This window comes from Elephas maximus, chromosome 21, assembly GCF_024166365.1.
Source record: "Elephas maximus indicus isolate mEleMax1 chromosome 21, mEleMax1 primary haplotype, whole genome shotgun sequence".
Lineage (NCBI taxonomy): Eukaryota > Metazoa > Chordata > Mammalia > Proboscidea > Elephantidae > Elephas > Elephas maximus.
The window spans coordinates 39,103,729-39,175,486 of NC_064839.1; the positions used below are offsets into that span (position 1 = coordinate 39,103,729).

At 45.0% G+C, this 71,758-nt stretch overlaps 1 protein-coding gene across 1 annotated transcript; it reads right to left on the reverse strand.

Moving 5' to 3' along the window:
- Positions 1–15,631: 15,631 nt before the first annotated feature.
- Positions 15,632–44,047, reverse strand: CALB2 (calbindin 2). The gene is made up of 11 exons (XM_049864454.1): positions 43,954–44,047; positions 30,014–30,090; positions 27,459–27,548; positions 26,346–26,426; positions 20,648–20,704; positions 19,999–20,076; positions 19,477–19,532; positions 19,116–19,155; positions 18,912–18,965; positions 18,007–18,078; positions 15,632–15,748 (listed from the first exon to the last, which is right to left on the reverse strand). Exons 1-11 carry the CDS (start codon positions 44,045–44,047, stop codon positions 15,632–15,634), a joined length of 816 nt encoding a protein of 271 aa, XP_049720411.1.
- Positions 44,048–71,758: the final 27,711 nt, after the last annotated feature.

Below are 71,758 nucleotides of genomic sequence, written 5' to 3' on the forward strand. Positions count from 1 at the left end.
GTTGTGCCTGGGGTTGCTTGTTGATAAGCTCCTTTCCCTGCACTCTAGTCAAGGCAAGTGGAGTCAGCTTTGTAGGTATGCAACCTGTGCAGTCATACAGGGCCCCTCGCTTGGGCTAATGCTTTGCTGTCACCATCTTGAAATTCTCAATTTTTGAAGAAGAAATTCTGAATTTTCTTTTAGCATCAGGTCCTACAAGTCAGGTAGCTCATCCCAAAGAAGGACGGTCATAGACCAGCGTGTGTCCAGGGAAGATTAACGCGGGCAGTGAGAAGGAAGAGCTGTGGAAATAGCCTGAGGGTGAGCAGAGAGTGAGTGGAGGGTCGGTGCCGAAAGAAAGACGAAGAGGCTGCCTTAAAATGAATGAGATAAGAAGGATGAGAGACTAGGCACTTTGTATAGGATTCATGGAGGCAGAACTAGGGACCCATAATGAGGCATCCACTGACGTGATTATTTGCTTAATGTAGTCTCATTGGCCTGCTTTTGCTCTTCACTTTGACCCCCAGGATATGGGTAGCATAATGTGTGGCCTGTAGTAAATGCCCCCAAAATAGTTGTCAAGCTCAAGGAAAAACTTCACAGCTGAGCTGAATGACTGATGGTGGACTGGGTTTCTTTGACCAGCAGCAAGTTTCTAGTCAGCAGCCCTGGTTAAGCAAAAACCAGGGGATTATTTGGTGTTAACCACTAGTGTGTCTCATGAGTTTTAAGTTATGGAACACACACCTAGTGGGTTTGACCTCGTGGATCACCCTGTGCCTTTTGAAGAGCTTTTCTTTTCTCGGCTCCTGGCTTTCCACGCTTGATTCTTTGTATCCCTGCTGTCCTCCTTTTTACTCCTTCCCCCGACCATGGTCCCTGTGGCTCTTCCAACTTGTATGCCTTAAAAGTGTCCACTTGCCAAGGTGATGGCGTTGTTGGCCCTGACAACTGCTTTTGTTACTTTCTGTCTATTTTTGCATTACATACGATGATTCCCACTCGGCCAACACTCCCACCCCTATCCCTGCAGCTGAACGAACAAATATACTTGGGTGACCACTGTGTGTTGGACCCAACCCCGCTTGCCTTCCCTGTTCCGTGGAGCTGCTCCCTCCATGGGCGACTCTTCCCCTGCATCTTACCTGCAAGCATTTGCTGGAGAAAATCCCCCAGGGTGAGGCATCTGCAGGCAGGTGATGATGCTGGGAGCCCAGGAGGGCATCTCTGGTGGCATCTCTGGCCTGGGCAAGCTATAGCTAAGAGCTGGTTGGAGCAGCTGTGGCAGAGAGGTTTGAATTAATCATACTTCTCAGTTCTTGACAGATCATTATCAACCGTCATGGATATTTACTGTATTGGAAATTAAAACAGAGACATTTAAAACATACTTGTTTATTGATTCATTTGAAAACAGAAATGGTGCATACATTGCATGTTAACATAAATAAACATCCTAACATTATTATGAAAATAGTTTTGACTTTGCAGACTCCCTGTCCTAAAGTGAAATGTTAGTTTGTTCCAGAATATGAAAGAGCATTATGAAGGACAAAAGTTGGAAAGTGAAATTTATTTGTTTCAGTGTATAATACCTGAGTCTGAGAAGAAATTATGAAATGTGTTAAAATTTTAGCAAAGTTTGTTCACTTTAATGGGCTTGCTTCTAGATAGCAGAGATTCTCTGTCTTACCAGAATACTTTTTGGTGCTTTATGTTAAATTTGTGATGTCCTAGGATAGATGATTTTAAAACACAAAGATCCTCACTTATGAAAGAGCTAAGCTTCTTTACAATTGTGCATGCTTTTCTGTTTCTCTTATTTACATAATATAAGCTTTTTAATATTAAGATATAATTAACCTTTTCAGAGAGTACAATTCAGTGAGGTTTTTTTCTTTTAATCCTTCTATTTTTTTTGGGGGGGGGTAAAATCTACATAATAAAACTTAACCTTTTTAACCATTTTTAAACGTGTACTTCAGTGGTATTAAGAACAGTCATAATGTTGTACAACCATTGCCTCTATCTAACTCCAGAGCATTTTTCAAAATGAAGCTCTGTGCACGTTTAGCAGTCACTGCTCTCCCACCCAAGTCCTTGGCAACCACTAATCTGTCTCTACGGATTTGCCTGTTCTGGACATTTCATATGACTGGAATCATACAATAAGCGGTCTTTTGAGTCTGGCTTCTTTCACTTCACATAATATCTTCAAGGCTCATCCCTGGTGTATTAACATATATGAGTAGTATATCATTCCTTTTTATACCCAAAAATATTCCATTGAATGGATGTACCACAGTTTATCTTTTTATCAGTTGATGCACATTTGAGTTTCTACTTTTTTGGCTAGTATGAGTAATGCTAGTATGAAAATTTCTCTGTAAGTTTTTATGTGGACATATATCTTTAATTCTCTCAGGTTCGTTTATTCTTTAGTGTTTTCTTATCACTTGATTAAATAGGTAACCAAGGATTGTTTCTCAGGCTCCCATGATCATATCTTAATCAAGTATCCAAATCTCCTCTGAAAACTCTTCAAATTTTACCTTCCCAAAATCAGATTATGCATATAGAAAAGAGGTTAAAAGGGAGCTTTCAGGATATCTTTTACACTTGCAGAGATCTTTGAAATTTCTTATAGGACACTCCTGGGAAATCGCTAAGATTTTTGTTCTCTTGCCTTATAAAAGGGGAGACGCTAGGAGTAGTTAGATTTGTTTGACGTGCTGCTGTTTTAAGATTTGGATGAGAAGAGTTGTCAGACCAGAAGAGCCGCTCTGCCTTCCCGTGGTTAAACTGATGCAAGTAAAATGCCATTTATGTAAGTATTTCAGAAATTTTATGTTTAATGTATCAATTGTATAGAGATTTATCAATGCCTTCACTGTCCCTGGAGCCCTGGTGCCGTAGTGGTTAAGAGATTGGCTGCTAACTGAAGGGTTGGCAGTTCGAATCCACCAGCCACTCCTTGGAAAGCCTATGGAGCGATTCTACTCTGTCCTATAGGGTCGCTATGAATTGGAATCAACTCGATGGCAACGGGCTTGGGTTTTTGGTTTTGGTTTTGGTTTCACCATTCCTAGTGTTTTTACCCTCTGGGGAAACTAATCAGAACTCTTGTGGGATAGTTCTGTACTTTATCCTGATAGAGAAATTTATTCCCCTCCATTCTGATGTATTAGTTACAGTAATAAATTAAGCACAGCTATTAAGTTCCTAAGGATCCCTGGCGGTGCAGTGGTTAAAGCACTCTGCTGCTAACCGTAAGGTTGGCTGTTCAAACCTATAGCCTCTCTGTGGAAGAAAGATGTGACAGTGTGCTTCTGTAAAAATTACAGCCTTGGAAACCCAATGGGGCAGTTCTACTGTGTCCTATAGGGTTGCTATGAGTTGGAATTGACTCGATGGCAACAGGATTAAGTTCCTGCCATCTGTAGATAGATTTTGGCTTACCCTGGTGCTTGCCTTAAGATTCTTCAATTAAGAGCCTTCTTTCATTGTGTCTTCGATGGAAAAGGCCAGCCTCAGAGCCTTGTGGAAAATAACAGTATCATGTACTTCAAATTGTCAACCCTCTAACGAGTAGAATGTTGGGTACGTTTTCAAGCAGGCAACTTTCAGATCATACCAGTGGACTGAGCCAAGATCTCCAGGATTCTTCAGAAGCAGATGGCGTCACGAAAGCAGACTACACATCCAAGCTTGAGTGGAAAAAGAATTAATTACATGGGACTGTATGAAGTGACATGGCATTTCATCGTGGTTATCTGTTTAAGATGTTGTTAATGTTGTTTGAATGTTCTACCTTCTGGCTGTATGAGGAAGCCCTTTCTCTACTTAAGCTTCCTTAACCCACAAGAATTTAACAGACTGTGCTTTTGTAAACTAAAATAAAGTGTTTTAAAATGAGATTTGACTATTTTCATTGGCGTGCAGTGATGTCTCATTGTGGATTCAATTTGCATTTCTCAAATGGCTAATGCTGTCAAGCATCTTTTATGTGTTTATTTGCCATCCATGTGTCATTTTTGATGAAGTGTGAAGAGGTAGTTTTTTTTTTATCGTAGCAAAATATATAAAAACATTTGCCATTTCAACTGTTTTTGCATGTATAATTCAGTGACATTAATTACAGTCTCCATGTTGGGCAACCATCACCACTATCCATTCCCAAATGTTTTCATCACCCTGAACAGAAACTCAGTATCCCTCAAGCAATACCTCCCCATTACCCACTCCCATCCATCCTGATAATCACTAATAATCTTTGGTCTGTATGCATTTGACTATTCTGAACAGTTTATGTAAGTGGGATCTTATGGTTTTTGCCCTTTTGTGTCTGACTTATTTCACTCACATAATGTTTTCGAAGTTCAGTGTGGTAGCATATGTATTAGGATTTCATTTCCAGGAGGTAAGATTTTGAAGGACATTTGCATACCACCCTACAGATGGGAACTTGAGACCTTTAAAGGGATGTCTGCACAAGTTCTCACAGAGACTGTGGTCTCTGAATGGAAATAAAGGACAGGTGTCAGGAGGACAGAACACTCACAGCCAGGCCCTTGGGTGGTTACCAGGATCCCCATCTCTTCAACTCCCTGCCCTACCATAGGATCAGTGTATGCAGGCCAGCTCTTAGGCAACTGTGGAGACAGTTGTCCCTAGGGGTCTCTGCCATGTTCAGAGGATTCACATCCCCTAAGCAGGAGGGAGAGCACCATGCAGGCTCTTGTTGAGGTGAGCACCTTCTTTGAGGGGCAGCAAGGATGAGTAGGACTTCCTGACCTTGGAATCCCCTGACTGATTCCCGGGGCAGCCACAGAGCATCCACCTAGAGGTACAGGAGGCACTTGGGACTTCAATCTAGCAGCAACATTACATGTCATCCCCATAGCTGTCAGTTAGTGACACTTTGTACTAGGTACTGTGCTAAGTGTATAACAAAGATGGTCTTGATCATAGAAAATACATTTTGAGGAAGAGTCATTCTTAAGCCCCGTTTCACAATGTGACGGTAACAAAAATGTTATGCATTTGTTTGTGTATTTGTTTCCCGTTGCTGCTGTGACAGATCACCATAAACTTGGTTTATGGCTTAAAACACACATTATCTTTCAGTTTTGGAAGTCAGAAGTCTGAAATGGGTCTCACTGGACTAAGGGTGTCAGCAGGGCTGGTTCCTTCTGGAGGTTCTTGGGGGGAATCTGTTTCCTTGCCTTTTCCAGCTCTGGATGCTACCCTCTTCTATCTTCAAAGGCAGCAATGGAGGGTTGAGTCTCATACCACTCTGACTCTTCTGCCTCCCTTTTCCACATTTAAGGACCCTGTAATTACTGGGCCCACCTGGGTAATCCAGTATAATCACCCTATTTAAGGTCAGCTGATTAGCAACCTTAATCCCCCTTTGCCATGTGCATTAGTTTCCTAGGGCTGCTGTAACAAATTACCACAAACTGGGTCATTATGAATCAGGCTTATAGAGGCTAAAAGAGGAGCAGTCCATCTCTTGGAGCTTATTAGTTTTGAGAATTTGCATTCCTAAAAGGTACTCCAAAACCAAAACCATCGCCACTGAGTAGATTCCAACTCATAGCAACCCTGTCGAACAGAATAGAGCTGCTCCTTGGGGTTTCCAACGAGCAGCTGGTGGATTCAAACTGCTGACTTTTTGGTTAGCAGCAATAGCTTTTAACCAGTGCACCATTAGGGCTCCAACAAACTCCAACAAGTTATGGAGTAGGGACTAATTCTGAGAACCACTAGTAGAGCAGCAGTTCTCAAAATGTTTTATACGTAAGAATCACCTGGGGATCTTGTTAAAGCATAGATTCTAATTCAGTCTGACCCCCTGATTCTTGTGTGTCATAAATTTTGAGAACTGCTGCTGTGCTAACGGTTCTCAGAATTAGTCCCTAATGCCTAACCAGCAGCATTAGCATCACCTGGTACCTTGTTAGAAATGCAAATTCTCAGCAGGTGTGGGAAGTGGACCTCACCAGTTCGAAGCCCTGGTTAGAACTGGGTTTTTATCACTTCCATTCAAAGACCTGACTAATGCATGGATAATACAGTCTGAGTGGCTAGTATCCCAGTGTTCTTGGAGCAATTATTATTCCATTATGCCCTGAAAGATTTCCCAAATTAAGTTCAGACTCACACCCAGCCTCTTGCATGATGATGAAAGCATTCATTTACTTATTCACACATTCACTCTTGCATTCATGTTCTGTTAAGAAGACATAGCTCCCACCTCAAGGAGCTCCCATTGTCCTTGAGGAGGACTTGGACATGGGAAAAGTGGTCATTTAATTTTCATCCCTTATATATCTCAGCAGCAACTGATACCTTTGATTACTTGCTCCTTCTTGAAACACCTTGTTCAGTTGTATTTCAGGAAACCACACCTTGCTGGTTTCTCTCTACCTCACTGATCACACCCTCTCTCTGGCAGAGCTGTAATTTTTGGAGGACCTAGAGATGCTTTCTCAGGCCTTCCTGTCACTTCCTGGGTAATCGCATTGCATTCCCTTGACCTTCAACCCTATCTTTGAACTGATGTTTTACAAATTTATATCTGAAATCCCAATCTGTTTCAGAACTTCATATTCATATATTCAGGGTCTACTGAATATGTATATTGTCTGAGTGTACCGGACATCTTCCCTTTGCCCCTCCTCATCACTCTCTACCCTCCCCTAACTTGCTTTCTGTCCCTGAAGGCTGACCTGTATGGACTCCATCAGTAGGCTCCTGGCCCTCTGTTTTTGGGCTGGATTCAGCAATGGGGAGCCCTAGAAGGGAATCGGCGGGAAGGAGGGGAGAAGTGGAGGGTGGGGGGCTTAGTATTTACTTCCCATAAGGTGATTTCAAGTTGGCTGTGTGCCTTGGACCAGATATATGACATTTTCTACAAAATTCCTTTTGGGTTCTGGTTACCTCTTCCTTCTCTCATTCCTTCAGGCCTAGGATTTGTAACAGCAACTCCACTACTACTTGTTAGTTGCTGTCTCGTTGGCTATGACTCATAGTGACCTTATGTATAACAGAACAAAACACTGTCCAGTCCTATATCATCTTCAAGATTGTTGGTATGTTTGAGTCCATTGTTGTAGCCACTGTGTCTGTCAGTTGAGGGTTTCCCTCCTTTTCGCTGACCCTCTACTTTACCAAACATGATGTTATTTTCTAGTGACCACTGTTACTAGTCTCCAACTGTTTACTATCCCTTATGATCCCCCTGTATTTCACCCATAATTTGTAAAAATACTTTTGTAAACAAATTCTCCTTGATTGTATAATTTGATGGAAACCCTGGTGGCATAGTGGTTAACAGCTACGGCTGCTAACCAAAAGGTTGGCAGTTCAGATCCACCAGGCGCTCCTTGGAAACTCTATGGGGCAGTTCTACTCTGGCCTATAGGGTTGCTATGAGTTGGAATCGACCCGACAGCAATGGGTTTTTTTTTTTTTTTTAAAATATATGTTTCCTAATGAGACCTCTGCTGAATTAATTGACTAGAAATGGCCCTAGGAAACAGGACCCTAATATTCTGGGACCAGGTTGATCCGTTATCCGAGAAGGGCAGAGATAACCTCCTTGTCAGAGGGAAATGGAACATGGATTATCCATAGTAGCTGGTGACCTCACAATTTCTCAAATTATTACAGGTAGTAGACTGAGATGATATGCAGGTAGAGGGTAAAGCTTTGAGGTTTCAAGTGGCTGAGGCACTTAGTTTCTATGGTAACATAAATGAATTTTAAGATTTTGGAGTAACCTGGTATCGTGCATTGAATTGTGTCCCTCAAAAATATCTGTCAACTTGGCTAGGTCATGATTCCCAGTGTTGTATGATTGTCTACCATTTTGTCATCTGATGTGATTTCTCTGCGTTATAAATTCTATCGTTATGATGTAATAAGATGGATTAGTGGCAGTTATATTGATGAAACCTACAAGATTACATAGTGTCTTAAGCCAATCTCTTTTGAGATATAAAAGAGAGAATGGAGCAGAGAGACATGATGACCTCATACCACCAAGAAAGCAGTGCTGGGAGCAAGAGTGTCCTTTGGACCTGAGGTTCCTGTGCTGAGATGCTCCCAGACCAAGGGAAGACTGATGACAAAGACCTTCCTCCAGAGCCAACAGAGAGAGAAAGCCTTCCCCTGGAGCCAGCACCCCGAATTCAGACTTCTAGCCTAGTGGACTGTGAAAGAATAAACTTCTCTTTGTTAAAGCCATCTGCTTGTGGTATTTCTGTTATGACCACTAGATAACTAAGACACCTGGCTTCTTCTTATGGCCCTAGAAAGCACACATAGGGAGAAAGGAGAATTAAAAAAAACTGTGAAATACAATTAAGAACACATGTAAAAAACCAAAAGACCTCTAGGGAGGCTTTAAAGGAATCTCTCATCTTTAATGGTTACAGGGCAGATATGGCTGACAGCCAAGCCTAGGCATGGATTATAAGGGTTGCATATTTGCAGAGCCAGGTTTCTTACACGAAGGTAAGGGCACCAGTAGGGAAAGAGTAGGACCCTAGGACATATGGTAGGAACATTTGAGCAGACATGGACAAGGGAATAAAATTAAATCCCCAATTTCCTTTGAATCCTTTGAAAGGTAGCCCTTTCTCCCCTCCCATCCTATCTGTGGGAAACAGCCCTCCCCTCATAAAACCTTTAAATGGCTGCACATGGGTCATCATCTCATCTACAAATGCCAGCCCCTGGTTACTGCACCATCTTCTGTGGTTCCCGTATATCCACCTGTACCTTTGTAAATAGTCCCCATGTAAACAAGCCCTCCTCAGATTACCCTAATGTGAATGTTCCATCTGTTTTTTCTTGGAATCCCAAGAGATACACAAAATACCAGGCAGCGTGTCCAAAATCCTGATTCTCCACCACCGTCTCCCAGTCTCCCCATCTCAGTGATGGCCCTCATTATGCACCCAGTTGCTCAAGCTAATAGCCTTGAAATCCTTCTTCACTCCTTTTCCCTTACTCATCTTTTATACAACCCTTAGCAAGTCTTTTTAACTCTTAAAAATAGATCTAGAATCTGGTATTTAATACCACTTCCTCTGCTACTTCCCTGGTCCATGTCAACAACACTTCTTAACTGTAATAGTACATCAGCCTCTTAACTAGTTTCTCTGCTCCTTTCTTGTCTTCTATAGTTTAGTGTCCACACAGAAGCCACAGTGACTTTAATAAGTCAAATTGTGTTGCTCCTCAGTGGCTTCCCTTGACATTTGTAATGAAATCCAAAGTCCTTTTTATTACGGTCTACAAGGTACCACATGACCTTATCTCACCTATTTCTCTAACCTCATCTATAGTTCACCCCTTCCTTTATTCTGCTGTAGCCCCAGTGACCTCCTTCCTGAGTAGGCCATGAGCTCCTCCCCTTGGAGCCTTTGAACTTGCTGTTTCCTCTGTGTGCACTCTTTCCCCCAGATAGCTGAGGCTCACTTCCTCACATCTTTCATGTCTCTGCTTGAACAGCACCTTTTCAGAGAATCCAAAGTAGTAATCCTTCCTTTCTGACTGCTTTCTCCTGTTTAACTTTTTTTTTTTTAGAGCACGTATCACTACTTTACATTATGTGTATTTTGATTTATATGTTTGTTGTGTCTTCTACATTAGAGTAGCAACTCCATGAGGGCACACAGTAAATATTTGATATTGAATGAAAACAATAGAACAATACAAGGTGCCCATGGGTGTGGCACTCAACTAGTCCAGGGAAGGATTCCCAGTTGTTGTTGCTGTTGTTCAGTGCCACCAAGTCAGTTAATGACTCATGACTCATAGCAACCCTATGTACAGCAGAGTAAAACACTGCCCAGTCCTGCACCATCATCACAATCATTATGCTTGAGCACATTGTTGTAGCCGCTGTGTCAGTCCATCTCACTGAGGGTCTTCCTCTTTTTCACTGACCTTCTACTTTACCAAGCATGATGTCTTTCTTCAGGGACTGGGCCCTCCTGATAACATGTCCAAAGTATGTGAGACAAAGTCTCACCATCCTTGCCTCTAAGGAGCATTCTGGCTGTACTTCTTCCAACACAGATTTGTTCATTCTTCTGGCAGTCCATGTTACATTCAACGTTCTTTGCCAACACCATAATTCAAAGGCATCAATTTTTCTTCAGTCTTCATTATTCATTGCCAGCTTTTCCATGCATAGAAGGTGATTAAAAACACCATGGCTTGGATCAGGTGCACTTTAGTCCTCCAAGTGACATCTTTGCTTTTTAACACTTTAAAGAGGTCCTTTGGAGTAGATTTTCCCAATGCAGTACGTCATTGGATTTCTTGACTGCTGCTTCCATGGGCGTTGATTGTGGATGCAAGTAAAATGAAATCCTTGTCAACTTTAGCCTTTTCTCTGTTTATCACAATGTTGCTTATTGGTCTAGTTGTGAGGATTTTTGTTTTCTTCACGTTGAGGTGTAATCCATACTGAAGGCTGTAGTCTTTGATCTTCATCAGTAAGTGCTTCAAGTCTTCTTCATTTTCAGCAAGCAAGGTTGTGTCATCTTCGTATTGCCGCAGATTGTTAATGAGCATTCCTCCAATCCTGATGCCCCATTCTTCTTCATACAGTCCAGCTTCTTGGATTATTTGCTGAGCATACAGATTGCATAAATATAGTGAGAGGATACAACTCTGACTCACATCTTTCCTGATTTTAAACCACTAAGTATCCTTTTACTCAGTTTGAATGACTGCCTCTTTGTCTGTACAGGTTCCTCATGAGTACAATTTAGTGTTCTGGAATTCCCATTCTTCACAATGTTATCCATAATTTTTTATAATCCAAACAGTGGAATGCCTTTGCATAATTGATAAAACACAAGTAAATATCTTTCTGGTATTCTGAGCTTTCAGCCAAGACCCACCTGACATCAGCTTGATATCCCTCATTCCATGTCCTCTTCTGAACCTGGCTTGAATTTCTGGCAGTTTCCTGTCAATGTATGGCTGCAACAGTATGATCTTCAGCAGAATTTTACTGCGTGTGGTATTAACGATATTGTTTGATAATTTGTGCATTCTGCTGGATCACCTTTCTTTGGAGTGGGCACAAATGTAGATCTCTTTCAGTTGATTGGCCAGGTAGCTGTCTTCCAAATTTCTTGGCATAGATAAGTGAGCACCTCCAGCACTGCATCTGTTTGTTGAAACATCTCAATTGGTATTCTGTCAATTCCTGGTTCCTTGTTTTTCACCAATGCCAGCAGTATAGCTTGGACTTTTTCCTTCAGTACCATTGGTTCTTGATCATATGCTACCTCCTGAGATGGCTGAACGTCAACCAGCTCTTTTTGGTACATTGACTCTGTGTATTCCTTCCATCTTCTTTTGATGCTTCCTGTGTCTTTTAATATTTTTCCCATAGAATCCTTCAATATTGCAATTCGAGGCTTGAAATTTTTCTTCAGTTCTTTCAGCTTGAGAAATGTTGAGTGTGTTCTAACCTTTTGGTTTTCTAACTCCAGGTCTTTGCACATTTCATTATAAAACTTTGTCTTCTTGAACTGCCCTTTGAAATCTTCTGTTCAGCTCTCTTACTGAATCATTTCTTCCCTCAGCTTTAGCTATTCTATGTTCAAGAGAGCAAGCTTCAGAGTCTCTTCTGACGTCCATTTTGGTCCTTTTCTTTCTTTCTTTCTTGACTTTTCAGTGACCTCTTGCTGTCTTCGCGTAAGATATCCTTGATGTCATTCCATAGCTTTTCCAAGGAAAAGTGCCAGTAATCCCTTTGGTACTACTGTCATGGGGGTCTGTGAACCACTCATTCAAGGTTACCAGGGCACACCCAGGGGTTTCTTCCTCATGGGATCCTTGTGTTCCCTGTGTGGTCACAGACATGCCTAGGCCACTAGACCTGTCCACTATGTCTTCATCTTCTCACTGTTTTCCTATTCAATATAAGGTAGAAAGTAGATTGTCAGGAAAACTTCTTTATTATTGGCACGTTTCCTTGGAAAAAAGAATTGCAGTGGTCTAAACCTTTTAAAGTTCTTCTGAGTGACCTGAATCTTGTGGTTTTGGTCACTTTACTCTAGCAATAGTCTCATCTTGGCCTTGGGTTCTAGAGGACACCAACTAGCTCCAGCTTGTTAAATTAAGGTCCTGAGCACTGTCTCCCTTGTCAGAACTTACTAAGCAGAGTTGATGGCCCTTGGTACTTTTTCTTTCTCTGAATAGTTTTTGTTGACCTTTTTTGTTTGAAGCTGGGGCAGTTGGTGGGTTTGCTGACAGAACGTTAACACTCTTTAAAGGAAGTTTTGGCCATGGGGCCTCAGCCATTCCTGAGGTGAGCCTGAGAGTCTTGAACAGAACATACTGTTCTCCTCTCCAAAATAGAGAGCTATATGGATTTGTACCTGGCTTTCAAAAGAGAGTTGTGCCTGAGAATGTGCCCTAGAGACAATTGCCTTTAAGTTTGAAATCTTTGTGTTTGCATGTGGTGCTTAATTCCCTATCAGGTCCCAAGCTTCTATTTGGAATGGGAGATGTTAGAATCCTGGCCACTCTCGGGAATAGAACTGGGGTAGGATTTTTCCTCCGAAGGCTTGTGTTTGGAGTTCCAGGAACAGATAAGCCTACATGTGTGCTCCTAATACACCTGTGAATTAGGCAGTAACAAAGTCTGGTGTTCATGGGAGAAAAAGAAACGGCTAAAATAATCACAAATGCCACTCCATGTTCCTGGTTACTCCAGTCCCTATTCACCAGCATGGCCTCCTTAACACAGGAGAGTCTGGAGGAATCAGTATGTTGTGATTGTCTGCGGGATTGCTTTCCTCTCTCCCTTTGTCCCGATGGACAAAACACAACTATCTGCGCTCAGAATGAGCTAAATGGGCTCATTAAAAAGGACCAGCTCTTCTTGGGGCATGAGTCTCCTGGCTCCTCTGACCAGAAATCATGCCTGGGAGGAAGGACTCCAGCAAACCTGGGTCTAAGAAGCTTCACCCAGTTAGAGAAGGGCCCACCTCTGCCCCACCATAAATCCCAAACCATGGCAACTGTTCACCCATTGTACCTTGGGAGTCTTTGCCCTGAAGCACAGAAAGAGCAGTGTGTGTCTTGGAGGGGCAGGGGTGAAACCCACAGACTGGGGATGGGCACTAGTTGAAGACGAGGATGAAATGACCTCCTGTTCTCCTAGCCTGTGGGGACTGTGCGTAGTGGAGAAGAGATACCCTCTTAAGCTAGCTTTGTAATCAGGGATCTGTTGTAGAATACACAGAGATTGCAGGGAAATTGGTATTAGGAGAAAGCAGAGTCGCACAGGGGCTGGGATGCTGTCAGATGGCATCTCTTTCTCTCCCACATGCATATAGTTGATGTCTCTGTGTTTCTCTGTCTCTGTCACTCATTCTGTCTCTCCCTCTCCCTCTTTGTCACTCACATTATCTCTCTCTCTGCCTCTGTCCCTCTATCTTCCCATCTCTCTCTTTTCTCTCTTCTCCCTCCCTCTCTCCTACCCTCCCTCCCTGGCATTTGGTTTCCCATCTGTGTTTTTCTCTGCACATCTTCTTCACTATTATCTGACTAGCTTCCTCTTTGAGGGTCTTAGTTTCTGTTCCTCCCTGCACCAGTTTGGGCCTGGCTTTTGGTTGTCATGGTGCTGTCTTAGTCTCCAAAGCCATGTTAATGCACAGCTTCAATGTCACCCCTCTACCTCACGGCCCCTGGTATCAATCCCAAATACTGAGAGAATCTTATTGTCCATCCTTGGCCCAGTCAGCTGTGTCAGGGGAACAGCGATCAGAAGGTTGGCTGGGCTGCATCATCCAGTCTGTGAGCAGGGCAGGTTCCCTCAGAAAGGGATTTGGCCAGGAAAGAAATGAGGGCTCTATCTGATTCAGGTGGTCAGCACCTTTGGATAGGCTCCAAATAGGCTCCTGAATATCAAATAGAGAGGGACATTTCCAAAGGTGACTTTGGAATCAGGTAAGCCTGCATTTGAGTCTTAGCCCTGCTATTTAGGAGCTGTATCACCTTGAACAAGTTTTTTAACGTGTTTGAGCCTTAGTTTCTTCATCTGTAAAATAGTGTCCATCTCATAGGATTGTTGTGAGTTTAAAGGGGGTAATGTATAAAAATGCATTTTGTAAACAATAAATAATTAAAAAAAATAAGTTATCTATTTTAGGATCTCAAAGAGCTCTGTAGACCTAGAGGTTGAGCTGGCTCTATACCAAAGGCCATCTGGTCAGTTGTGGGAGAAAAGAAGTTAAGTTCGTGGTGGTCTAGCACTCCTGGCTGGAGCTCCCCCTATTCTGTGGTGATTACTTAATCCCATCATCACCATACCCATTGGTATCTCTACTATAGAGGGAAGCTGAATGTGGTCTCAGTCTGCTGAATTCATACCCTGGCTCTTCCACCAAATGGTCACCAAACCTCGGGCTCATATCAGTTGCCACTGACTCCGACTCATGGTGACCCCATGTGTGTCAAGGTAGAACTGTGCTCCATAGAATTTTCAATCATTGATTTTTCAGAAGTAGATTGTCAGGCCTTTCTTCTGAGGTGCCTCTGGGTGGACTTGAACTTCCAACCTTTCGGTTAGTAGCCAAATGGGAACCAGCCAAGTGAGATTAACCATTTGCACTACTCAGGGACTCTGGGGCTCATACTCAATTTCTTTAATCTTCATTCTCCTTATCTGTACAGTGGAGATAATCACAGCACCTTTCTCAAAGGAGTAACGGAGATGCTCCATGTAAACTATTCAGCACAATACATGAAACTAAGTTAGCTTTCAATGAGTTGGTAACTTGCTATAATCTTGGAGATGTAGAAACAAACATGGAATAAGAAGTGACTCAGGTTGGTGAAGAGGCAGGTGGTGAACTGGGAGTGAAAGCCATAGAGTCCTGGGGTCTCTGCCTCTGCTTCTAATGACTATATCCCAGTTGGGTGGTCCTGGCCCCCTCCCCTACCCACATGAGAACAGGCCCTCTCTTTGTCAAGAAGAGCTGTTACCTGCAGAGAAAAAATTGACCATTTGGCAAGAACTGGGTGGGTTTACATGGCAGAATTTTTCATTTTATTGTGTGTAAACTCTTCTTTGGTAAACAAGAAGACAAGAAGCCAAAAGAGAAGAGGAACACACCAAATAAAGAGGGCAAGTTAAGGGTCAGTGCTCTCCACAAACAGGAACTCTGAGAAGACAGCTACACCATTAGCAAGGTGGCTGATGGAACTGGGAAGTTTGGGGTGGGTGGTGGCATAGGGGAAGGGCAGAGGGGGGCAAGAGGGAAGAGTCCACTCTGCTGAACATAGAAGCCTAAATCATACAGTGAATGAGTTCATGCATCACAGCGAAGAAGGTTAGGGAGCCTCCACCCGTGCCCCACACACCTCCCATGCAGTTGGTGATCCAGGCTGCAGGTTGAGCAGTATGTCTGGTCAGGATTGGGTTAGAGGTGCTCAAAAGAGGCCCATCAGTGGTCCATCCTCCATTTCTCCTTTCCTGCTCTGCTGGCTAGTGTGTGCGGGTTACAGGGGAGTGGGGGTGCTCATGATCTCTGGGTGTGGGCAATGTTAGGGCAGCAGGGGAAGGATTTGGGAAGGCGGAGAAGCAACACCTGTCCCCCCTTTACACAGGGGGCTCGCTGCAGAGCACAATCTCCAGGTCCTTGCGGTAGAGCTTCCCCGCCTCAGCCAAAGACATGACACTCTTCCTGTAGTTGGTGAGCTCTTGGATGTTCATTTCCTAGGAGACATAGAGAGAGGTAAGAGCAGGCTCAGTGGAGGGACCCAGCAACACACTCAGACATCTGCCTGAACCTCTCTCCTCCCACCCCAGTGTATGTGGTTTAGAGTGATACAAGGCGTGGGCCTTGGAGTTAGACCTACTTTAAAACTCTGTCACTTACTGGCTGCACTGCTTTGGGCAAAGTAGTCAACCTTTCTGAGACTCAGCTGCCTCACCTGTAAAATGGGTACACTAATAGTACCTGGAAACTCTGGTGGCATAGTGGTTAAGAGCTACAGCTGCTAACCAAACAGTCAGCAGTTCAGCTCTGCCAGGTGCTCCTTGGAAACACTATGGGGCAGTTCTGCTCTGTCCTATAGTCCTATAGTGTTGCTATGAGTCAGAAGCCATTCAATGGCAATGTTTTGTTTGTTTTTTTTTAATAGTACCTACCTCATGGAGGTGTTATGAGGAGTAGATGAAGAAACAAATGAAACAACATTTAGCACAATACCTAACACATAGCAAGCACTCCAAAAATGGTAGCTATTGTGATGATTAGTCATTATCTGTGCATAGCTTGTTGCCTCAGTCATCTAGTGCTGCTATTACAGAAATACCACAAGTAGATGGCTTTAACAAAGAGAAGTTTATTTTCTCACAGTCTTTTAGTAGGCTAGAAGGCCAAATTCAGGGCTCCCAAGTAAACAAACTTAATTAATATCCTGTTCTTTAACCTTCATAGTTTCTTTCAAATCCCAATACCTGGACCATTAATTTTGTTACCACATCTGGAGTCAATCTACACGAGGTGTCCTTTGTGTTAAGCAAGAGAGAGCCTAGTTAGTTGATGACAATGAACTTCAGGTCACTCTGGAGATTAAATGCAATGCCTTCAGGGTTTATCAGCCTCAGGTGAAAGGCAAGACCATATGAAGAATAATTATGCCTCCTTAATAGAGTTACAGTTAAAGATATTCTCCATTATGGTGCCTAACATTCTTGGACACATTAAAAAAAACCAAACCCATTGCTGTCGAGTCGATTCTGACTCATAGTGACCCTGTAGGACAGAGTAGAACTGCCCCATAGAGTTTCTAAAGAGCACCTGGTAGATTCAAACTGCCAACCTTTTGGTTAGCAGACATAGCTCTTTACTACGCCACCAGGGATTCCTTTTGGACACATAAAAAAGGACACATAGGGGTGCTTAATAATTTTCTCCTAGAGTTTGGTGCCAGGAAAAATTTTGCCAAGTTCAAACATTGTAACGAATACTTTCTTCTTCCCAGAAAGTATTTGTTTACTTATAGTTTATTTTTTGCCTCTTTCAGTAAACAATTTTAGGTAACAGAAAAGAAAATAAATAAGTTTAGGATAAAATAAATGAAGAATGATACTTAGGATAAAGATAAAGAGCTCAGAAAGCACTTGGAAAGGAAGACAGATAGACCCAGAGGCTGCAAAGAATTTATTCCTGAAATTGAGCATTAAATTTAGCTCTTGCCTGGCAGCCAAGGCAATTAGGCAATGCAAGGAATTATAGAACTTTCATCGTCTAATTAAAGAAAGTAGACAAAACCATTTGCTGAGACATTTTCCAGGAGTGAAGGAAGCTGGCTGCAAAGACTTGTCTCTTGGTTCTTATCCCTCCCTGACCTCTCCCACCGGTGCACCAAGATGAGCCCACTTGAGGGTCTATGGAGGATGTCAGAGGCAACACGAAGGGCAAAGTGATGAAGTTCAGTACTCTGTCTTTTCCTCAAGGGGAACAAACATTTTGGTGGCTCCTTTTAACCCTTCTCCAGTTCCAGATTCTGCAGTTACCCAATTCAGAATAGCCCTCCCCTCCCACTGGCTCCCCGCCCTCCAAAATCTCTCCTTGTATAGCAAGTCTTTTTTTGTTGGCAATTTAGCTGATGATTCCATGAGATGTACCATGTTAAAACTACCATTGCCTTATGGCTGATCAAGGAGCCCTGGTGGCACAGTGGTTAAAGCACTAGGCTGCTAACCAAAAGGTTAGTGGTTCAAACCTAGTAGTGGCTCTGCTGGAAAAAGATGTGGCAGTCTGCTTCCGTAAAAATTACAGCCTTGGAAACCCTATGGGGCAGTTCTACTCTGTCCTATAGGGTTGCTCTGAGTCAGAATTGACTTGTGGGCAGTGGTTTGGGTATGGCTGATCAGAGAGGAGCAAACTGCAGTTCCAGTGCACTCCTCTCCACTGCCTCCCTTCCCTGGAGACATCGCCCAGTCCCCTGGGTAAAGTCACTCACCTTCTTGTTTTTCTCATACAGATCCTTCAAAAGGGCATCCAGCTCATTCTCATCAATGTAGCCACTCCCGTCCTGGTGATGGGGAGCAGAGAATGAGCACAGAGCTCTGACCAGCGACCTTGACCTTACTCCTTCCTTCCACCCATCCCAGGGAGATCTAAATGTCCAACTTTCCCATTGCTATGTACAAAAGGAGGTATTCAGACTGTGCGATGTCAAAATAACGCATCACTGCTGTCTACACTAGTTGACACAGGAACAAAACAAACTGCTCTTTTGGTAGCTTCTAGTTGTGCTGTCTTGTACTTGCGTTAAAAATGTAAATGAATTTAAGAAGCATTTAGCTAACTCCCTGAGTGCCACATCCAAAATAAGGTGTCAGGGTGAACACAAGGGCTCTTTAAGGTTTACCCCCACCCCTTTGGTTGTAAAGAACATCTCCCACCATAACAGTCACATGAGCAGGAACAGGTAAGAAAGGGATGAAGGTATGTGTAAGGAGGTCAGCTCACTCCCACCTTCCTAGAAAACCAACTGGCTCTAGTGCAAAATTATGATGGCACCAGGGGAGTAGTACTGAGCACTTCCGTCCTTCTGCCCCAAACAACATAATCAAACCTTGATTCTAAGCATAACCATCTTCCTCTTTCACCAACTATTCTTTGTTGCATTTTTTAGAAACCAAAACCTTGGCCTCCAAGGTGGTGGGCCATGGATTGTAAATGACATTTATATTCTTACATAGCATAAGATGCTGCAGGGAAGGGACAAGAGGAAACCATGTGGCCCAAGCTGCCCCTCTGACTGCTGTTCCCTTCCTACCGATGAAGTTGACCCATTCTGGTTGGGGGCTCCCCTGTCTTGAAGACTCCAGCATTTCCAATCCGTAGTGTCCTCCTTCTTACCTTGTCATAAAATGTGAAGATCGCATTGAACTCCTCTGAGGTCAGCTTCATGCCCTATAAGGACCAAGGTAGTTAACAGAGAAGGAAAGGCACTGAATGTATTTGTGATTATGGTGGATTTGGGTGTATGTGTGTGTGGAAGGGCAGAGCTCAGTGGGATGAGGGGAAGGGAAGAAGAAGAGGAAAGCAAAGTGGGTCTTTTACCTGAAATTTAAGCAGGAAGTTTTCCTGAACGGGCAAGAGTCTGGAAAGGAAATGATAGAGCAGAGATTAGGAGGCAGAGCACAGGCAAGAGCAGCTTGGACTTGGTGGGGATGCAGAGGCAGGCTCTGTAGTTAGACAAAGCTCCCTGAGCACTTAATAATCAGGAGTTCATGGAAAGTTCAAAAAAGAGGGAAACAGACAAATGGAGGTATTGAAGTTCACAATTCTATCTAGCTTTGTCTTGAGCTTCTTGACATCTGACCTGTTACTCTCACCACTCATTGATCTCAGAGATGGGGACAGTAGCACAGGAATGATAGCAGGAATCTTATTTTAAGTGACGCTGTCAGCAGGTACTTACCGGGACATCTCTGAGAGGCCCAATTTGCCATCCCCGTTTAAGTCAAACATCCTTAGCTGTTGGGGACAGAAAGAGGTGTCTGGATTATTTGCTTTGACCTTACATGTTGGGCCTTGACCTACTACCCCCTTAGTGGAAAGGAGAGGAAGGAGGACAGGAGGAGAGTTCTCCTGGTCTCCTCTGAGGTCACCTGGAGGCCAGGGACCACCATGGTTGAAGTCAGTCACTGGGAGAGACAGTGGGACTCAGTTACTGCTCCTTTCTCCCCTTTTTAGGGAGAGGGGTAACAGAGGCACTGCAAGCCAGCATCAAAGGCTCACCCTCTCCAAGTTCATCCTCTCCTAGAGCTACAGCGGTTGTCATGGGAACAAATGCTCCCCAGTCTCACACTGGTCTGGGAATCAGCTCAATGGGGATCTCAGAGAGAGGGTGTGTGGGGCCATGAACTAGCATCCATCTTTGCTATCTGTCACCATGAGTCACCTGCACTCCTGGGGAGGAGGGACACTTCTGTCTACTTACAATGGTCTGGGTGTACTCTTGGAGCTTGAATTCATCATAAGGCCGGTTTGCTTTCTTCAGCAGGTCTGACAGGAATCCCTGGAATACAAAAGGCCTCTTTCAGAGCTGATAAATCCTTCGTTCGTTCCCTCATTCACTTATTTATTTCCTGAGGTCTACCACTAGTGTAGCTCATAATTCCCTAACTGCTTGATCCTTGAAGCCCTAGAGGTGGCTCTGGGTACAACTTCACCCCACTGGAGAAGTGGTAGAGACTGGATCTACCTCCTCATAAGCACAGCACACAGAGGTAGCACACAGCACACAGAGCAGTGTCTGAGGATCACTGGTCAGTCAGACGAATTTGAGGGTAGACATATAAGCCTGAAGGCCAACAAACTACAATGAGCTGGAAGTGCCTCAAGCATGTCTGTCCTAGGCATGTGGTTTGGGTGAACTCTACGGCCCTGTAGCTCCATGTTGCTGATTTCACATGGCTGCCCCGAAGAAGTTCAACAATTCAGAGCCAGGCCTGGGTTTTCCTGAGCAGACTGCAAACCCATATTTCTCACCCAACTTCTGTTCCCTACTTAGGTTCCTTAAACCCACTGCCACTCGACCTTAGTCCCACTGTCCATGCCCTCCATACCCTTCCCAAGACCCATCCTACCTTGAGCTCATTGGCTTCAATGTAGCCACTTCTGTCTGTGTCATACCTCCGCCAAGCCTGTAACGGGAATGCCAACTTTTTTGCAAAGACATATCAGCATCTATACTCCTTCCTTCCATTTCCCTTTAGTATTCCTGGGCAGGTTTTGGTATTCAAGAATTAGAGAGGGGTGGCTTATGTGGAAATGGTCTAGTCCAGTCCCTTCATGTCACAGATGAGGAAACCAAGTAAAGTATCTTGGCCAAGGTCAAACAGAAAGGAGGAGAACTGCTGGGACTAGAATCAAGGCATCCTTACTCTAACTTGCTCCAGGAATGGGTCTCTTTTGGATCACCTTGTAACCAGGGGTGAGGTTTTCTAAGGTTCAACAGGCAGCTTCACCCAAGGCTAGAACAAAGATCTCGTGGTTCTACTTTTTGCTGTGGCGAAATAAGGTGTTCTTTCATTGTTCTAGAAACTTCTGTTACTCTGGGTAGGGGCTGGGAGGCAAGGGGAAGAACCCTCTGGAAGAACCCTTGGAATCAACTCAATGGCAATTTTTTTTTTAAATAAATAAATGTCACATATGCCATATATACATATACATATATGTATGTGTATATATTATATATATATAAAACTGACACAGTAGGAATGGGCTTTGGTTACTCTTCACTGTACTCACTTCTTCATCCCATTGCTTATGGTTGTCATGTCTGGCGGTGAGGCAAAATTGGTAGTGTAATCAAATTTTTAGACTCTCCACCACATTTCTAATAAAAAAAAAATCCCATCTCCCAATCTCCAAGTCTCAATCTATCTGGTTCAAAGGAGGTTGACCCATCTCCAGAGACAGACATGTGACCTAGGCCTGGCCAGTTAGATCCCTTCCTGGATCCTACCCATACTGGTTCTGGGACCTGATCAGAGTCCCAATTATTTGGTGCATCGTTTGATCCCTTTAAGGAGACAGGGCACTGTCTGCTGACCACAGCATTCAGAGGATCAAAGAGAATGAGAGTTTCAGCAGGTGGTATGGTTCTGACTGCCTCCTTCCTCTCTCTTCTGGCTGTGTCTGAATAAAGGCAGACATTACACACGAGGAAGAAGGAAAAATAGTTGTAGTAGTCTAAAAATGTCCACAAATGCTCCAACACACTCCCCTTCAAAAGGTGGAGTATAAGTTCCCTCTTCTTAAACGTGGGCTGGACTTAGTGACTCATTTCTAATGAACAGAATGTGACAGTGTGTGACTTTCGAGGCTAAGTCATAAACAGCATTGCAGCTTCCTTCTTGCTCTCTCTTGGATCACTCACTCTGGAGGAAGCCAACTGCCATGTCATGAGAATGCTCAAGCAACCTATGGAAATGCCCACGTGGTAAGCAAATGAGCTCTCCCGCCAACAGCCAGCAAGGAGCTGAGGCCTCTTGCCAACAGCTGTGTGAGTAAGCCATCTTGGCAGTGTACCTTCTGGCCCTAGTCAAGCATTCAGATGACTGCAGCCCAGCTGACATCTTGACTGCAATCCCATGAGAGACCCTGAGCCAAAACCACCACCTAAGATGTTCCTGATTCCTGACCCACAGAAGCTGTGAGAAAATAAATGTGTGTTGTTTTAAGCTGCTAAATTTGATGTGATTTTTTACACAGCAATAGGTAACTAATACAACGGTCCTGAGAAAATATGGTCCTCCTTTTTTTTTTTTTTATACAACTGCCTTGAAACCTCAGCTGTTTCCCCAAACCATTTGGTGCAAAGAAGGGAATGCCACTTGGGGTGCTGCCTATATTTGTGGCTAAGAGGCCCAGGGAATCCCATTCCCTAAATCTTTGGTCTATTTTGGTGCCTAATCATATTTCTTGGATTTTCTTTCAAGATTCGTTCCTTGGACTTTTTGCCCAAACTGCACACCTGGACATCAGCAACATTTAATTTTCTGAGAGTCAGCAAGCACTAATCCTTTTCCTACATTTTATTCCTTCCTCCTCCACTTTTCCATACCACATCCCTGTTTTATTGCCAGGAGCGTGAGAATTTATGGCCACTTTAGGATCTTTCTTTCACACCAGCAAACAAGACTGTGGAATGCTCTTGGTAGGAGAGTAGTGCCAGGGCTCAGGAAATTTGGCCCTGATTTTCTTTCAGTTATGAGGCAAGAGAAAGTTCTAGCAAAAGGGTGGGCAAATATCAAATATAGATGGTACTTGATTAGGGGAGTATCTTTTCTCCAGTGAAAAAATGCTTTGGTGTCCATTATAATACTCCTTCCCTCTCCCAGAAAGCACACCCTTGGAAAAGTACTGGGAGAGGGATGCACAGGTTTCCAAATATGACTTCACCAACCACCTGCATGAATCTAGTGCATTAGAAATTAGTTCATCTAAGTTGAGTCTTGGCTGGGAAAAGAAGATGTCTAAAAGGAGGATAATCCGAGTGGGCCCCAGTCCTCTCGAGGCAGGCCTAACCCTCCTCCCTCCCTGAGGCCACTCTCCCCACTCCCCCACCCCCCAGTGCTGGCTCTGGGGTCTTACACTAGATTTCTCTACCCTTCAGCACTTTGTGTTCAGCCATCACTGGGTCATTATTCTCTTCCCATTCAAGGAAAAGAGTTCAAGAGACTGAGCTTTTTGAAATCCCAAAGAAATCCTGAGGCTTCACTAAAATTAGAAATCAAAATGTCTGGCTAAGGGGTGGGATGGGGGAAATCTGAGAGCATGAGGCTTTCAGGGCTGCCCAGGGACTGTTGCATGTTTTCAGCTGATAGACATGGGACAAATGGACTGTAGGAGGGATGGTACTGCAGGAGTATGGGGTCTCAGGAAGCTGGGGAGGGGGTTGTTTGCTTTGTAGTTATGCTGGGACTTACAAATATAGAGGCAAGAATGAATAAGGACTTATGTCAACCACACACAGAGGAACTACTAATGATTTTGAGAGAGAGAGGAGAGAGGAAAGAGAAGAAGGGAGCAAGAGGGGGAGGGGGAGAGAGGAGAAGAAAGGGGGAGGAGAGGGGAGGAGGCGGGGGAGAGAGGAGAGGGTGCAGTGGGAAGGGGAGAAGGGAGAGACTTGAGGGGAGAGGAATGGGGAGGGGAGAGGGAGAAAGAGGAGGGGAGGAGAGAGAGAGGGAAAGTTTCATTGAGTACTAGATAGAGATGGGGAGGGGAAGAAGTGGAGAGGGGAAGGGGAAGAAGAGAGAAGAAAACGAGGGGAGAGGAGAAAGAGATATGGGGGAGGAAAGGGGGGGTGGAGAAAGAGAGGGAGAGAGCTGTTTTTTCAAGCACCTCGGACCTTGCAGGCTATCACTACCCCGGTTTTCCAGACCAGCTGTGGAACAAATATCAGTTTTTGGCTGCCGCCCATCAGGAAAAGCAGGGTCAGGCATATCACTCCCTTTTCTGTAGACAGAGAAACTGACACAGTAGTACCCTGACAAGTTATAAGTATATGCAGGATCCTACCTCCCCACTACCTCCACCCCAGAGAGACAAGAGAAGAACCAAGAACAGAGTCAGAGTATCAATTACCAGTTTATGGAATCTTGCCATCTTGTAAAAAACTGGAGAAAATCATTTAAAGCACCTTAAAATTAAACCCATTATCTGATGCTTAACTACCATTTACAAAAGGACTCTTCTGCCCTGAGAAATGGTTATTTCTAACCGACTTTCTATCCATGAGGGAGAACTCACTGCCATGTGGGTTTCTGGGCTAGCTCTCCAGATACTTCAGGCAGTGAGTCACGGAGAAGGGATTACCGGTGGCTGGAAATATATTTAACACGACAGAATGGCAATACCAGTCACGTGGAAGGCCAGTCATTATTTAACACAGCAGGCAGTGTATATGATGGGTATGGGTTGAGTTTCACTCTGAGGAACACATACACAGAATAGCTAAGGTGGAGAGTCCCAGAATAATTGCAAGAAATAACTGATAGTGGTCTCAACCCACCTGGAGGAAAGGAAAATGAAGAACACCAAAGACACAAGGTAATTATGAGCCCAAGAGACAGAAAGGGCCACATAAATCAGAGACATCACTCTGAGACCAGAAGAACTAGACAGTGCCCAGCTACAAGTGATGACTGCCCTGATAGGAAACACAGCAGAGAACCCCTGAGGGAGCAGGAGGGCAGTGGGATGAAGGCCTCAAATTCTCGTAAAAAGACCAGACTTAATGGTCTGTCTGAGTCTAGAAGAACCCCAGATGTCATGGTCCCCAGACCTTCTGTTAGCCCAAGACTGGAACCATCCCCAAAGCCAACTCTTCAGACAGGGATTGGACTGGATTATAAAATAGAAAATGATACTGGTGAGGAGTGAGCTTCTTGGCTCAAGTAGATACATGAGACTATGTGGGCAGCTCCTGTCTGGAGGGGAGATAAGAAGGCAGAGGGGGACAGAAGCTGGCTGAATGGACATAGGAATACAGGGTAGAGAGAAGGAGTGTGCTGTCTTATTAGCGGGAGAGCAACTAGGAGTGTATAGTGAAGTGTATATAAATTTTTGTATGAAAGACTGACTTGATTTGTAAACTTTTACTTAAAGCACAATAAAAAAAATTGGTAGTTTGCCTGACATCAAGATCAATGTATTTGGTTGAACCATATGAAATCGCCATATTTATAAGCAAAAAAAGGTTGAATATAGGCAATTTCATATGGTTCAACCTAATACTATCTGGTTGAAGTAGGACATGGTGAATATTACTTAAAAGACACTTGAAATTGATGTCGTATTTCACATGAGGATCTCAAAAAAAATTATATTGCAAGGATGGTAATGTTCATTTTAAAGGGGAACACCGAAGCCCAGACCACAGTCAAAGATCAAGCCTGGAAGGTGTTGGAATTCTCACTGGGCATTCCCAGCATTGGGATGGGTACATTATTCCTTCTTTTCTTCATGGCAAATGTGGTAAAGGACGATGTGGTGTCAGCAGTACTCTGGCTACCTCAAGCAACACTTCCCCAAGCACACTCCTTGGAATTCTGACTCTGAGGGACACTAATGTTATTGAGGAAACCCTGGTGGCGTAGTGGCTAAGTGCTACAGCCGCTAATCAAGAGGCAGTGGTTAATGTTATTGAATCCCTGGGTGGTACAAATGGTTAACACACTTGGCAGCTAACCAAAAGGTTGGAAGTTGGAGTCTACCCAGAGGTGCCTCGGAAGAAAGGCCTGCCGATCTACTTCCCCCCAAAAAACAAAAAAACACACATTGAAAACCCTACAGAGCACAGTCCTTCTCTGACACGCACAGGATCTCCATGAGTTGGAATTGACTGAATAGCAACTGGTAATGCTGTTGAATGAGAAGAAAGTATGGGAGATACCACAACCAAACCAAGTGAAACAGGTTCCTTTACTGCAGGATTTCTCAGAGCCTGTGATATACAAATGTCTATGACAAATCCCCAAAAGGGAGATAGTGTGTGTACAGCATTGCCCATGTTCTCGACTCAAGCTTCCTTCTCACCTTACTCCTCAGACTTTAATGTGCACACAGATCACCTGGGCTCTTGTTTCAATACAGATTCTGATTTGGTAGGTCTGGGGTTCTGTATTTCTAACAAATTCCCAGGAGATGATGATGCTGCTGGTCCACAGACCAGACTTAGAGTAGCAGAGTTCTAAGGGGTTAGGGTCTCCCAGGGACAATTCCTAGGGGAGGAAGGCAGGTCTCAAATGCAGAGAGAAGGCGGTGCCTTGGCCTCACCTCCATAAACTCAGCGCTGGAGCCCACGTGCTGCCTGAAGCATAGAAGGAAGTTCTCCTCGGTCGGCAGGATCTGCGCCAGCTGTGGGATACAGAGACACTAACATTACCTGCCAGGGAGCAGAGCAGTTTCCTGAAGGAAGGATGGTAAAACGGCTATGGAGAGGCAGCGTGGGAGTCACGTTTTGCTTGTCATATATACATCACAGGAGCCCTGGTGTGCAGTGGTTAAAGGGGCCCAGCTGCTAAGTTTGGCGGTATAAATCCACCAGCTGCACCGTAGGATAAAGATGTGGCGGTCTGCTTCCATAAAGATTTACAGCCTTGGAAACCCTACTACAGGGTCATTGTGAGAATCGACTCAATGGCAACAGGTTTTTTGTTTTAAATAAATGTCACATATGCCATATATACATATACATAAGCATCTATGTGTATGTATATGTATATATGGCTCATCACGTGTGTACAACACCCTGAAGGCATTTGAGCTCTCCACCCCTGCCTTAAACCATTGTTGGTTGCTTCCTCTTTTCTTGGGAAAGTAAAGTTCACACAGAAAAAGCCCCACTGGTTCTCTTGGTCATCCTTAGCGCTGGTGGCCAGGAGGAGAGGGTTGTTCGGGTTTTTTGTTTTTTTTAAACTCCCTCTTCCCCCTCCCCAATTCCCTGGTAACCACTAATCTTTTTTTGTCTTGATGTATTTACCTATTTGAGATTTCATATAAATGGGATCATACTATTTGTCCTTTTGTGTCAAACTTATTTCACTGAGCATAATGTTCATTCGCGTGGTGGCATGTATCAGAGCTTAAATTCTCTTTTAGCTGAATAACACTCCATTGTATGGATATAGCACGTTTTGTTTATTCACTCATCTGTTGATGGGCACTTGGGTGATTTCCACCTTTGGCTTTTATGAATAATGCCGCAAGGAATATTAGTGTACCTGTGTCGGTTTGAGTCACTGCTTTTCGGTCTTTTGGGTATATTCCTAGAGAGAGGGTTTTACAGCTCCTCATTTAGACCCCTGGAAGGATGCTTGGGGCATGGGGGAGGCACAGGGGAAGGGTGGCCCTTCACACAGATCCCTCAGCCAGGACAGCAGGACTCACTTCTGCCATCTCGATTTTCCCATCTGAGTTCTTGTCATACTTCTGCATGAACTCCTTCATCTTCTCCCCAAAGTTGTCACTCTTTGACACCTGTAAAAAAACCAAATGTGAACCATGAGTCTCACACCCTCTCAGTGTGGAAGTGGCAGGGGTCATTTTGTGTCCTGAATCCGTGGGCACGGAACCAGGCTGAGCCGATGCTCTGAGTGATAGGGCTGCCATCTTTTTCCTATTGCAGACTGCGCCAAATCCAAGTCATCTCTTCTTCAAGGCTCATCACAGAATTTTCAAAGGGGAACAGGATATGTAGGCATGCTTTCTACCATGTAATCAAACATGCACCTCTGCCTTGGAGATGGAGTAAACCACTACTGTATCAGAAGGGCGGGACTTATTCCCATTACTCAGATGTGAAAACTGAGAAGTTCTAACCACTCTGCTATAGCAAGGTGAATTGCTCATCTTCTTTAAAGACTGATCACCAACTCTGCAATATTTTTTCACTCTGATTTTATACCAAGGAGAATATGAAGAGGAGTAATTTAAGAAGTCCATTCAATTATTGTTACTAGCGACAAGGCAGTGAACTTTAAAAAAGTTCCTTTAGCCCATTGTTGCTTATCTTGAATCTTAGACTCTCTTGAAGTTCTAAAACCTTCCCCTGGTTTGGGGATGCTGCTGATGAATTTTTTGCATTAACGGGTTCCTCCTTACCGTGAGGTAAAGATGCATCTACCTTTGGTAGCCAATGCCTCTGCTTTACTTATCTGATGACTTCCGGGTAGTTGTGTGCTTGCTAGGATTGGGCCACAGAGAATTCTACCAATTCTTACTTTTTTCTGCATCCCTTCTATGCTTTATACCATTGGAGCTGGTCTCAAGTTTGCCAATATTTATGTGGTCATCAATATTTATTGATTTACGGTTACTAAGTGCTCACAATGTCCCTGGTATGGTCCTAGGCATTTCTTAGTAATGAGGTTGTCCTATTTAATTTTTACAATAGCCCTGTGAGGTTATGGTTCCTCCATTTTACACACAAATGGAGGATAAGATGAAGTGGCTTTTCCCAAGGTCACCCAGTGAGTAGAGCCAGGATTTGAACCCATGACTCCCAGTTCCAAGTCCAATATTCCTTCTACCATATAACAGCTGCTCTGAGCATCAGTCCTGGATGGTATCAGCTGGGATTGTTGTTGATGGACTTGAAAATCACCCCTGATGCCACCTGAGGAAGGGGATGACTAAGAGATGGGATTGCAGATTTGAAGCACTTTGTGAAAACACACTCCCCTGCCTACTGATCCCAGGATCAGTTTTGAAGCCTGTGTTTTCTGTGATCCAGGCTTCATGATCCTAGTAATGAGGGAGGCTGAGGGAGCTGTTGATAAACAAAACCATGAGTCACCTCAAACCCTCTTAAGCCCACAGCTCTGACCTCCTCTTGGTGGGACACACTGCCGAGCTTGAACCAGGAGCTCACTGGTGCATTTGTGACTCATCTCCCGAATTGCTCCCTGAAGAGTTGCCAATAAGTATGGAATTGACTCACAGCAGGGGAAAGGAGAGAGACCCCCAAAGGATTCATGGGAGCTTGTAGGAGGGAGTGAGTCTGACTCCACATATTGCAGAACCAGACACAGGAATCACAAAGACCAGCTTCAGTCACTGTGGCACTCCAGTATTTCAAATACCCCCGCAAAAGGCCTCAGCAAATTTTATAATGTCAGCTGGGCACCAGGAGAAACACCTTCTCTGCCATTAAGGGGCTGGGGTGTGATTTGGAGTCACTTAATTAAGGCAGGTCAACAAGAGCAGAGTGCCCCCTTCACAAACGAGACCAGCCAGTACCATCTGGCTCAGATACGGGTTCAGGACAATCCTGTTTTCCTTTAGGCTCTTGCTGAGGATTGGTCTAGAACAGTGGTTCCAACTGGGGTTGATTTTGCCACGACCCCCTGACCCCCACCCCGGGACATTTGGCAGTGTCTGAGAAGTGTTTGATTGTCAGAACTTGCACAGGGGAGGTGCTATTGCCATCCAGTAAGTAGGAGCCAGGGATGCTCCTGAACATTCTACAGTGCACAAGACAGCCCCCCTTCACAAGGAAGTTTCTGTCTCCAAACACCAATAGTGCTGAGGCTGAGAAACCCTGGTCTGGAATAAAGACACTAGAAACTAGCCTAGGCAGCCAATCTTGAGTTATGACCCTTTGAGTATCTTAGGAAGGCTGTGGACTCTTTCCCTAGGAAAAAACAACATTTATACTTGCATACACAGATACAAAGTTTTGCACTTTTGGGGGTTTATAAACCCCTGATGCCCATTCTTGAACATTCCCAATCCCAGGCACCCAAGGATATTGAGATGACGTATTCTTTTTAGAGAATATTCCAATTTTTTTCTACACTTACACATAAAAGAAAGACTCCAAGTGTCAAGACCAGTGATGTCAGGCCCGCTGATGGGATGCATATCCTGGGATAGACAGTGCTCAGAGGCAGAGGTCAGGGTGACAGAAAAACCTAAACAATAGAAAAGGGGGCTGGGCTTACCATGCCAGAGCCTTTCCTTGCTTTCTCCAGCTCTTGGAAAAAGTTTTCTAGTTCTTTGCCTTCAATATATCCATTTCCTGCAAAGATAACAAAGGGGGAGGGGGGAAAGCAGTGAATCTCCAAGCTAACAGGTAAGACTAACGTGGGGCAGGACAGGATGGGGAAGCTGGGGCCTCGGGGAGAACTTCTCCCCATTCTCATGTGTCAGAACCAGCCCTGGACTGCACAGTTCTAGGGATGTGGTTCCTGCATTTGGGGCATTTGCTGCCATAGAGATCCAAGACTGATAACAGCATGTTCTCGGAGTATACATTCAGCAGTCAGAGGATGCTGGGAGGTGCTAGCGTCTGGGATACACTGGCAGAAGCTGGGAGCTGCAAGGTGTATCCAACAGCGTCCAGGCCAAGTAGAAAACCTGACAGGAGACAACAGATCATCAGGATTGATGGAGGTTTGTCAGCAGGTGGCAGGCAGGCCCTAATCCCCAGGGAGAATGTGGTCAGAGGCAGAATTTGGGTCCGCAGGGTAGGAAGCCAAGAGCGAAAAGAGAAAGGCAAGACCTCTGTTCTATGGGGTGGGGGCATGAGAGAGATTTGGTCACTGGAATCAAGCGAAGGGGAGGCAGGCCCAATGTAGGTTCAGACCCTGATTCTGCTGCACTCACCAGCTGTGTGACTCTAAAAAAGCAAACAAACAAAAAAAGCCGTTGCTGACTCAATTTTTGACTGATAGTGACCCTACAGAACAGAGCAGAACTGCCCCAAAGGGTTTCTAAGGCTGTAAATCTTTACAGGAGCAGACTGCCACATCTTTCTCCCATGGAGTGGCTGGTGGGATCAAATCTCTGACCTTCTGGTTAGCAGCTGAGAGCTTAACCATTGTGCCACCAGAGCTGCTGTGTGAGTCTAGGCAAGTTATTTAACCCATCTGAGCCTCTGTTTCCTCATCTGCAAAACTGGGGTGATAACGGTACCTCATAGGATTATTATAGGACAGTGGTGGTTCACTGGTAGAACTGCCTTCCATGCGGGAGACCTGGGTTTGATTCCCAGCCAGTGCACCTAATGTGCAGTCATCACCCGTCTGTCAGTGGGCTTGCATGTTGCTATGATGCTGGACAGGCTTCAGCAGACTTTCCAGACTAAGACAAACTAGGAAGAAAGGCCTGACAACCTACTTCTGACAATCAGCCAGTGAAAACCATATGTATCACAATAGTTCCATCCTGTTGTGCATGGGGCCACCATGAGTCAGGGGCCACCTGGAAGGCACATAGTACCCAACTGGGGCTTATAATAACTGAAACCAAATCCGTTGCCGTCAAGTCGATTTCGACTCATAGCAACCGTATAGGACAGAGTAAAACTGCCCCACAGGGTTTCCAAGGCTGTACATCTTTGCGGAAGCAGACTGCCACATCTTTCTTCAACTGGGGCTTATAATAGTGCACCACAAGTGTTGCTATAGTTTCAGTTCAATTACTAGAACCTGTATAAGATGGGAATGAATCTGGGGAAAAAGTGCCATTATCATAACCAGGACCCAAAGTCAAAGCCTGAGTCGCAAGAAGAGTCCATCAATAGTGAGGGCTTGTTTAGATTCTCAAGCCTCAAGCCTGGATGGCCTAGAGTCTAGGGCTGAGCTGAGTTCTCAGCCAAGGGTTGCTGTGATGGCGAAGCAGCATTTGTGGGAGGGAAAGAAGACAGGGATTAAAGTAATGCTTCCCAGACTTGGCTGTACTATGGAATCTCCTGGGGGATCCTTAAAACATGGATGTCTGGCTCCTACCCCCAGACATTCTGACATTGTTAGTTTGGGGTGTGACCTAAGCATCATGATTTAAAAAAAAAAAAAAAACTCCCCAGGTGATCTCAATGTGCAGGAAAGTTTGGAAATCACTGGCTTAAAGTCAAGTTCCAAATCTGGTCTAAAGCAGTTGAGGAAGGTTCCCATAGAGGATACTGAACAGAAAAGTTGGGGAGCAGGGTGAAGGGTGGTAGCTCTCTTCAGGGGCAAATGAAATTACAAACCAAACAAAAGACAAAAAAAAAAAAAAAAACTGGGAGAATTTACCCTGTCCTTTAGGGTCGCTATAAGTCCAAATTGACTGGATGGCAGTGGGTTTGGTTTGGTTTTTTTTCTAGGGAGAGGAGGAGTCTCCTTACAGCCTTTCTTCCTAGTGTCTCCTTGAGAATTTAAATTCTGAGCAAATAACCTTAGAAGAGCCCTCTAGTGGAGAAGACTCCCCTGTATAGAGAGAATCGCATTAAGATGAATTAGGTATTTTTGTCCGCAGGGAAAAAATGTGACTATAATATTGTAATGGGGTTGGGGGCATACCTGAGTGGTATACAAATGGTGTTTAACACTCTGCTGCTGTTGGCTGTTTAAGTCTACCCAGAGGCACTTTGGAAGAAAGGCCTGGTGACCAACTTCTAAAACATCAGCCATTGAAAACCCTGTGGAGCACAGTTCTACTCTGACACACATGGGGTCGTCATGGGCTGAAATCAACTCAATGGCAAATGGTTTTTTAATGGGGTGGGGCAAGACTTGTGTGCCTTTCTTTCCTAGGTGGGGGGGGGGGGAGTCATCTTTCTTCTGAGATGTCTTTTAAAGATTTGTAGGAGAGTCAGAATTTCATGCATGTGTGACATCAGGTAGGAAAGGGAAGGAGGAGGAATGAGGGAGTAGAAAGGAGGAGGGGCTTTCTAGGTAAAAAGGCAGTTGTCTAGTTGATGATGCCTTTGAATTGAAGGAACGAGTGATTTTTTTCTCCCTGTCACTGTTAGATGGTACAGTGGTTAAGCACTAGGCTGTTACCCAAAATGTTGGCAGTTCAAACCTACCAGCCACTGCACGGAAGAAAGATGTGGCAGTCTGCTTCCGTAAAGATTACAGCCTTGGAAACCCTATGGGGCAGTTCTACTGTGTCCTATCGGATCACTATGAGTTGGAATAGACTTGATGACAGTGAGTTGATTTTTGGTTGGTTATCCCTTGCCATCATCTAGCTATTCTTCCATTTCTTCAGTGAAATTTCCTCTTGACTTAGAAGGCAAAGTCACCTCTGTCTCCTTGGAGGCATTGCAGGGTCAGACAGGGAGCTTAGCTCTGGGCCATCTATAGCTTCCAGAAGCCTGATATTGGGGGCTCAGAGGTGGCACTGTAAGCTTGTGTCATGGTTCAGTGAGGTAGGGGCCACAAAGGCTGAGCGGGGAGCCGGGACTCAGGGGACACATGAGATGAGTGAGTGCGTGGGTATGTGTCTGCCTCATGAATGTGTTAGGAGGCAGCTGGAAGGCGCTCAGAGGGGCCCAGCCCCAATGTCAGCATGCTACAAAGAGCAGCCACTCAGAGATGAATAGTTCCCACCTGCCAATCTACGGGCCCCTGTCTTTGCACCAGGACTTTGATGCTCTGCCATGTCTTCTTCAGCCCCTTCACCTACTATTTAGAGGCTGGCAGAGTTACTGGCCCTTCTTGTTGATGCACTGACACCTGGCTCTTCTCCTGCCTCAGTCACACACACTATGGGACTCTGAGCCGGTCATATCACCTCTCTGAACCTCAGGTTTTTCATCTACAAAATGGGAATAATGATAGTGTCTTCCTCATACCTGTAAAATGTTTGCACATAGTGAGCCTCAACAGGACCAGCAGTCATCACTACCGTGGCTGGGGTTTCTGTCTGCTGCCCATGCCGGGGACACCCTGGCCTTGGCTTCTTCTTTCTGGCTGGGGATATTTGGGGGTGCAGAGGGAGGCCAAAGCAGGCAAGGCTGGCATTGAACCATGCCCCAGTACACAATCTGAACAGCAAGAAGAAAAGTAGTAAAGTGCAGGAGCCACCTTTTCCATGGGCTTTTTCTGAGACTCACAAAGAATAAATACATTTATTTTTACCCTGCCTTGTTCTAGAAAGGTTTAAGGTAGTTTAACAACCTCAAGAAGCTCAGACAATCAGCCAGTGCCCTGCCCAGCAGGAAAGCATGGCCATTTCCTAACATCAAAAACTCCCTTACAGATATAACACCTCTAATTTTTTTTAATTGAGGTGAAATTCATATCAAATTAACCATTTTAAAGTGCAAACAATTCAGTGGCATTTAGCTCATTCACAATAATTGTGAAACTACCACCTCTATCTAGCTCCAAAATATTTTCGTCACCCCAAAAAGAAGCTCCATACCCATTAGTTTGCTCTCCACTCCCTGCTCCCACCTAGTCCCTGAAAACCACCAATCTGTATTGTCTCTGTGGACTTACCTATTCCAGATATTCCTATAAATGGGATCATACAATATGTGACCTTTTGTATCTGGCCTCTTTCACTTAGCATGATATTTTCAAAGTTCATCTACATTGTAGTGTGCATTAGTACTTCATTAAGAAAAAAAATTTTTTTTTTTTTTTATTAGCACCTTCAATTTTTCAAAGCACTTTCACCTTCTTTTAAATCAGCAGATGAGTTGAGGCCTCACTTTATGTAAGGCCCTACGTGGGTTGCCGTGGAGGATATCAAGAGGTACAAGATCCAGACCTTGCCATCTAACTGGTCACAGTCCTTTCAGAATCACGTGATTACAACATGGCAGAGTAGAATCCTCTCCTTGTGACAGAAGAAGAAACTGAGGCACAGAGAATAAGCAACTTGCTCAGGATCACACAGTAAGGTGGAGGCAGAAGTGCGGAGTCCTAATTCCTGATCCAGGCTTCATTCACTCCTCTATTCACTTTGTGCTGAGCTCTGTGCAGGCATTGGGGATGCAAAGGTGAGCTAGACATGGTCTCATTATGGGGCTTATGTTCTAAGTGGGCAGAGGGGGCAGGAGGGAGACAATAAACAAGGACATGAATTTAAGCACTATATTTCCAGATAGCATCAACTGGCAATGAAGGGACGATGGTGTAATAGAAGAGGGGTCGCCTGGCAAGGCTACATCGACAGGACAGGTGGGGAAGTCCTCTCTGAAGCCCCAGTCACAGGGCAGAGGGAAGAAAAAGGGCAGGGAGAGGGTACCCAGAGCTGGGATGGTGACACTCTCGAAATAAGCTCCCCACTTCCAGAAGCTGGATGAGCCCCTTTCACCATGCTTACCTCTTTTCTGTCCACCCCCCAACAGAGGGACAGAAATGTGGTTAAAATCAACAAGTCTTTACTTGAACAAAAGTTCAATTCTGTGCCCTGTGCTACCATGTTTTCGAGATGAGCCTGTTCCCTGAGAGCATTTAATGGTCTACTGGGGTCGACGGCACTGGGTTTTTGGGGGTGAGAGGAAACCCTGGTTGCGTAGTGGTTAAATGCTATGGCTGCTAACCAACAGGCTGGCAGTTCAAATCTGCCAGGTGATCCTTGGAAACTCTATGGGGGCAGTTCCACTCTGTCCTACAGAGTCGTTTTAAGTCGGAATTGACTTGATGGCAGTGGGACTGGGGTGAAGCAGCCAGACAGGAATGGCCAGAGCCAACCAGTTCAAGGCAGAGGGTGAAGAGCAGAGATTAGATAAGTAGGCAGGGGCTGTGGGCTAAGAAGGGGGAAAAAGCCTTCAGTACCTTGGCCTCTCTCTCTAAGCAACTACCTGCAGTCTCCGACTATTATCTGAGGCTAGGGAAGAGGACTGGTTGGCCCACATCCTTCTAGGGAAGACGTCAGCATTGGACAAGCGGCTTGTTTTTTTTTCTATACCTGTCTTTGGTGGGGGGGGGGGTTGGGAGGGAGTGGAGCTTGGGATAACTGGCTACCAAGAAAATCTCATGCGGATGGGCATTGATAAGGATATGGTTACCATAGCAACCATCACTCCTAACCTCCTAATAAAACCACATCCTGAGAACCTTAGGAGGAGAGGGGGCTGGGCTGGCATCCAGGAACCTTTCATCCTTCTTTATTCCATTCTTGCTACCATTCTTTTTTTTTTTTTATTCTCCATCTTTAATGTACAAAGAAGCACCCCAGGGAGTTTGTTTAAAATGCAGATTCCTGGAGCACAGCAACAGAGATTCTAATTAGATTGGTCTGGAGTGGAACTCAGAAATCTACATTTTTTTTTTTTTTATTGTACTTTTATCTTGCTTCCATTCTTCACCACCACCGTGTCTCGGTTTCCCTAAATTTAAAATGAGACACTTCTTTCCAATTACTTTGATTGCAGACACCTGGAAAACCATAACTGAAGGCTGTTCCATCACTTGACTAAGTGCCCCCACAGTGGAAGGAGGTCTGCTTGTTTCTCCCTGAGACTGGCATTTACAGATCTTCTAAGAGTTGAACAGGTAAGAGGTTATCTGAGTAAGACATATAATTCTACCACCAGCTTTACCATTCTCCCTGTTGTGCTCAGGAAGTCAGTCTCTCTGAGTCTCAGTTTCTTTACCTCTAAAATGGGCATAACTATGTCTTCCTTCTCTATAGGGGTATTGTGAAAGCCATACAAGTTAATGCCGTGAAAACACTCTGGAAAATGTAAAATCTCACATAAATGGAAAGCATTTTTATACTCTGTTCTCTTACAGTCTTCTGGATCAGTCCATGGCAAAAACTCTTCAGCCCGAAGAGTTCCAGCAATACTGCTTTCCCTAGAGTAGTGGTTCCCAGTCCAGGCTGTGTATTAGAACACTTGATGAGCTTGTACAACACCATTGCCTGGGCCCCACGCCCAGAGTTTCTGACTTGGTGGACAAGGTGGGGGACTTTGCGAGGTTTTTTTTGCAAAGCTCCCCAAGTGATGCAGTCAGGGTTAAGAACTGTGTTAGAGCAGCGTGTCTAAGGTGCCTAAGAATTACCTAGGGGATCTTGTTAAAATGAAGATTCCGATTCAGAAAATTTGGAGTATAAAGGCTTGCTGCCCAAATTGCGGTCCGTGGACCTGTAGCATCTGAATTACCTGAGAACTTGCTGGAAATGCAGAATTCTAGGCCCCGCTCTAGACCTGCTCAATTAGAACCTGCATTTTAACAATGTATGAACATTGAAGCTTGGGAACTACTACTGCTTTAGAACATTTTCTGGGGAAGGAACTCTTAAGGGTTCAGATCCAAATGAATGAGAAATGGAATGTGGGGGTCCTCGAAGGTTTTAAATTAACACCCAATCCTATGGATTCTAAATCTTCCTCTATTTCTCAGTTTTTGTCTGACAAGTCCTTGGTGAAGGGACCATTTATGGAGGAAAGTGGTTTGGTGACTGAGGAGGAGCAGGCAAGCTTTCGCCACAGGGCTGATGAGCTTTAGGAAAGGAGGATGTGAAAACAAGCCAGAAGTGGTAGTTACCTGAGTGTGTATTGGAGCCCTGGTGGCGCAGTGGTTAAGAGCTTGGCTGCTAACCAAAAAGATCGGCAGTTTGAATCCACCAGCCGCTCCTTGGAAACCCCATGGGGCAGTTCTACTCTGTCCTACAAGACGGCAATGGTTTTTTTTTTTTTGTACTTTGTGATAATTCATGGAACTTATGATTTGTATACATTTCTGTACATATGTTAAAAAACAAAAACAGTTGCCATCAAGGCAACTCTGATACATGGCAACCCCATGCATCTCAGAGTAGAACTGTGCTCCATAGGGTTTTCCATGGCTGATTCTTTGGAAGTAAATCGCCAGACCTTTCTTCCAGGTGCCTCTGGGTGGACTCAAACCTCCAACCTTTCTGTTAGCAGCCGAGCGCTTAACTGTTTGCACCACCCAGGGACTCCATGTACATGTATGTAGTACTTCAATAAAAAGTTTATTTAAAAGAAGTCAGAAATGACTCAAAGACATTGACATGTCTTTAAAGCTAGCAAGGTTAGTGTCTTCATTTTAGAAAGACAGTGCCTGTGGCTTCAAACATGTGAGGTTGAGGTGGCGGACCAGCATGAGCCCTGAGATGGGCAACTTGGGTTCTCAGTGTTGACCAGGGACTATACCTGTCCTGACTTGGGGGGCTTAGATCAGTGCTCCTCCAAGTGTAGTCTGGGGCCAACTGCATCAGCATCACCTGGTAGCTTATTAAAAATGCAGAGTCCCAGGCCCCACCTGGGACCTACCAAATCTGACTCTTCAGGGCAGGGCTCACCAAGATTGTTTATTTGTTTGATCTTGATTTCTAGGTGATGCTTCAGCAAGCTAAAGCCTGAGAAGCACTGATTTGATAGTTCTCACAGTGTGCAAATTCTCAGGCACCATGCCAGATGTACTGAACTCGAATCTCTCGGGGTGGGGCTAAGAAATTTGTGTTTTAACAAGCGCTCTTGGAGATTCTCACGCATGCTGACGTGTGAGAACTACTGGCCTAGATGTGGCTCACCAACCTGTGTAGCACTCTATAATGCACAGTTTAGAGAGAATCTGGTAGGGAAGCTATGCGGGTTTGAATGTCCTCATTCAGTTGCACAAGAAAACATTCATGAAGCCAGGCCACTTGGTGACTGTGTGGAGTTCAGACTGATCAAAAGGCAAATAACCCTCTACCCTCTGCCTGAGTACCCTCTGGGACAGTTAAATTCCACCTTTTTGGGCAAGAAACTGGTTGCCTCAGGCTCTGCCCTAATATTAATGTTACTTGACATGGTGCTCACCATTTACAAACAGCTTTCCATTTCCCTTCTTACCTGCACTTCACAACTCTGTCAGGTAAGCAAGACAGGTACTATTGACCCCATCTTTGGAGGAATTTCAGGGGTACAGGGATTCAGTCACACAGCTAGCAGAGGTCCTGGACTGGCCTGGTTCCCTTTTGCTCATCCACAGGACAACCTGTGTCCGTGTCTGTTTTTGTCCCAGCTTCTTTCTGTCTCTTTCTCTCACCCCTCTCCCAGGGGCTCCTGGCGAGGGGGTTGGAGGGCGAGAACCCAGTGTAGGCAGCTAGTGGGTGAATGTTCAGACATTTGGATTTGAATCTGTGTTTCCAGCCTGTGCTGCTTCTGGACTAGGGGCTCTGGAGCCAGGCTGGGTCATCTGAACCTGCAGACATCTGACAGCCTGATGCTGGACTGGTTCACAGGCCTGGGGGAAGCCAGAGGATGGGCAGATGGGGTGAGAGAGGAGGGGAGACAGCAGAGGGCCGAAGGGGAGGGGAGAGGGCTGAAGTCAGAGGCCCTAGATGGGACCAGCCTGGCAAAGGAGGGCACATGATGCAAACCCCCAGCAGAGCGGCCAGGCTGGGGCGGTGCTGTTCTCCAAGAGCTACATGCCTGCTCTATTAATTCTGGCTCCCTGAGGTTGAAGTAGATTTCCCTGAGGGGTCTCCTTAACCCTGGAAACCTCCCCGCACCCCTCCTCCCCCTGCCCTGGGCTCAGCTAGCAAAACCCCTGATGTCTAGAGAGGGAGAATAAATGCGTGAGCTGGCCAGGGCCGCCCGGATTGACTGGGCTGTCGGCTGCCCTGGCGAAGCAGGCTGAACGTCTTGTTTGTAAAAACTTGTCCCCTCAGCTGCCTCCCCAGGGGAACCCAGGCTCTTCACAGACACAGCCACCACCCCCTGGCTGGTGCAATCACTGTCAGAGAGGCAGGATGCAGGGCATGAGATCCGAACAGAAGGCGCTTAGCATAGGCCAGCACTCCACCACCCAGGGGAGACTGTCTGGGCACAGGGTTCTGGCATGTGGTCCTCAGTGGTGTGTGAGTTTGAAGGGTACTTTTTTCTTTTTTTTTTTACCATTGGGTTTAGGAGGACAGAGGCAGGAAGACGGGGCAGGGGCTTCCTTGGCCCTTTGTGGTCCTTCCTTCACTAATTTTCAAAGTGCTCAAGTGCTGGGGCCCTCAGAGATAAGGAACAAAGACTCAGTCCCTTGAGAGGCTTGGAGAAGGCCCTGCTTCACCAGGTACGTTTAGATGTGGACGAAGGTCCAGAAAAGTCTGGACAGATTCCCACACCTGGAGACCCAACATACAAACACACACAGACATTTGTAGGGGAGGGTATCCATAAAATTATTTTCTTCTTACATCTTCATTGTTTTGCTGATTACAAGAGAAACACAACCTCCTGTAAAATTTTCAAACACTACGGAAGTTAGAAAGTAGAAGAAAATGTTCTTGAGTTTTACCTAATCTGCCCTTCACAGTAGATAACCAGCACTGCTCAGTTATATCATTTGAAATATTTTCCAACATCCAAATTTGCTAACAATAAAAAATAGGCTCACGTAATAGTGTTCTGCTACAGTTTTCTTTTTCTCTTACATCTTAGCCATTTTCCCATGTCAGTGCAGAAGCTCCCCATTCTTGATTTCATAATATTTCATTGTAGAAATTACTACAATGCCTAAGTGATAGGCATTCCCACCCCTTAAATTTTCAATATTTCAGAAAACACTGTAATAGATTCCCTTGTTCATATAACTTTTTGTGAGCATGTCTATGCAGGCTAGATTCTTAAAAATGAGTAGGATTCGCTACATGGTCTTGCTCCAAGGTCTTATGAACGTCTGTTGGCCTCTGGGGAGAACCACTGGCCCATCTGGCCCCTACTCTCTTACTTGATTCCAGAGGAGTAACAAAAGGTTAAGGTATTTCTCTTATGAGTCACAACCTCCCCCTTGCGTGGCTCTTCTATTGATGGCCCTCAGAATAGAAACCCCTCGGCTCATCTAGTGGGGACCACGTAGCTGTCTGGATCTTGCAGAGTAAGAATGTTCCTGACAAAGACATGGCCAGGAAGCAACAGAACAGACTCAGGAATATAAGGACACGTAAGGGTCAAAAAAAAAAAAAAAAAAAATTTTTTTTTTTTAAGGGTCATTCAGGAGTTTTGGTGGTACAGCGGTTAAGCACTCAACTGCTAATGGAAGGTCAGTGGTTCGAACCCAATAGGTACTCACTCCATGGGAGAAAGATGTGGCAGTCTGCTTCCATAAAGATTACAGCCGGGGAAACCCTATGGGCAGTTCTACTATGTTCTATAGGGTCACTATGAATCAGACTCCACTCAACGGCAACAGGTTTAAGGGTCATTCAGAGCATGGAAGTGATACGTGGAAGAGTCCCAACTCTCAACTCAGTCACAGAGTAGGGTTGGCTGCCACCTTCCCTATGCTTGCCTTTGAGAGACAACATCTGGATCTTTCCAAAGGCATAACCTTGGCTGACCCCTGAGCAAGAGTCCATGGAATAGTATAGGGGGCTGGGAGATAGGATTCCTGGGTTCCCTTTCCTGCTTTCCTGGGTGATCTTAAGAAAAGAACTTTGCCTCTTTGAGTCCCAATTTCTCACTCTCAAAACACCTGCTCCTTTCTCCACAGCAAGGCTCATGATCGTTTTGAAAATAATGTAATTCTTTTCTTCCTCCTGCTTAAGAATGGGCTGAGTTAAGGGCTGTACCCTCTTCCCTCCTGGCTCCCCTCCTTCCTTGGAGTCCAGCTTTCTCCTAAGGTCTCCTTTATTTACTATAGGATGTGGCAGTCCAGAGGGGTGGGGAAGTGGCTCTCTCTCACAGGTGGCTGTGATTAATTGGGCTCCAGTGAGCTAACTCCAGGGGCCTGGTAAGCAAGAAAGGCGAGTTCTCCCAGAGGTTTTTAAGGTTTTGAGTGGCAGGGCTACTCTTGGAGACGGAGAGAAAAACAGAAGCCAGAAGTAGTAAAAGAGAGGCCCAGAGTAGGGCAGGGAGCACAAGTGGTGAGGAGAGGGCTTGCTGGGAGCCTGCAGGTGGTCAGAAGGGGAAGGGAGAGAAGGAGGAAGGTCAGAGAGAAGGCACAGAGCAAGGCAGCCCAAAGCCTTGTTTTGGATCCTTCTGTGGAATTCTCAGTTGGCTGTGTCTGTATTTTCTTAAATCACCTTTCTCTTCAACCTTATTGGCATTTTCATTCTCTTTGCCTTTCTTCTCTGTTAGCCCCTGGTCCCTCCTTGGGACTTCCCTGAAGGTGTGACCCAGAGAGGGCAATGGGGAGCCCAGTGGACAAGAATGCCAAGAAGCAAGCTTTTAGCTCTCCTTTCAGATAGCATCAAGGGAAAGCCACAGGCACAGGACCACCTGTGGGGGTCCTTAAAGACTCTTGGGTCTATTCTAGCTTAGCCATGCTCTAAGCCACAGACCCCTCTGGGATAAAAGAACTGCTGGTCACCTTCAAGGCTGGGTTGGGGCTCTTCTTTGGGAAATGGAAGGGAGACTTATACCTATCGTCATAGTAAACCCTTCTCCCAACCCAATCAGGTGTCCAGAATCCAGAGTGTGGGAATAAGCCCTGGTCAGAAATCAGCCCCTAACCTCCTACATGACCTTGGACAAGTCACTCCTTGTGTCTGTTTCCTTGTCTGTACAAGGAGAATCATAATCTTCCCAGCAGCCTTACAGGGTGAGACTCAAGAAGGTGCAATTGTGTTTTGAAAACTATGGCGTCTCATATAAATGTAAGGATTTGCATGATTATGGACAGCCCTACTTGTTGTCCCTATGAGAACAGAGAAAAAGTAGAATTGTAAAGTTCTGTTTATAGCTGACTCATCTGGCAGGAGGCTGGTGGTATAAACTTGCCACTTGGTAACTTTCCTTGAATCATGCAAGGTGCAGATAAACTGGCAGGAGCATCCTTAGGGAATGTGCATGTCATCTGGAATACTAAGAGGCTGTAAGTCTATTATAGCCCTTTTCACCAAGGGAGTTTTAGCTGCATGAGCCAGGGACTGGAAACACAACCCCTTCTTGGCCCCATTTTACAGATTTAACAATCTACCCAACCTCCTTCAGTAATTCATAGGCAGATGGGGGTCTTCAACCAGGTATCCAGCTGCCCAGTCCTCTGCCCCTCCAGGTTTTTCTCATGGGGGACAAAGCTTCACTGATTAGTGTCCCTAGACATTAATCCATACCTTCCCACTGTGCTGTGAGCAGAGGGCCTCTGTTTAGCCACTTCCACACCTCACTGAGGTGAGAAAGGTAGGCGGGAGGGATCAAGTAAACCACCGCCTGATTTTCTCTCTTATTCCCATCCCCCTCACTCTCAATCTTCGGATAAAAACTGTGAGCCACCACCCTGCCATTGGGCCAGAAATGCCAGAACATTTTGGATGCTCACGCCAGCCAAGGCCTCAGAGAAGAAGAGCAGATCACCTGTTTTTTGGAGTGATGGAGAAAGACTGTCTAGTGATAGGAGAAGCCTCCAAACAGGGCCTTCCTTTATGCTCGAGTCGAAGCATCACAGACTCTTGGAATGCCAGTGCTGGAAGCCACCTCTAAAGGCTATTCAATCCAGCTCTTGCTCTGTGGGTGAGTCAGTGTCAAAACCACACAGAGAAGAGGGGCAGTCACTGATGCATTTAAGATTGTGCCTCCCCTTACCCAGGAACGGGGTCACCAAAAACATACAGGATCATCACCACAAGGGAGCAGGTCTGGGGCTGGAACCCCAGCCCTGCCTTCACCACACCCACTGCTGGGAAACCCAAATGTCTATAAAAATTGGAAAATGGGCAAAGGAAGCCTATGGGTTGCAAGGCCCGGAATGCCCTTCTCCACCCCTGCTCTCAGCCAGTCAGGCTGGGGAGGCCGAGGGTTTCCCTTCAGAGTCCCCAGCTTCCCTCAGCCCCCAGGATGGTGATGGGGCTAACCTGGTATTAACAAAAGGAGAACCTGAGGAAAGATTTGAGTGGGCTTCTGAGACCTGTGGCTGCGGCAGCTGAAACCAACAAGTTACCTTGAAGAAAAGGGTGGGGAGATGGCAGGGAGAGTAATGGGGAGCCCTCCCAGCCCAGGCCTCCTCTCTGGGAAAGCTCCAACTTGCCCAGGATGGGGCTGCAAGAGCGGATGGGCTCTCAGTCGTCTATGTCAGGGAAGAAAAGTTACTGACAATTGTCATCTGAGCACCCAGATGTCTCCCAAACGCGAGACCCTGACTCCAGCAGACTCTGTGGCCAAAACCCCACCTGTGGCAAAGATGTACCCGTGCTTGCATTGAGCACTATCCCTTCCCCTCCACAGCAAGTCCCCTGGGGGCTGATGGGCACAGAAGTTGAGCGCTTTACTGACCGTCTGCGTCAAAGTGCTTCCAGATTTCCAGGAACTGGGACGCCGTCAGCTCCGCAAGGTGCAGGTAAGGGGGATGCTGAGTTGCGCCAGCCATGGCGAGCCGCTCGGAGACCTCGGCCAGCACAGCGCTCTCCCTCCGCGCCGGCTCAGCTCTCGCTCGCGTCTTGGTCTTGCGCCCCACGCTGCCTTTATATACAGTCTGGAGGCTGTACCCGTGCCCAGCCTCCAGCAGGGGGCGCGCGGGCTCAGAGAATCGTGGCTTGGTCGCGGCGGGGCAGAAGAGGCTGGGGTCTGGGCCCGGGTTCTCGGGGCCCAGCACATCTGCTTCGAAGCCTCGAGACCGCTCAGCGCCTGGCCAGGGAAACCCAGATGCTGTTCAGTGAAAGTGGCAGAGAGGCCGCCTCTCTCCTCCCTCCCTCTCCCACCGTCTTTAAGTAAGGCACCACTTACATAGCAGTACCAATAGTAATAACAGTAATGATAATGACAGCAACAACAACATTGATTTTACAAGTATTTAGCATCTTAGTTCACTAGGTCCCCTGCCTGCTCTAATCTGACCCTTCCACAGCAGGAAGATAAGGAACCACTCTTCTGAGGAAGGACATAAAGCTTAAAATGCCTAAATGACTCAAAGTCGCACAGCAAATAAGTGGCAGCCTGGATTTCAACCCAGCTGTCTTTCCAGGACCCACATGGCCCCTTAATGAGGTCCAGTCTTGGGGAGAGGCCGTGCATTGTCAAGGTTTCGCTAGGGGGCATCTGGAATCGGTGACCGCCACGGGAGAATCTGGATGGCAGTGGATGAGTGGCTCCCACTTCTCCTTGTGTCCTGGTTGTTGCTGTCCCCTGGGGGTACCTCCTCCCACCCACTGGTACCTGCCTCACTGTAGACATTTGTCCATTTTTTTTTTTTTAGTAGAACTAATCCTTCCCTACCGGGTCTTTAACCACGCCCACCTAGGGGCTTCATGGCAGTTTCCCTAGCCCAGTGGGCAGAGAATGTCCGACTCTGAGCAAAGGATGTTCTAAGCTAGTTTCAAAGCGAAGAGAAGCAGCCCCTGAAAACTCCTCCCGGGCACAGCAGAGCGGGACGCCTCAAGCTGGGAGCTGGGACGCCTGCCAAAGCCTCTGGCGGCCTGAGGCCCTGGGCTTGTCCTGGCCTTGTGGATTCCTTACCCCCAAAGTGGCAGCTTCATCCCTCCTGGTCCCCTCTCTGCAGAGTGGTGGAGAAATGAATGGATGCTCATTAACATGTGCTAATGAGTGTTAGCTGAACTGCCTTCCAAAGGGAGAGCGAAAGGAAAGGAGGTGAGAATCAAAAGGAGGTCGCTGGGGAATGCCAGGAGGAGACCAAGAGGGGGAAGATTATCCTTTAGGGGGAGGTAAGGGACTAGAGTGAGCGTGGACGGGGCGATTAAAGGTGGTAGTTCAAAAACCCCTTGGCTTTTGGCCCAGGGCAAATGTGTAGGGAGAGAAAAGCGGTCATAAAGAAAAGCGGTCATAAAAAGCCAGCGGTAGAGCCTGATGTGTGAGGGGGAGTTGCCTTTGGTATTAGTGATACGGTGGAGGTGGAAGGAAAGAGTCCTGGGCTGAGGAATTCACCAGAGCCACTGGGTCTGTCTTGCCTGGTTTGGGGACACCACCTCCCTACCTCTTGTTATTAGTTGCTGTTGAGTTAGCTCCAATTCTTGGTGACTTTATGTATAACAGAATGAAACCTTGCCCAGTCCTGAGCCATCCTCACGGATCGTTGGTATGCTCGCATCCATTGTTGCAGCTATCGTGTAGTGGCTTCTAACCTAGGGGGTTCATCTTCCAGTACGATATTCGGAGAATATTCTGTTGTGGTCCATAGGGTTTTCATTGGCTAATTTTCAGAATTAGATTGCCAGGTCCTTCTTTCTACACTGGAAGCTCTGCTGAAACCTGTCCACTATGGATGACACTGATGGTATTTGAAATACCTGTGGCATAGCATGCAAGCCACCACAGTACTACAGACTGATGTATGAGCGGTAGTCCCTGTCTCCAGAGGGGCAGAATGGCTCAGGATGATTAGAACTAAACTGCTTGGGTCCAGATCCCAGAATAAGCTGTGTGAACTTAGGCAAATTATGTAACCTATCTGTGCCTCAGTTTTTCTCTTCTGCAAAATGGGAAGGCAAGTATTTACCTCATAGAATTGTTCCTAGAATTAAATGAGTTCGTGTGCTCACTCATTTCATGATTCTTTGAGCTCCTGCTGCCCTTCATGAGCCAGCAATCAGTATTAAGCTTGGCAAGAAATCCTTGACCAGCATTCTTTCCTGGGGCAGACAGATGCTGTCTCCACTGTGTTACACAGCCTCTCAAGGGACCAGGCTAGCCCCTTCCAGCCCTGATGCCAGTCATCTGGACTCCTCTGACCACCTCCTGCTCCAGCCCCTGCCCCAGATCTGTGGGCTAAGAGCTTATCCTGGCTCTCTCAAGACCAAAGCCAGTATCTTCTTGCTTCTTCAGTTTTTCTTTGAGGGAAAGAGAATGGGGTTCCTGCTGTCTACTCTCCAGAGCTGCCAAGACCAGGGGGAGGATGTCGGCTTGACTGGGGAGGCCCTGGGTATGAGTGCAGGATAAACACAATGACCTCCAAATTCTGCATTTTCCAAACCTGCATCGTTTATTTTAAATGCATGGTTGGAGTCTCTTTCTGGAAGGCCCATCCCTGGCTCTCCGAAACACAGGCCTGAAGACTTAAGCAATTTCCCTTTTCACTTTGACCCCATGCTGAGTCCTGTAGAAGCAGTCAAGGTTAAAAGTTACAAGTCCCTGTTCTGAAATCAGGCAGACATGGGTCCAAAACCCACTTACTGGTTGTGAGACTTCGGGCAAGTTATTTAACCTCTTGAATCTTAGTAAAAGTAGAGGAAATGATACTATTAGTCTCACAAAGTCATTGTAAGAACCAAAAATAATATAATTAAGAGGTTTGTTAGCAAAAAGCCTGGCAGTGGTAAGTGCTTAATTAAAAGATAGTTGTTATTAAAGTTAGCTTAACTAGTAAAAAATGTCTGCCTTGAGCATAAGCTCTTTTTTTTTTCTTAGTTTTATTGAGCTTTTGGAGAAAGTTTACAGCAAATTAGATTCCCATGTGACAATTTCCATGCAAATTGTTCAGTGACATTAGTTACATTTATTACAATGTGTCAATTCTCTTTAAATATGTTCTATTTGCTCCATTTCCAGTACCCTAATTTCCCTGCCCCTTCTTTTTTTTTTTTAATTTTTATTATGCCTTAAGTGAAAGTTTACAAAAATGTATATACACCTTGCTATATACTCCAAATTGCTCTCCCCCTAATGAGACTTTAATGAGACAGCACACTCCTTCCCTGCACTCTTTATTTTCATGTTCATTCAGCCAGCTTCTGACCCCCTCCGCGCTCTCAACTCCCCTCTAGACAGGAGATCCCAACATAGTCTCATGTGTCTACTTGATCCAAGAAGCTCACTCTTCACCAGTATCATTTTCTATCCCATAGTCCAGTGCAATCTCTGTCTGAAGAGTTGGCTTTGGGAATGGTTCCTGTCTTGGGCTAACAGAAGGTCTGGGGACCATGACCTCCAGGGTCCTTCTAGTCTCAGTCAGACCGTTAAGTCTGGTCTTATTATCAGAATTTGAGGTCTGCATCCCACTGCTCTCCTTCTCCCTCAGGGGTTCTCTGTTGTGTTCCCTGTCAGGGCAGTCATCAGTTGTAGCCGGGCACCAGCTAGCTCTTCTGGTCTCAGGCGGATGTAGTCTCTGGTTTATATGGCCCTTTCTGTCTCTTGGGCTCATAATTACCTGGTGTCTTTGGTGTTCTTCTTTCTCCTTTGTTCCAGGTGGGTTGAGACCCATTGATGCATCTTAGATGGCTGCTTGCTAGCATTTAAGACCCCAGAAGCCACTCTCCAAAGTGGGATACAGAATGTTTTCTTAATAAATTTTATTAGGCCAATTGACTTAGATGTCCCCTGAAACCATAGATCCCAAACCCCTGCCCCTGCTATGCTGGCCTTCGAAGCGTTGAGTTCATTCAGGAAACTTCTTTGCTTTTAGTTTAGTCCAGTTGTGCTGACCTCGCCTGTATTGTGTTGTCTTTCCCTTCACCTAAAATAATTCTTATCTACTATCTAATTAGTGAAAACCCTTCTCCCTCCCTCCCTCCCTGGTCTTGTAACCATTAAAGAATATTTTCTCCTCTGTTTAAACTATTTCTCCAGTTATTATAATAGTGGTCTTGTTCAATATTTGTCCTTTTGCAACTAATTAACTTCACTCAGCACAATGCCTTCCAAATTCCTCCACATTATGAAATGTTTCACAGATTCATCATTGTTCTTTATCAATATGTAGTATTCCACTGTGTGAATATAGTTTTTGTGCATGGTGTGAGGTATGGGTCTTTTTCATTTTTTTGCAGATGGATATCTAGTTATGCCAGCACCATTTGTTAAAAAGACTGTCTTTTCCCCACTTACCTGACTTTGGGCCTTTGTCAAATAGCAGCTGCTCGTATATGGATGGATTTATGTCTGGATTCTCAATTCTGTTCCACTGGTCTATGTATCTGTTGTTGAACCAGTACCAGGCTGTTTTGACTCCTGTGGCAGTATAATAGGCTCCAAAATCAGGTAGCGTGAGGCCTCTCACTCTGCTCTTTTTCAGTAATGCTTTACTTATCCGGGGCCTCTTCCCTTCCATATGAAGTTGGTGATTTGTTTCTCCATTTTGTTAAAAATGTTGTTGGAATTTTAATTAGAATTGCATTGTATCTATAGAAGGCTTATGGTAGAATGAGTTTTTTTGCAATGTTAAGTCTTCCTATCCATGAGCAAGGTATGTTTTTCCACTTATGTAGGTCTCTTCTGGTTTCTTACAGTAGTGCCTTGTAGTTTTCTTTGTATAGGTCTTTTACATCTCTGATAAGATTTATTCCTAAGTGTTTTATCTTCTTGGGGGCTACTGTAAATGGTATTGATTTAGGGATTGCCTCCTCGATGTTCTTTTTGTTGGTGTAGAGGAATCCAACTGATTTTTGTATGTTTATCTTGTATCCTGATACTCTGTGAACTCTTCTATTAGTTTCAGTAGTTTCTGGAGGATTCCTTAGGGTTTTCTGTGTATCAGATCATGTCATCTGCAAATAGAGATACTTTTACTTCTTTCTTACCAATCTGGATGCCCTTTATTTCTTTATCTAGCCTAATTGCTCTGGCTAGGACCACCAGCACAATATTGAATAAGAGTGCTGATAAAGGGCATCCTTGTCTGGTTCCTGATCTCAGTGGGAACGTTTTCATACTCTTTCCATTTAGGATGATGCTGGCTATTGGCTTTGTGTAAATGCCGTTTATTATGTTGAAGAATTTTCCTTCTGTTCCTATTTTGCTGAGAGTTTTTATCATGAATGGGTGTTGACCTTTGTCAGATGCCTTTTCTGTATCAATTGATAAAATCACGTGGTTCTTGTCTTTTGTTTTATTTATATGATGGATTACACTGATTGTTTTTCTAATGTTGAATCATCCCTGCATATTTGGTATGAATCCCACTTAGTCATGATGAATGATTTTTTTGATATGTTGTTGAATTCTATTGATATGTTGTTGAATTCTATTGGCTAGAATTTTGTTGAGGAGTTTTGCATCTAAGTTCATGGGGGATATAGGTCTGTAATTTTCTTTTTTTGTGGAGTCTTTACCTGGTTTTAGTATCAGGAATACGCTGGCTTCATCAACCGAGTTTGGGAGTATTCTGTCCTTTTCTATGCTCTGAAATACCTTTAGTAGTAGTGGTGTTAACTCTTCTCTGAAAGTTTGGTAGAACTCTGCAGTGAAGCCATCTGGGCCAGAGATTTTTTTGTTGTTGTTGTTGGGAGTTTTTTGATTACCTTTTCAATCCCTTCTTTTGTTATGGGTCTGTTTAGTTGTTCTACCTCTGTTTGTGTTAGTTTAGCTAGGTAGTGTGTTTCTAGGAATTCATCCATTTCTTCTAGGTTTTCAAATTTGTACAATTGAGTACAATTTTTCATGGTAATCTGATATGATTCTTTTCATTTCAGTTGGATCTGTTGTAATATCACCCATCTCATTTCTTATTCAGGTTATTTGCTTCCTCTCCTGTTTTTCTTTTGTCAGTTTGGCCAATGGTTTATCAATTTTGTTAATTTTTTCAAAGAACCAGCTTTTGGTCTTGTTAATTCTTTCAATTGTTTTTCTGTTTTCTATTCCATTTAATTCTGCTCTAATTTTTATTTGCTTTTTTTCTGGTGCCCGAGAGTTTCTTTTGCTGCTCTCTTTCTATTTATTCAAGTTGTAGGTATAGTTCTTTGATTTTGGCCCTTTCTTCTTTTTGTATGTGTGCATTTATTGATATAAATTGACCTCTGAGCATTGCTTTCACTGTGTCTCAAAGGTTCTGACAGGACTTGTTTTCATTCTCATTGGATTCTATGAATTTCTTTATTTCATCCTTAATGGCTTCTATGACCCAGTCGTTTTTGAGCAGGGTGTTGTTCAGTTTCCAAGTGTTTGATTTCTTTTCCCTGCTTTTTCTGTTATTGATTTCTACTTTTATGGCCTTATGGTCGGAGTAGCTGCTTTGTAATATTTCCATGTTTTTTCTGCTAAGGCTTGCTTTATCACCTAATATGTGGTCTATTCTAGAGAATGTTCCATGTGCACTAGGAAAAGAAAGTATACTTGGCTGCTCTTGGGTGGAGCGTTCTGTATATGTCTATGAAGTCAAGTTGGTTGATTGTAGCATTTAGATCTTCCGTGACTTTATTGAGTTTCTTTCTGGATGTCCTGTCCTTCATCGAAAGTGGTGTGTTGAAGTCTCCTACTATAATTGTGGAGCTGTTTATTTCACTCTTTGGTGCTCATAGAGTTTGTTTTATATATCTTGCAGCCCTGTCATTGGGTGCATAAATATTTGATACGGTTATATCCTTCTGGTATATTGTCCCTTTAATCATTATATAGTTCCCTGCCTTGTCCTTTGTGGTGGATTTAACTTTAAAGTCTATTTTGTCGGAAATTAATACTGCCACTCCTGTTCTTTTTTGATTGTTGTTTGCTTGATATATTCTTTTCCATCCTTTGAGTTTTAGTTTGTTTGTGTCTCTAAGTCTAAGGTGTGTCTCTTGTAGGCAACATATAGACGGATCATGTTTTTTTTGTCCATTCTGCCACTCTCTGTCTCTTTATTGGTGCATTTAGTCCATTCACATTCAGCATAATTATGGATAGGTATGATTTTAGTGCTGTCATTTTGATGTCTTTTTTTGTGTGTTGTTGACAGTTTCTTTTTCCCACTTAATTTTTTGTGCTGAGTGGTTTATCTTTATATATTGTCTTTTCCTCTTCTTTGTTGTTGTTGATTTTGTTTCTGCTGAGTCTATTTTTTTCTTGTATTTTATTTTGATGAGTAGGATAGTTAGTCTCCTTTGTGGTTACCTTAATATTTACCCCTATTTTTCTAAGTTTAAACCTAACTTTTATTTCTTTATATCGCCTTGTCTTCCTCTCCATGTGATAGATCTATGACTGCATTTCTTGCATTTCTTAGTCCCTCTTTATTGTTTTAATGTTGTCTTCTTTTTTTTTTTCTTTTATAGAATGACATCCCTGTTTCCCTGTTTTGAGCGTTTTTTATCTTGATTTATTTTTTTGATTTCCCTGTCTGAGTTGACATCTGATTGTTCTGTCCAGTGTTCTAATCTTGGGGTGATACCTGATATTATTGTTCTTCTAACCAAAGAACTCCCTTTAGTATTTCTTGTTGTTTTTGTTTGGTTTTTACAAATTCCCTAAACTTCCGTTTATCTGGAAGTGTCCTAATTTCACCTTCATATTTGAGAGACAGTTTTGCTGGATTTATGATTCTTGCCTGGCAGTTTTTTTTTCCTTTAATGCTTTATATATGTTATCCCATTGCCTTCTTGCCTGCATGGTTTCTGCTGAATAGTCTGAGCTTATTCTTATTGATTCTCCTTCATAGGTGACTTTTTGTTTATCCCTACTTGCTCTTAAAATTCTCTCTTTATCTTTGGTTTTGGTGAGTTTGATTATAATACGTCTTGGTGACTTTCTTTTACGACCTATCTTATGTGGAGTTCAATGAGCATCTTGGATAGGTATCTTCTCATCTTTCATGATATCACCAAAGTTTCCTACCAAAAATCTTCAACAATTCTCTCTGTATTTTTTGTTACCCCTCCCTGTTCTGGTACTCCAATCACTCGTAGATTATTTCTCTTGATGGAGTCCCACATGATTCTTAAGGTTTCTCCATTTTTAAAAATTCTTTTATCAGATTTTTCTTCAAATATATTGGTGCCAAGTGCTTTATCTTCAAGATCACCAATCCTGCCTTCTACTTGCTCAATTCTGTTTCTCTGACTTTCTGTTGAGTTCTTTTATTCTGTAATTTTATTGTTAATCTTCTTGATTTTCTGATTGCTGTCTCTCTATGGATTCTTGCAGCTTATTAAATTTTTCATTATGTTCTTGAATAACCTTTTTTAATTTCTTCAACTACTTTATCTGTGCATTCCTTGGCTGTTCTGCCTATTGCCTGATGTCCTTCCTAATCTCGTTCCTGATGTCTTGAAGAATTCTGTATATTAGTCTTTTGAATTCTGCATCTGGTAATTCCAGGAAGGCACCTTCATCCAGAAGATCCTTTGCTTCTTTGTTTTGAGAGCTTGTTGAGGCAATCATGGTCTGTTTTTTATGTGACTTGATATTGACTGTTGACTCCAAGCCATCTATAAGTTATAATATTAGTTTATTTTATGTCCGCTTACTGTATCCTAGCTTCTTGCTTTGTTTTGTTTTGATATGCCCAAATGGGTTGCTTGAGTGAGCTAACTTGATTATTTTCACCTTTGAAGCTCTGATGTCCTGTCACCAGACGGCTAGAGCTGTTATCAGGTATATTAGTCTAGGAGTCCGTTCACTTTTCTTGTATGAATTCAGCTCAGGTGTCCAGGTAGCTGATCATCAAGTGTGTGGTACAGGCTGTTTCCTACAGTCTTAGAAGGGCAGGGGTGATTAGTATAGGTAATGGTATCTGGTTGCAGCAGGGTGTCATGCTCTGAACAAGGCAGGGGGCTGATAACTCTCCCCCTATTGTCTGTGAGGAAAGTGCATCCCTGTTCCCTAGAGTGTACAAGTTGGTGGGTTCTACAGACGGACCGACCACAGGCACCCAGTGCTTTTGGTTGTAAGGACTGGGAGTTACCAGTTATCCTTGGACTGCTGTTGCAGATGGCTGGGTGACCTGAGCAGAGCTACCAGTGCTTATACCCCTGATGTGGGTAGGTGAGGACCCTATTTAATAGGCAAAGCAGTGCCACCTCTTCACTACACAGCTGAAATGGTTGCAGTCTGCCAACAAGGGCCCATTCTCCTGAAATAGGCTCACACAGGTCTGTGCGGGGGGAAAGTATTCAAAGTCCATGGACCGTTTATGCCTGGACAGAAGCTGTTTCTGTCCCGAGCTCCCCCCATTGGTGGAGCAGGCAAATTATCTTTTCCACCAATTGTGAATTTATTACTTCAAGGCTGGGAGGATGGCTCAGGGCACTCAATATGGCTTATCTCAGCCCCAGGGAAATCAACAGCTACTGAAGCTGGCTTGGGTGCTGGGGGTGTGGTAAAATATACACAGGTACTTAGTTTTTACCAAAAGCACCATTCTTCTTTGGTTCCGGACGTGTGAGTAGGCTGTGTGGCTGGCTGCTTCTCCCTCAGGAGACTGCAGCTGAACACTACCACCAGCCTACCATAACCACTCCTGGGAATGGTGCCTAAGGGATCCTGTGTTTCAGGTCTGATAACTCTTCTCCACTTCTGAACCATCTCTCCCTCCCCCTGCTGCTCAGTATGTTTTCTAACTTTGCCTTTGATGTTCAGGGCTCCTAGCTTGTCGTAAATGTAATCATTTCACTTGTTTTTTCGGGTCCTTGTTGTAAGAGGGATCACAGGAAGCACCTGGCTATTCCGCCATCATGGCCCTGCCTCCCATCTTGCTCTTTTAAGAACTGTCTATATGGGATCAAATAGACAACAGCAACTAGAAAGGTTAGATAGAAGCCTTAGGGGGCAGTGAGTTTATGTTAATGGGGGAGGAACAACTCGGAAAAGGAGGGTGAGAAAGCCTGTACAACTTAAAGAATGTAATCAGTGTCAATGAATTGGACATGTAGAATCTGTTGAATTGGGGTATGTTTTGCTGTATATATTCTCAACAACAGCAGCAAGAAAATAAATAAAAATTTTAAAAAGATGGTTATTAATATGAGATGTTAGGAGGAATTTTTCTTGAAGTCATGGCACTTTGAATGACAGCTGGAAACAAAAGGGACCCAATACCCTGCTTGTAAAGCTAGTCTTTCAGGAGCCACACAGCTCCCATCTGCTTGGCTTGCTAAGATGGCCCTCTACTTCCAATCATGGCCTTGCTGTAGACAAAAAGAAGACTGGGTAGGAGAGAGAAGGAGGAGCCTTAGCCTTTGGGGGTATAGCATTTGTGGCTCCCCTGAAGCCAAGTGTTATTGGGGGACCTCCAGAAAATCCCTGCAGGTCATGGGGAAATGCCTCAATAGGAGCACTGGAAGGCCCACCTGGTCCAGGAGTGGAAGAAGCTGGGGTGAGCAGAATTCTTGAGTTTGGTACACATGTGAATACGGAGCTGTGACTTGTTTCTGACTTAGAGCTCCCTGAAGGCTGATGGGGTGGCCCATGTTGGTGGGGCTTGAAGAGACTATCCTGTGCCTAAAAGGAAGGTGGGGGTGACCATGCCCCATTCCAGGTCTCTGCAGACCTTGGAGGGTGCTGTGGCTCCTGGGGAAGGTGCATGAGTTTAAAGAAGGACCAGAAGCCAGGTAACTGCTGGCCAATCCTTGGTGTTGAAGGAGTCTGGGGTGAAGCTGACAACTGCTCCAAGAAAACTTCTACCTCGCTATGCAGAGACCCTTCCCATTTCTCCCCCTGCCAACCCCACACCCCCAAGGGAAGAGAAGTCTCAGAGCCAGCTCATCCATCTTCTCCATGCATAGCCCTGAAGCCAAGCAGCTTGTCCCATCTGCAGTAGGGGAGAATGGGAGCTTTACACTGGAGAAGAGATTGCAGTTTTAAACTGGACAGGACCAAGTTTAAATCACTGAATGTGAGAGGAAAAGTATGGTCTCTGACCAAGAAATCATTAAGGGATAGGAAAGGGAGATTCAATGAGCATATTTTAAAGTGGTGATGGTAAAACAAAAAACAAACAAACAAATAAAAAACCTCTTTTATGTTTGTCTCTCAATGAATTGAGACTTCTGCGATCATTTTTAGATATCTGACATTTTGCTATGTCTCCAGGACCCCTTCCATCAACAACAGTGATGATGAGAACACTTTCAAATGCCTTTAACGAGGACTTTAATGTGCCTCATGTTGTTTGGTTTTCCCAACTAGCCTGCCAGAATTGGACCCATTTTAAAGATGATGAAACAAAAGTCAGAGAGATTGATGCCCAGTCCAAGTCCTGGCAAAGGTGGGATATTGAGAATACTTTGGTTCCTCCAGTTTCCAGTATATATGGAGTCCTCATAGATGTGTTGCCAAACCCCTGGGTAATATGTACAAAATTCACCCCAGATTCTGGCCACCAGAGTCCCATAGTCCTCCCAGTGGTTTCCATGGTACCCATGAGTTTAGCTGATTACCAGTTCCTCCTTTCCCCAGAGGGAAAATGGGATACCCTCCTTACTTTCCCATCCCCAGCCCATCAGCTGCATCCTGAGTGCTGTGATTCAATACCAAGGATTGGTGAAAGACTTGCTGTCTGTCCCAGGTGCATACTCTGACCCCCAGAGTCACTCTCCCAGGAGGAGGGGAGCCCTGGTGGTTGTAGATGGTAAGATGCAAGAGAACAGATGACAAACAACTTTCCAGCCAGGATCCAATGAGCCACAGTAATTGGCAGAGCTCCTCAGAGCACCTGGTGTTATTTTGGAGGACATCAAAGAAAAAAGCAGAAGCCCAACCTCGTTCCTTTCTCTGCCTGGAAATGTTTCTTGTGGATATTGCTTCTTTGGTCTTTATAATGGTCAGGCCTGGCTACTGAGGGTGCCAGAGAGCTGGCCTTGCTTCCCAGGAAAAAGGATGAAAGGAACGCAGGAGCCCAGCAGTTTCCATGGAAACGGATGGGAGGGAGGATGGATTGAGAGTTCAGAGGAACTCAGAGGTGGGAGCAGGACTTTTGAGTAACTCAGTCTGAGGCATGAGAGTCTGTGGACAAAATATGTCTCTCTTTGCAAAGGATTTGGGTTAACAGGATAGCAACAGGAGGTGGAATAACAGTATTTAGGGGCTGGGTGGAGACCCTTCCCCTAATAGGCAGGGTGCAGTTGATAAGAGCTTGGGTTCCAGAATCCCACAGGCTCCATTCAGCTCCCAGTTCCACTGCTTATTGGAAGTTCTGTCACCTGATGGTTGTGTGACCCTGGACAAGGTGTCCACTCTCTCTGAGCTTTGATTTCCTCATTGGTAAAATGGGGCTAATTCTAGTAGCTACCTTGTATGGCTTTTGTGAGCATTAAAAGAGGTAAGGTATGTAAAATGTGACCCAGGTTATGTCTTTGAAGGTAGCCAATTTACAAGGTTAAGGGCACAGTCCTCCAGACTTCTGACACCAGCTATAAGTTCAAGGGTTTTCTAAAATCACCTTTAGGTTCAACAATTCAGTAGAAATACTCATTGAAAGCTATTATACTCATGGTCACATTTATTACAAGGAAAGGAAACCAGTTAGAACCAGCCAAAGGAAGGAATGCATAGGGTAGAGTCTGGGAGGGCTCCAGACACAAAGCTTTCTATTTTCAGCATTTTTACCCTCCCAGTATCGATGTGTGACAATGCACACGGAGTGTGGCCAACCTGGAAAGCTCACCTGAGCTTCAGTGTCCAGAGTTTTTATTGGGGCTTTGGTACGTAAGAATGATTGATTCCCCACCTGGTCAAACTCAATATCCAGGAGCCCCCTCCCTGAAGATTGGGCTGCTATTGTGTGGCCCAAGGAGCCTACCATGAGTCACCTTGTTAGCATAAACTACCAGGTATGGTCCCAGGGACTCACCTTGCATAACAAAAATACTCCTATCACTTGGGAAATTCTAAGGGTTTAGAGGTTGCCTTTCAGAGCCAGGCTCAAACACCAGACCTCTCCTTAAAAAAAAAAATTGTGAGGCCAAATTCTTTACTACATAGCCTGGAACATAAAAAGCACTCAAAAGCTGTTACTGCAGGTGAGAAAACTGAGGCAAATGATGAGGAGTCTAATCTAATCAGTGCAGGCCATCCCCCTGGCCACAGTGATCGGTTCAGGAATAGGCATGTAACAAATTCCATCCAATGAGAGAAATCATATCCCAGAATATGGAGGAGGTACTGGGACTCCCTGTCTTCTTGCAGACATTCAGGTATGAATCTGGCAGGTCTGGAATTGCTTCAGCCATCTCAACACCATGAGGGAAGAATCTAGGGTTGCTAATAATGGGGTAGGGCACAGAGAGGAGACTGACAATGAAACTGATATTTCGAAAGTCAGGGCAGAGGGACTGCAAGAAACAAGGTCATGGGTGACATCATTTGAACTACTGGATCAAGCTGAACCTGGAGTACCGTGGACTTTTCAGTTACAAAGCCAATATATACCCATTATTGTTTAAGCCCATTTGAGTTGGGTTTTCTGTCACTTGCAACCAAAAACTCTTAATCCAAGAAGACACAATTGTCTACAAGGGAGCTGGAATTGGGATACCTTTAGGAGCCAAGGCTTTTCTCTCCGTTTCTCTGTCAGGGCAGTAGGGCCTCTCTCACACGCATTCTGTCACCATCTGCATGACTCCTCCGTTTTCTTCTCTCCTTGCCAGCAGGCATCCTCACAACTCTGCCTTTTCCTGACCTAGCATAGTCTCCCAAACCTCAACTTGTCATCAAGACTTTATAGCTTCCATTTCCTTTAACAGTTCTGGTCTCTCTGTTTCCTTATTCGAATTCCCAAGAGAGGAATCTGTTTAGTCTGTTTCATCTTTTTATGTCAGGCCATTCAAATCCCAGGTTGCTGTCCAGTTGTGCATGCCCACTTAGGGTCTGCACCCACCCCTTGATCCAGTCAGCTATGGCTGGTGGTGGGGGTGAGGGGTGTGCTGGTCAGAAAGGGGCCTATTTCTTTCAGAGGGAGTTGTGGCCACTGCAGGGTTAATTGACACCTTTAGTATTTGTTATTCAACATGGAAAACTCAAAGGGGTAGTGGGACATGTTTGCTGTAAACCTGGGCAAAAATCACTCTGAGCAATGAGTTCAAATGTAAACGGGAGAGCCTGGGGAGGGGATATCATCTAGGACAGAGGTCAGCCAACTTTTTCTATAAAGGACCAGATAGTAATTTTTTTGCACCTGGTGGGCCACACGGTGTCTGTCTCAGCTATTCAATTCTGCTGTTGTAGCACGAAAGCAACCACAGATGATACATAAAATGGATGAATGTGGCCTTGTTTCAATAAAACTTTATTTACCAAAAGATACAGTAGGCCAGATCTGGCCTGTGAGATGCAGTTTGCTGACCTGTGATCTGGTAAAATGGATTCTAGTCTCTAACCTCTCCAAGTCCCAGTGTCTTCTATGAAATGCAAACACTGATAGTCTACCTATATGGAAGGATCGTTGTAATGATTAAATGAAATAACCCACGTAAATTACTGAGCACAGTGAACCGGCACAGTAGATAAACACAGATAAACGTTTGCTGATTTTGTTCCCTTTACTATTGGTTTAGAACTCAATATAACTGGATTCTAGATCTGGCATTACTCTCAATTTGCTTTGTGAGTCTGGGAGACTCCCTTCACCTTCTCCGAGCTGGAAGCTGGTAATCCGCCTTACTGTGGGGTGAGACAAGGATCACTAAAGAAAGGGGGTGGAGGAACCAGAGAAAGACAAAGCTCAGGTAAGGAGGACAAAGGGAAAAATAGCAGCAAATGAATCCAAACCTGCAGGGCCTCCAGTAAGAACCTGGCTTGGCCCCTGCTTGGCAACCTGGCAGGGAGCCCTGGGCTTGATTTGCAAACCAACCTGCTCCATTTCCTGCCAGAACAGGACTTCCTGGTGGCCAGGAATTTGGATTCTTTCACCAATGTGAAAAGAGTCCCTAGAGGGGCAGTGCTCCATTTCTAGGATTCCCCAGGATAAAGCAGGGATGTTGAAATGGGGCACTAAATGATAGGGGCTACATTTCATTCATTTAATATTTTATTCATTCATGCTGTTAAAAACATATTTATTAACCATATACTTTGTTCCAGGCACTGTACTAGTCCCTGGAGATTCAATGGTTAGCGAAACAGAAATGGTCCCTACCCTCAGAAGTTTAAAGTTGAGTGAGGGAGATAGGCTTTGGTCAAACCATGCAATTGAATATATAAGCACAAATTGAGTGTCTGACAGTGTTCTGGTCTTACCTAGCAGTTTCAGGAAGCCTGCCTGAGGATGAATTAACCAGGGCAAGGGAGGTGGTGAACATTCCTGGGATTTAAACCCTATGTACAAAGTCTTGGTCATGGAGAGACTTTAAGAAGGCTAATGTGACTGGAGACCAGAGCAGGTGGGGCATGTGGTGGGGCCACCCTGGGGAGGTACAAAGTCTTGGTCATGGAGAGACTTTAAGAAGGCTAATGTGACTGGAGACCAGAGCAGGTGGGGCATGTGGTGGGGCCACCCTGGGGAGGTAAGTAGGCAGGTATAAATCCTAGAGTACCAGGGATCCTTGAAGGGTTTTCTGTAGGAATAGACATGATCAGAAGTGCCTAGTGCTAGTAGTGGCACAGGTAACAGGTATTCTCACTGGACTAGTTCTTTGCACAATTTGAGGTATTATTCTCAGCTGTGTAGCCCTTAGCCTTCTGGAATTATGGGAACCACCCAATACCCTTTTAATAAATTTCTTCTTTGCATAAATCAGCCAGAGTAGGTTTCAGTTGCTTGCAAGTAGGAATCCTGACTCAATCTACAAAGAGTAAAACATGGACTAGTCAAGTACATACTTGCCATCACTCCTCCCCAGCCTGTCCACAGTAGACATCACTAATCAATCACAGTATTCTGTCTCCTGAACCCTGGGCCCGGCCTCAGAACCATTCTCAATCAAGGTCCCAGGCAGCCATTACCAATAAATTAGACTCATCATAAATGAAAGCTGTTTCCCATGCCTGGTTAGGCAGTGCTTATCTGAGAATCACTGAGAGCTGGTATTGGAGAGTTTAGCAGTATCAACATATGCAAGTCTACATGACTTCAAAAATTGCAATGTTCATTTTAAGCAGGTTCTCACACAAGGCAAGCTTGACATAAGTAGCTTGAGCCAGAAAACCTACCGAGCAAAATACAAAGATAGAGCTTCTTCCAGCTGGGAACTATTGCCCTTTTCTGATGTGGTTGCAGAACTGGGCTGGCATTTGGTGGCTGACAGGGTAGCCCGTGTGAGAGGAAGTTCCCAAGACCTTATCAGTCACCAAGTGGGTGAGAAGTGTGAGCTTTCCCAGGACATAAGGTTCAGCAGGTCAATAATTCTTCTCTCCAGCCTCACTGCCCCACCCCAGACCAAGCCACCATGGGGTCTCACCTGGATGACTACAGGAATGCCTTTAAGTGCAAGGAACAGAAAACTGGACTAGAGTGGATGAAACAAAAAAGAGCTTGCTCTTTTCACCTGACAATGAGTCTGGTGCTGACTGGGAAGCTCAGCCTTGCCAGTGGCCAGCACGTCTCCAACTCTCACGGCCTTTCGCCTTCGTTGCAAGGCGGTTGCCCCACTTCCACGAATCCCAGCCACAGCAGTACTTACCTCTTTTACCAAGAAAGTAAAAGCATTCCCAGAAGTCTCCTCTCTTAAGTTCCCTGAGTTGAGGATTCCTGTACAAGTGATTTATTGAGGGAGGGCACTCAGGAGAAGCCTCTAAGGAAGGAGGGAAGCAGGATTGGGTGGGGAAGAAGCCAGGCAAAATTGTGGAATCAGCTGAAGTCTAGCCTTAGCCTGATCCCATGGAGCTCTGGAGCACCCAAAAGTTTTCCTGCCCAAAGGCAAGAGGGCCAAGCTATTATACCCTGTTCCTTTCCTGTAACCCCTCACCCCCACCCCAACTGTGTATCAGCCACTGGCCAGAGTCCATCCTCAAGGATGGAGGGTGCCTCTGTTCCACTAAGGGTAAGCCCCTGAAGAAGGGCACAGGTGTGACAAGTTAGCAGCCAACTGTGTAGCAGCTGGAAGGGGGTGCCCTGGCCAGTAAAAAGGCGGATTGGGGCAGGAGCTTGAACAACAGAAGCTGCATCCCAGACAGGACCAGGTTTATCTCAGCAGTCCACACAGGGAGAGGTAAAACCAGCCACTCTGGAGCGGTGGCCAATAAGGAGGACCTGGGCTGCCCCCAAGTAACTCCTGCCCCTGCCACTAGTTGTCTAGTAATTCCCACCCTGCCTCACACTCAGAACTACCCTGGAGATGAAGGTGAGGAGAAAGTGGAAGAGACTGAGCATTTACACCATAGAAACCAAACAGCCTGTTTAAGCTAAATAACACTGTGAAACCATAAACTGGCAAGTTTGGAGTGTGTTTCTCCACCTCCCACCCCCACTTCCCAGCAGGGTGGGGGCACTTGAGGCAGATTAGACCAATTATGGAAAACAAAGGAGCTATATTTTACTTGCACATCTGAGTGAATTTGTAACCCACTACACTTAGTTCTTGTTTGTCTCCCCCACTTGTCTATCTTGTTTATCCCTTTTCCTGACTCTCAGCACCGTTCATAGGCCTGTGCACTCCGTGAATAATTGTTGGATGAATGAATGAATGCAGGGCAGAGGAGTGGAAGAGGATGTTTCTGCTTATAGAGACAGGACCCCTCTGGAGGCTCCAGAAATGACCACTCACGCTGACCTTGCCAGCCCAACTCCTGGCAGTCAGATGCCAGGCAGCGTGCCTACTTGGGTTGCCTCAGGAGGACAGCTGCTAGCGCTGCTGGGTGCCATAGCACCGGCTGGTGAGAGGGAGCTGCCTGGCTCTTGGTCTCTCTCTCATTCATTATCCACTAGGCCTGGCTCATAGTTGCTCCCCTGTCCTGCCTTCCAGACCACGTCAGTGGGAATCCCCCCACAGGCAGGCAGCAGGATGGGGCTCAGGGTGAGCAGGCCTAGGCTGAAAGGGGCCAAACTGGGACATTTCCTGGAGTCTTCAGTTCTGGCTGCAATTGCTGATGGCCTGACACAGAAGCCAGAAGCCTGGGCCAAGCCCTGGCCAGCCCATGCTGGAGGGTGCAAAGGACAAGGCTCGGAAGGGAGTAAGGAAGAGAGACAAGGGGAGAAGGGTGGGAAAGGGAAGGGAATGGATTTCCAGGAGTCGAAGAGCCAGTCACTGTTGTCTGGCCCTCCTGGGTCTCTTGCTCTTAGAAGATGCCAATAGTGCCGGCCAAGATCCCCTCTCTCTTCATTTCTAGAGGCTGGCAATCCTTGGAGTTCCTGAGCTTGTAGATGCATCTGTCTCCATTGTCAGATAGCATCTGCCTTCCCTCTGTTTGTACTTGTGTGTCTAATCTGCTCTTTTTTATAACTCAGAAGTGATTGCATTTAGAACTCAACTCTACTCATGTATGGTCTAATTAACACAACCCCAAAATACCCTTTCCAAATAGGATTATATCCACAGGTATATTCTCGTTGCGTGTGGTCAAGTTGATTCCAACTAATAGTGACCTGTTAGGGCAGAGTAAAACTCCCTCATGCAGGTTAGGATTTCAACACACATTTTGGGGGGACACAATTCAACTCATAACACTCTCTAATAACAATGTACCATTCACCATCTTCTGGGAGTGTTGACTGCTCAGACTCCAAGTTGGACTTTTCTTCAGAGAATTGCCACCTTGCCTAGAAATGCTCCTCCCCCCCACCGTGGGGCAGCTCACATTGGCTAAATGGCTGACCCTTATAGGTAGGGACAGATTACCTAATAAAAAAGTAGGCACGGCATTACTTGTGCATACTTACTAATCTGTAGTGAACAATTTCACCAGTTTTTCATCACATTTTTGTGTGGTGAAACCCATGTGAAATTGTTCACTGTTGTTGTTGTCGTTAGGTGCCGTGGATTTGGTTCCGACTCATAGCGACCCTGTGCACAACAGAACAAAACACTGCCTGGTCCTGCGCCATCCTTACAATCATTGTTATGCCTGAGCTCATTGCAGCCACTGTCAATCCACCTTGTTGAGGGTCTTCCTCTTTTCTGCTGACTGGGTACTTTGCCAAGCATGATGCCCTTCTCCAGGTACTGATCCCTCCTGGCAACATGTCCAAAGTATGTAAGATGCAGTGTCGCCATCTTGCTTCTAGAGTTTGCTTGTCTAGAGTTTTTACATTGGGGCCTCATTATGTAGGCATGATTGATTGAATCACTGCCCACAAGGCTAAGCTCAATCTCCAGCCACCCCCCCATCCTGAGATCAAGGCTGATATCACACAGTGGGTCTTTCTGACCTGGCCGGCCCCCACCCAATAGTCATCTCATTAATATAAATTCTCAGGTGTGGTCCGGAGATACCATCGATAACAAAGACTCCAGTCACTGGGGAAACTCAAAAGTTTTAGAGGTTATCTCTTAGGAGCTGTGGACAAAAGACATATTCTTTGGGTAAAGGTCATTCATTATTAACCCCATAGTCACTTTCTAAGTTTCCAAGTGGACATGAATTTTGGGGGGACACTATTAACCCAGTGAGCTGAACAGAAGATTTCAAAGGGCAGCTTGAGAAGACAGAGTAAAGTATTATAATGAAATGCGCAAAGACCTGGAGTTAGAAAACCAAAAGTTAAGAACATGCTTGACATTTCTCAAGCTGAAAGAGCTGAAGAAAAAATTCAAGCCTTAAGTTGCAATTTTGAAGGATTCTATGGGCAAAATATTGAATGATGCAGAAAGCATCAAAAGAAGATGGAAGGAATGCTCAGAGTCACTGTACCAAAAAGAATTGGTTGACATGCAACCATTTCAGGAGGTAGCATGTGATCAAGAACTGATGGTACTGAAAGAAGAAGTCCAAGCTGCACTGAAGGCATTGGTGAAAAACAAGGCTTCAGGAATTGATGGAATACCAATTGAGATGTTTCAACAAAGAGATACAGCACAGGAGGTACTCACTTGTCAATGCCAAGAAATTTGGAAGACAGCTGCCTGGCCAAACAACTGGAAGAGATCCATACTTGAGCCTATTTCAAAGAAAAATGATCTAACAGAATACGGAAATTATCAAACAATATCATCAGTATCACACAGAAGTAAAATTTTGCTGAAGGTCCTTCAAAAGTGGTTGCAGCAGTACATAGACAGGGAACTGAACTGCCAGAAATTCAAGTCAGGTTCAGAAGAGGACGTGGAACGAGGGCTATCATTGCTCATGTCAGATGGATCTTGGCTGAAAGCAGAGAATACCAGAAAGATGTTTTCCTGTGTTTTATTGACTATGCAAGACATTCAAATGTGTGGATCATTGCAAATTAAAGATAACATTGTGAAGAATGGGAATTCCATAACACTTAATCGTGCTTATGCAGAACCTGTACTTAGACCAAGAAGCAGTCACTTGAATAGAACAATGGGATACCGTATGGTTTAAAATCAGGAAGGGTGTGCAACGGGCTTATATCCTTTCATCATACTTATTCCATCTGTATGCTGAACAAATAATCCAAGAAACTGGAGTGTATGAAGAAGAACACAGTAATAGGATTGCGGAAGACTCATTAACAACCTGCGATATGGAGGTGACACAGCCTTGCTTGCTAAAAGTGAAGAGAACTTGAAGTACTTGCTGATGAAGAGCAAAGACTACAGCCTTCCATATGAATTACATCTCAACATAAAGAAACAAAATCCTCACAAGTGGACCAATAAGCAGCATCAGGATAAACGGCAAAAATATTGAAGTTGTCAAGAATTTCATTTTACTTGGATCAACAATCAACACTCATGGAAGCAGCAGTCAGGAAATCAAACGACACATTGCATTAGGCAAATCTGCTACAAAAGACCTCTTTAAAGTGTTAAAAAAATAAAGATGTCGCTCTGAGGACTAAGGTGCGGCTGACCCAAGTCGTGATATTTTCAATCACCTCATATGCATGTGAAAGCTAGACAGTGAATTATGGTGTTGGCGAAACATATTGAATATACCATGGACTGCCAGAAGAAAGAACAAGTCTGTCTTGGAAGAAATATAGCCAGAGTGCTCCTTGGAAGCGTGGAGAGTGAGACTTCGTCTCACATACTTTGGACATGTTATCAGGAGAGACCAGTCCCTGGAGAAGGACATCACGCTTGGTAAAGTAGAGGGTCAGTGAAAAAGAGGAAGACCCTCGATGAGACAGACTGACACAGTGGCTGTAACAATGGGCTCAAGGATAATAATTGTGAAGATGGCACAGGGCTGGGTAGTGTTTCATTTTGTTGTACATAGGATTGCTAAAAGTCAGAACCCCACTAGATGACACCTAACAACAGCATTAAGCCAGTACTAGCCACAGAAAGTTTGAATGGCACCTGACACAGCCTAAGTACTCAGTAAGAAGCAAGTATTATTGTTATTATTATTAATGGGGATGATATGTCTAAAGTCAGGTAGTGATTATAATAATAAATACCCTTGGTAATTTGGAAGAGGTGCCTAAAAAGTGCCCCAGAAGTGTGGCAGATGGAACCCATGCAGCCTGATATGTCAGGTGTGGGGCTGGGGAGGGGTAGACAGATGGAAGCCACTTGGTCTCGAGTCTCAGTCAGCTGGCATGAACCCTAAGGCCACAGTTCTGCAGCAGCCTGCTGCCTAGTGACTTGCCTGCATGCCAGCCCATTTGTCACCCTGTCATCTCCTCCACACTCGAGAGCAGATCCCCAGGGATCATAGACAAAGCACACAGAACGAAGAGCTACTATTTTTCTCTAGGCCAGGAGAAGGGGAGGCTAGGATGGTAAACAGCAAGGAAAGATCAAGGACGTGTCCTTGTGGAGGGGATGTTTTGACAGAATGTGTAGGGCCCAAGTTCTATATTTCTGTAAGAGGAGGGGTCAGCAAATGATGGTTTGGGCACCAAATCCCCTGCCTGCTGTTTTTGTACGGCCTGCAAGCTAAGAACGGTTTTTATATTTGTAAATGGTTGGAAAAAAAATCCAAGGATAGCGTTTTATGACAGGCGAAAATTATTTGCAACTCAAATTCTTGTGTCTGTAAATCAAGTTTTATTGGAACACAGCCATACCCATTCATTTACTTTTTGCCTGTGGCAGCTTTTGCACTACAAAGGCAGATTTGAGTATTTGCCACAGAAGGCTGTATGTTGCGCAAATCCAGAAATGTTTACTCTCCAGCAGCCCTTTTCAGAAAAGGTTAGCTGACCTCTGATTAAGGGCATCAGGCTGACCAAGACTGGGTAGAAAGAAGAGTTGCTTCTCCCCTACTTAATTTTTTTTTCTTTTCTTCCTGCTATTTCATCTCTTATCAGCAAGCTTTCCTTTCAAATGCTTGGTGCTTTCTTAACACCTGGCTAATGCAGAGGGAAGAATCTGATTGCTAAAGTCACACTAAGGTGTTGGTGACTTAATGTATTGCACCCTCCTTCTCCCAGGAGGTTGGACTAAAGGAATGAATCTTTGAACGCTGAAATTTTAGGAACTGTGGGACTTGTGTGTGTGTGTGCATGAGAGAAAAAAGATAGTGTGGAAAATGAGAGATGGGTTTGTAATCACAAAGCGTGGGAAGCTGCAGGGCCTTGACCCAAAGGAAATAGATAAATAGATTCTTGGGGGGATGAAATGAACCATCTGGAAATGAACCCTATGAAGTCCACCATTGCCAGCCCCCGGAACCTCTGGCGACAGGTTAAAAAACGTGGTGCCTTTCTGATGCGAACTCTAAACCTCTATGGTACAAGTCTCCTTTGATAACCAGGTAGCGCTGGGGAGAACACAGAATCTGCAAACAAGTCAGAACAGTGGGGGTGCCACTGCTCTCCCACAGCGCTGCCCAGGGTCTAACCCCCCTTGGCTTGGCCCAGAGGGTAGGTGACAGCTGGCTTTATGCCTTTGCTGGCCTTTACCCTCGCTCTCCAGGCCTTTGGTACTCTGGGTACCAGCTGCTTGCCTTTATTGAGCAGCATACCTTTGTCCTCCCAGTTTCTCTGCTCCCTGGATCTGAAGGTCAGGTGCAGCCAGAAGAGCAGGACCAGTTTAGCTACCCTACAGACTATGCAACATCCATTCTTACTTCAGGCCTTAATTGTCTGAGCAGCTACGATAGGCTTTCGCTCAGCTTCCTTGATGGTCTCTGTTCTCCTAGCTGCTCTCTCTATCAAATCCAGGGGGCACTTTCTGAAATGCCAGCCTAATCTGCCTATATTCTTCAATGGCACTCCATCATTTATGATTAATTCTCTGTACAGCCCTCCAAGAGCCACCCCAGCCTGTCCCTCTGGCCTCATCTCCTATCTCCAACCCTCTTGTCCTTCACTTCACCACCCCAAACTCCTTGTGGTTCCCAGAATGTAACACATTGTTCCCCATCGTCACGCCCTTGCTGTGCTGTGTTCTCTGTTGGAAAGCTCTTCCCTCTAACCTGGCAACTCCCATTGCTCCTTCCAGACTCCCTCCCAGAGCCTCCTTCTCTGACCTCCCTGATAGCAGCACCAACTAGAGCTCTGTTGGAAGTTTCTTCCTTTCATGCCAACTTCCCTAGCTACCAGCCAGATCACTCTTGGAGGACAAAACTGTGCTTCATTTAGCTCTGTGTCCCCAGAGCTCAACACAGGCTAGATTCATGACATATTTAGTTTCCTCTAGTGAGTGTTTTCTATAAGGCGGGTGGTGGGTGAGTACCTCACCTGCATTATCTCATTTAATTCTCAGCTGTAATGCGGGCATCATATATGTCCCATCTCCAAGGACTGTGGTGAGGAGTAAACATTGTATGGCATGTAAAGAGCTTAGCACAATGCCTTGTGCATGTAAGAGCTAGGCCCAGAGGGCAGGTGGCAGCTGGCTTTATGTCTTTACTGGCTTTGGCTCTTGCTCTCCAGGCCTTTGACACACTGGGTATCATTTTTCGGAAGTGGAGGTACAGAGGTTAAGTGGTGAGCCTAAGGTCACACACTAGTGAGTGGCAGAGCAGGGCTTTGGAGCCAGCAGACTGGCTCGGAAACCTCTACGCTGAGCTGCTCTTTACGCAAAAACCAGCCCCTTGCATCAGGGGCTTATTAAGCATTGGGCCGGTGAATGGCTCCAGGTATCTTCCAGGAGGTGAAAGAAAATGGGGGTGCAGGTGAGGGGATGCATCTTCCCCTAAGGTTCTGCATGATTTCCACTAAATTATTAATCTGTTCAGTTGCCATCCTAAGGCACTGGATGGACTGAGGACTCCTGCAATCCTTTGTGAAACTTACCTGTTGGAAAGATTTTAAAAATAGCACCCAGTCCTTTGACAAGTTGAGTGTTAATTACCTTGATGCTCTGTCAGCCCAGCCGATGTGCCACTGTGTCTGTGCAAGCCCTCCCCACCGAGTCGTATCGTGAAGTCTTTGTTGCCAAGAGAGGTGAGGCTTCCAGGTATGCTCCGAATTTCTAGCGTTGGCCAAGGAGCTGCCACATTATAAGCATCTCCAACATGAAAGTGATTGTAACAGAGATGTGGTTTAACCTCAAATTCTTCGCACCTGCAGGAGTAGGGAGGACTCGTGAGGGGCCCATACGTGTCACTTTGAGAACCTCTGATCAGTGGTCAGACAGCCTGGGAAACTTTCTGGCCACCTTTATGGGTGTGTGTGTGTATGTGTGCACGCACGCCCACTTTTTCTTAGCGAAGCTCATTTATATTCATTGTAGGAAATGCTGCTAAACAAAAAAGAAAAACCACCCACAGTCCCACCCATTATTAAGGTTATTAACATTTTGGTGTAATTTTCTCTCTATGTTATGCCTATGCAAATATCTACACATTATTTATTTGTTACAAAAATAGGATTATACTGTGCAAATTGTTTAGTTTCAATGGTGTGTTTTGACGGCTTTCTATGACACTGCACACTCTTCTACAATGTCTTTTTAAATGACCATGCATGATACATAGTTCACATGGATGTACCATAATTCCTTTATCTACCCATTCTTTGTTATTAGAGAGAAGGTAATGTTTCTGGCCATTTTGCTATTGTAAGCAAAGTAGCTAAATCTTTGTTCATGTCCTGATGATGCCCTTATATTTGTAGTCATGGAATTTCTGGGTTGGGGGTAACCTGGCTTACTTTGAATAGGTTGGAATCTTATTGAAATGTTATAAATTATGTACAGCTCCTTGACAAGAGTTGTAGATAACTATATGGGAATGATTATAAATACATTCTAGAGAACATGTTTTAGAGACTGAGTGGCTGGGTTTGAATCCCAGCTTTGCCTAGAAAAGGTCTGGGCTCATGACTTATTGTTTAACCTCAGTTTCTTTATCTTAACATGGGACTCACAATAGTTTCCTACTTTGTTGTGTTACTGTGATAATAATCGGGCTCCCTGCCACTTGTCTGACCTTGTCCCCTCCTGTTCTCTCCCTTGCTCCTGCTCCCCAAGCCTCACTGGTCCTGTGGCAATTCCTGAAACACATCAGTGGCATGTCTACCACAGGGGCTTTGTACTTGCTGTTTTCTTGGTAGGTTACATGCTTCCCCCAGATTTCCACATGGTTCACCTCCCCATTTCCCTCAGGTCTTAGCTCAGATGTTTCCCCTTTCTTTACTTTCTTCAGACCACTTATGACCTCCTGACATATTACATGTTTATTTGTTTTATCTATGTCACCCGCAAGAATATAAGTTCCTTGAGATTAAGGAGTTTGCTATTTTGTTCACGGACATATCTGCAGTATCTGAATGATATCACTTGTTGCACAGAAGGTGCTCAAGGATAAATTTTGGTGGATAAAATTTGCATCTAGAGTATTGAGCACAGTGCCAAGCCCAGGTTGGTGTGCAATAAATGATTCTTATTCACCTACTGGAATAGCCAAATGGAGTGGCTGGGAAGATGACATAGTGTGGTCCCTGGGTCTGAGCAGCGGTGATGCTCTGAGGGGACCGGAGGTAGGAGGGATGTCCTGTTGCGGCTGCTCCTCCAGCCTTTGGATGCGCTAGGCTTAGCCCCCGTAGCTGATGGGCAATGGTGAGGTGTGGCCGTGGTGCCGTTTCCTCTCCCCTTTCAGCTCCCTTCCTTCAGGGATACTGGCCCTCCTCTCCCAGACACAGAGCTTCCTCTCAACTAGTTCTCAGTCTCTTCTTGGGCTGTTTGATTTTAAATAGGAGCCTGGCAGTGGGAAGCCTGTGAAGGCCTCAAGCACCTTCCTTATCCCACACTTGCTTCCTCCTGAGCTGCATTTCTCCTCTCTTTCACCCTCTCTTTCCCTGCTCCAGCCACATGGGACCACTTGCTGTGCCCTGAATGTTCTCTCCCACCTCTGGGCTGTTGCACACTGTTCTTCCTGCCTGGAGCACTTTTCCTCCTTCCTAATTTTTTTATCCTCTCACTCACCCCATCCCCGTAACTCCTGCTCATCCTTCAAGGCTCAGGTTAGGTTGCACCTGAATAATATCCGTGACCTCCTCCCTAGTCTGGTCCCTCCTCAGCCCCCACCCTTCTGCTCCCGTAGTTTTTTATTGCCAGTTGCCATTGAGTTGATTCCTACTCATGGCAACTCCACGTGTGCCAGAGTAGAAATGTGTATGCTCAGTAGGGTTTTCAATGGCTGATATTTTGGAAGTAGATCACCAGGCCTTTCTCTAGGCGGACTCAAACCTTCAACCTGTCTGTTAGCAGCCAAGTGTGTTAATCATTTACACCATCAAAGGACTCCAGTTTTTATCACACTGAGTTGTAATTCTGTAAGCTGCCTTGATGAACACAGGCATTGCTCACTATCCTCATGCTTTGCCTGACACAGAGAAGGTGCTTGGTACTGTTGAATGATAAATGAAAGAATGAATGAATGAATGCCTGATGATGAAATAGGGAGCCTAAGGGTCAGTGGGGAATGTCTCCTGGGTGGGACATCTGCTCACAGTCTTGTGGTAAATGGGTGCCAGGGCCTGGAGTCTCAGGTTCTGTCTCCTAGGCCAGGTGCTTTCTGGATACATTGTCCTTACGTGTCTGGGAGAGCAACAGCTTCCACTTTGTGCCTGGCCCCATCAAATGCTTTCAGCCAGTTTCTATAAATGGGAACATTTCAGTGGGGCAGCAGCTGCCATGGTAACTGGCTGAATCTTAGAACTGGGGTACTGGGACAGATCAGAGACCAAATAACTTTTAAGAGGCTCTGTTCAAACTCTGCTGGTGTTTGGAAGCTCACTAATAAGAACTGATTGGTCAAGTGTTCCCTCCCCCACCATGCCAGCCCTCAGTGCTCCCCTTTGTCTGGGACAGGATCTTCAAGGGCTTTCACTGGTTGTATGTGTGGTGTCTCTGATGTATCTTCTTGGGTTCTGGATTGTTTGGAGCTCAGACGAGGCAGGCTGAGAGATTTTCCTTGGTATATTGAAGTGTAAAAATTGGATAATGAATAAGAAAGACTGAAGAAAAATTGATCATTTGAATTATGGTGTTGGTGAAGAATATTGAATATACCACGGACTGCCAGAAGAACAAATCTATCTTGGAAG

Bases quoted from the DNA above. Each gene is read 5' to 3' on its own strand.
- CALB2 (XM_049864454.1), bottom strand. From the start codon at position 44,047: ATGGCTGGCGCAACTCAGCATCCCCCTTACCTGCACCTTGCGGAGCTG. The intron at 19,533-19,998 runs GTAAGTAGACAG...TGTCCCCAACAG, and splicing joins AAGAGTACACCCAGACCATT to CTAAGGATGTTTGACTTAAA. The intron at 19,156-19,476 runs GTAAGTACCTGC...TTTCCTTTCCAG, and splicing joins GGCCTCTCAGAGATGTCCCG to ACTCTTGCCCGTTCAGGAAA.